This window comes from Catharus ustulatus, chromosome 11 (assembly GCF_009819885.2).
Source record: "Catharus ustulatus isolate bCatUst1 chromosome 11, bCatUst1.pri.v2, whole genome shotgun sequence".
Classification (NCBI taxonomy): domain Eukaryota; kingdom Metazoa; phylum Chordata; class Aves; order Passeriformes; family Turdidae; genus Catharus; species Catharus ustulatus.
This window is the reverse complement of record NC_046231.1, coordinates 7830901-7891848: the sequence shown is the minus strand read 5'-3', so window position 1 is coordinate 7891848 and position 60948 is coordinate 7830901. Positions and strand designations below refer to the sequence as shown.

General features: G+C 44.1%; 4 protein-coding genes across 5 annotated transcripts; 2 read left to right on the top strand and 2 right to left on the bottom strand.

Annotated features, from left to right (window-relative positions):
• The first annotated feature begins 605 nt into the window (after positions 1–605).
• Positions 606–21584, top strand: MYLK3 (myosin light chain kinase 3). 2 transcript variants are annotated; one of them, XM_033069948.1, is made up of 13 exons: positions 606–1184; positions 4071–4161; positions 5397–5835; positions 7781–8334; positions 9509–9614; positions 11858–11951; positions 12196–12305; positions 12932–13073; positions 13825–13895; positions 15303–15431; positions 16441–16593; positions 18896–19028; positions 19986–21584. In XM_033069948.1, exons 1-13 carry the CDS (start codon positions 678–680, stop codon positions 20055–20057), a joined length of 2601 nt encoding a protein of 866 aa, XP_032925839.1. In that variant the 5' UTR covers positions 606–677; the 3' UTR covers positions 20058–21584. The 2 variants fall into 2 exon arrangements, with proteins under 2 accessions (XP_032925839.1, XP_032925840.1); XM_033069949.1 differs by lacking the exon at positions 606–1184 and adding an exon at positions 2973–3115.
• A 442-nt stretch (positions 21585–22026) lies between these two features.
• Positions 22027–27822, bottom strand: ORC6 (origin recognition complex subunit 6). The gene is made up of 7 exons (XM_033069947.1): positions 27746–27822; positions 27154–27283; positions 26235–26398; positions 25056–25145; positions 24162–24274; positions 22903–22974; positions 22027–22595 (listed from the first exon to the last, which is right to left on the bottom strand). Exons 1-7 carry the CDS (start codon positions 27808–27810, stop codon positions 22429–22431), a joined length of 801 nt encoding a protein of 266 aa, XP_032925838.1. The 5' UTR covers positions 27811–27822; the 3' UTR covers positions 22027–22428.
• Positions 27823–27939: 117 nt separating this feature from the next.
• Positions 27940–53166, top strand: VPS35 (VPS35 retromer complex component). The gene is made up of 17 exons (XM_033069411.2): positions 27940–28008; positions 34794–34892; positions 37345–37441; positions 37711–37834; positions 39192–39374; positions 39693–39906; positions 40638–40721; positions 41162–41271; positions 44237–44333; positions 44425–44573; positions 45047–45254; positions 45760–45915; positions 47607–47729; positions 48659–48838; positions 49984–50223; positions 50923–51066; positions 52273–53166. Exons 1-17 carry the CDS (start codon positions 28006–28008, stop codon positions 52450–52452), a joined length of 2391 nt encoding a protein of 796 aa, XP_032925302.1. The 5' UTR covers positions 27940–28005; the 3' UTR covers positions 52453–53166.
• LOC117001250 (histamine H3 receptor-like) lies at positions 52711–59235 on the bottom strand. Its single transcript, XM_033069412.2, has 3 exons — positions 58873–59235; positions 58639–58805; positions 52711–56493 (listed from the first exon to the last, which is right to left on the bottom strand). Exons 1-3 carry the CDS (start codon positions 59096–59098, stop codon positions 55606–55608), a joined length of 1281 nt encoding a protein of 426 aa, XP_032925303.1. The 5' UTR covers positions 59099–59235; the 3' UTR covers positions 52711–55605.
• Positions 59236–60948: the final 1713 nt, after the last annotated feature.

Genomic DNA, 60948 nt, shown 5'->3' with positions numbered 1-60948 from the left:
TTATGATGGGTTTTTTTCTTGGTTCATTTTTATAACCTGGAAGAAAGATTTAATTTTAGAAGTTTCAGTTGACAAAGACGTGCTGGTGCTAGATACGTATTTCAGATCATTGTCATTGTACTCTATTTTTAAATTCAAGTGCCAGCCAGCTGAAAGAGCACCCTGTTGTCTATGCTGGGTACTCTTCATCAGTGCTACAAAGCTGAATTCTTCCAAGCTTCAGCACAAGGCCAGCCAGTTTACTTTTATAGTTTTTCCTGTTTAATGAAGGGAGATGTTCTAGCACCTTTTCATTATCACAGAACTAAAACTGGTCATGAAAACAATCCCCCTCCCTCCAGAGGCCTGTGCAGGCATTGGCCATTGTTAAGATGCTTGCCTATCAACAGCCACTCGAGAAAGAATTTTAAATGGTTTTGTGACGTCAAGGAGGCACAAGAAAACATAGTCTGGTGCCAAATTGCCTCCATCATTGAAAGCACACAGTAAGAAACAGATAACACAGAAATAAATCTTTTGTGCAGTAGCTATCTTACGATATGCTCTAGCGACTCCAGTAAGTGAGCTTGTCTGGTATAGGAATAGCTGAAGAAGATGAACTTTCAGAGGCTCATTTTCTAATTTATGATTAATGAAAAGCCAGCCTAATCTGTCTGACTTCCTGCTGTCTGGACACAATGTCTGCGGGGAGCTTGGACCTCGCAGAGGGAAACGCCCTGGCAAAGTTTCAGCCTACAAAAGCGAACAGTTTGAGTACCGTGGACAAAAAGCTGTACCTCTTGAACGAAAAGATGGACAAGCTGCTGCATTTCCAAGAAGACCTGAGAGGCAAACTGCAGCGAGTTGACAGAGGCATTGCTGGTGCAGGAAGTGGCGTGAAGCAGCTCTCAGCAGCAGCTCCTGAGGACACAGGTGCAGGGCAGACAGGGCTGGAGGTACCTGGCTCTGCTGCCCAGCCTGACGTCCAGAGCATCTGCTCTGAAGTGTTGAGTTTGATGAGAGCTGCCCAGCTAGATGCCTCCATGCATAAGGAGAGGCTGGCAAAGATAGAGAAAAGGGTTGATACCCTGGATAAAGTTATAACATTTGTGGGAGAAGTATTAAAAAATTCTAAAGTAGTGGATTTCATTCTCAAAGGCATTGTGCCCTGGAAGAAGGGGAGTCTGCTGGAAATCCCTGTTGAGGTTGGTTTAGTTTTACTATTCTTCATTTCCCTTTATGACATAGTAGGTCTTTAGGCTTTCCTGTCATCTCTTGCACGTTTAATGCAAGTTTTCCTTTCTGTGTTGCTGGTACAGGTTACTGCTGGCACCTTTGAATTGCAAGGCTCTTAAGGCAGGGAGCAGGCTCCAAACAGTGTCCAAGGTCCCTGAAGGGTGCTGGGCACTCCTGTAATGACTGTGAGAAGCAGTTTGCTACTGGAAAGGAAAATTCAGGTTCTACCAGTGCTCAGAAATGTCACCCAAGTTAGTGACTGAAGTGAGGCCCCACTGAAAAGTATGAGTAACATGCCAGAAGCTTTTGGGTTTTTTTGAGAGAAGCTTTGATTTCCTTGTTAATTCACAAATTCTGAACATAGCACCAGTCCTGAGACCTGTGCTGACTTATGGTCATGTTCCTGAGCAGATCTACATGTCCTTAGACATCTTAGTTGTCTTTTGCTGCATTTTTGTGATGCAGTTGTGGCTTCATCAACTCCATTGACATCCTTCACTCCTAAAGTCAAGTAGTTCTTGTGTTTGCAAGTTCCCAGGCATCAGTTCCCAAGCATTTCTTAATTATTCAGGACAGTGAGCAAGCAACAGGCATGACCAGTACTTAGCTGACATGTTTATTCACTCCAAGAATCTCCATTTATGCAGAGATGTGATTACAGTAATGAGAATTTAGCTCAAATGAAAATGTCCATTTGTATCTTAATCCAAATATTTTTCACCAAAACTGTAAAATGTTTTGCTGGGAAGGTCTCTTTTAGAAGAACAGAGCAGTACTTGATGGCAATGTACCTTTCCAGGCTTTCAGTGCTCTCCTGATCTAACTTTTTTAAGTGCTGGAGGCTGACAAGTGAGCTGGCCTGTTAGGAGACAGAAGAATTTATAAAGTGCTTCCATTAGTGTTGAGAACAATAAATCATGCATTAGTTATCAACCTTAAATCTGGATAGAGATAAAGCTTATACTTGCAGTCCCACTTCAGTTTTACAGGTTTTTGGAGAAGTGGGAAGATTTTGGATAAAGCTGTGTTATTACAGTCACTGCCTGCAGACACTGCAAAATGCCTGGAGACAAATACTGTCCTTTGCTTGATTTTGTGGATAGGCAGTGACAACCTGGTGGACTGGCAGGGGGTGGAGGTGTGTGTCCCAGGCTCTTAGCTGTGCCTTGGTTGGAGAACAGTCAGGGTGGAGTGGGTGAGCAGCTTTGTGGCAAACTCCAGGTTTGCAATATGACCATCACTGTCCTCCTTGTTTGCTTCTGGTCATGAGCACTTTTTGAAATTGGAGCATGAGTTCAGTCCTAAGACCTTAAGATAAGTCTGTGCTTTGATCACAGACTGCTGAGTGATATCTGAACTAGCTTGAATTAGGGAGGCTGTGTGTGTGCGTGACCTGGCTGGGAAACGTGGAGCAAAGCACAGGTGAACAGAACAAATTACCTTGTGCTGAGCCATGGGCTAACTTGGGTCTGGTTTTACAGCCTGTTGTGTGATAGCAGCACAGACATGTCCAAAGAGCTGCACAGTTGCAGGGGGAGCACAGAAAAAGAACTTGCTGCCTGTTCCTGTTTTCCAGCCTTTGTACCAGGGCTCTGCTTATCACGCATGGGCTGGGAGTGGGGAGGTCGTGTTTGCATTCTGGGTGAAGCTGTTTGTTGACAGCATTCCAGGGATGCCTTGGGAATGCTTATGGAAGAAGTTTTGTGGGGTTGGAGTCAACAAAAGATTATGAATTGAGCTTCCTAGGTTCCAAATCTCTAACTTCTTACTCAAAAAGCAGAAAAAACGCACCAGCATTAAACTGTCACTTACCCAAGGCTTTCTTTGCATGTAGGATTGTGCCAGAATAATGTTCACCCTGGTCATTGTTGCAGGTTTGCTTAGAGCTCTAATAAAAAGGGTAATGATTTTTTTTTCCTACTTTTACTCTTTGGGTGTTTTGATTGTTTTGGGAATGGGGAGGTGGGGAGGCTCTGCTCAGCCCGTAGGGTTGGTGCATGAAATCCTTAACTGCTTTTACTAACAGTGAGGGGCTGATGTGCAACTGTCTTGTAATCAGTTACCTGCAGAAATACTTCACATGTTGCTTATTTGCTTGTACAGATCAGGATAGGATGCTAGATCATCACTAGATTTTTAACTATATGCCAATATTATGCATTTTCCTAACTTTGTGTAATGCTTTTTGCTACATAGAATTCAGTTGTAATTTGATTTCACATGCATTGCTATGTGAAGTCTTTAGTTGTCCTGTTACAAAATATCCCTCCTCTCAAATTAATTGGGGGCAAAGACTGTTTAAAGATAAAAATCTACTTCTGTTTTTAATTGCTCTAAAGGTGACATGTGAAATGCCAAGTACATACACAAGAGTTGGTATTAAGGTAGAGGTTCTCTTTTGGTATCACCTATTTTCAGGTCAAATAATGAATTTTAAGATATCTCAAGACAAATATGTTTTGACAAATATATTCAGAAACATTGCTTTTCATTCTGTCATCAACCAAAAAGCAACAGAAATACAGCATCCTGTCTTTTCCTACTGTCTCATGTTTCACATGTCATACTTTTTAATCAATGTGAGTAAAGATGACAGGAGACAAAACCCCTGACAGTGAAAATTTTGGTAAGCACTTAGCTAATGTATTAATCTGTTTTATTAATTATTTTAAAAGGATGCCTGCCTGTAAAGGCAGAGAGAGATATTGGAAGAAGGAAGTAAAGACAGCACTGACTAATAATTCAGAAGAGGTGTCCATTTTACAGAGTGATTGCCCACACAGTTGCAGGAACCTAGTGGGAAATAGGCACTCACCGCTGGAACTGTAATTTCTGTGTTCCCCTGTCATTTTTAGGCCAAAGATAAGTCTGAGGAGAGTGGTGCAAAGCCTAAGCATGTGCTTAGTAACAGAGGAACCCAGACTGAAAGCAAGAAGCCTCTGGAAGGTATGTATCACTCCAGGCACGCTGCAAGCTTTGACTCTAGAATGTGCAGCAGACAAACTGGAAATTAATAGCCTGCTATTTCCTACTACTGAATTACTCAAATGTAACTGTGGAACTTTGCCCCTCAGTACTGGGAAAATAGAATTGTTCTCACTGCCTTCACAAGATGATTTATCCCCAGGATCAAGCATCACAGAAAGCTAGAAGATAAAGAAATTAAAAGGAACACCTTTGTTTAGCTGAGGAGCTGGGTTTTTTGAGTTGGGTCTCAGTGAGCTGAATTCAGAGAACAGAGCTTGTTTGGAGATACTGTGAAGATAGGGGCCCTATCACATAGCAAACCTCCTAAGTTCTTTTCCATTAATACATCTGAAGCAGCCCTCCCTCTTCCCCCTCTCTGAAAAAGGGATGTGTTGACATGGGGAATATCTCTTTTTGATCAGCAATTTCATTGGCCTGTCAGGGCCAGATTCCTATTTAGGGTGCATCTGTCAGGGCATTGCCCTGTTGCATCCACTGCTAATGCCTGTGCCCTGCAGCAGGGTGAAGGTGATGTTGAGCAGGCCCTGTCATGCTGTTGTCTTCACAAATTGTCAGTGAATCCTTTGCCTTATGGGCAGTCCCCTTCTTTACCTTCATCACTTTGGAAGTGACAGAAACAAATCAAATGGTTACAATTTTGACTCAAAAGTGAGGTGGGGTTGTGAGCAAACCTTGGTTGCTGGCGATGTGGGCATGCAGAATGTTAATAATCACAGCCATGGTCATGGGAAGGCAATGGAGAACCTTTTAGTCCTTTAGTGGAAACTGCAGGTGGGTGCTGTCCTGTGCCTCAGTGTCCCTTGGAGCCCTGCTGGGTGTGTCTCTGTCCCCTCACTGGGGAGGAGGGTCTATGGGGATCAGGAGGGTCCTGCAGTGCCCTAAAGTACCTGTTATATTTGCCCACAAGGTGATTTCAGATTTTAGATACAGTGAACTTGAGCCTTGCAGGTTTTTTGTTTGCTTTAAGGAATCCAAGTTCAATCTGTGGCATCAGAGCAGGTAAAGCTCTGGTTTTAAGCCATGAGCATTAGTAGTAATCTGATGGTGTAAGGATTTTAAACCTTTTAGGGGATTCTTGCTATCTTTCCAGGTGTAACTCTGTAGGTTATTTTGAAAGAAGTGTTGCTTTATTCCTTCTCTGTTTTGTCATGGCTTTTGCCAAGCATAGTTTATTAATGGATTGTTTTGTTCAGAGACAAAAAGCGTGAAAAAGCCAGATGACATCAAGGGAGCGTGTGAGAAGGTGACCACTTCCAGTGCTGCAGCCAACAAAGCTGACTCCAAAGCCCAGCTTAAAGACAGGACAGCACAGCAGCAAGGGGCAGGAGGTGCTGGCAAAACACAGAGCTCCAAGAGCTCTCCACAGCAGAAGGACATCGATGTCAGAGCTCTGAATCAAAACAATGGTCTTCCCTTGGTACACCAAGACCATGCAGGCGACCAAAATGCTCCTGCTAAAGCTGAGAAGGTGGACAGAGCCCCAGGCCTTGCAGAGTGCCACAGGCAGCCTGTTCCTCAGCAAGCCGGGAGGAATGAGGGCCCAGCTGGAGCAGGGGGTGCGGCATTGCGGGGAGCTGTGCCCTCCACGTCCCGGGCTGGCCCTGACACAGCGGGTGAAGTGACACACACCAGGTAAGGCCTGAGTGGGACTGGCACCTCCTCGAGAGCAGAGGGGACAAAAGGAAAGCCAGGCCATCTGAGGATGGGGCAGGTGTGCAGGGACCTTGCAAGGGCTCAGGCAGAAGGCTCAGGGCTCTGTGCAGGGGTCAGATGGGAGGGAGGGCTTTGGGCTGTCAACATTTCTGTGTGCTCACATAGAGGTGACCACCACAGAGGAGCTCAGGTAGTTATAAACCACTCCCTCCCAACCCTGTGTTTCTATAGTCATGGGGGTGAATTGAATTTGAGATATTTATTAGTGTATGACAAAACCAAAGAACTTGTGTTTGTTGTCCTCAGGGTTTTCAGTGTCTTGGTCACCTAAAGTTTGTTCATTTATTCATCTCTATCAGGCTAATATTTTCCTCATATAGGTGTTTCATACTCCATTTTCCTTTGCATTATTTATCTAGGATTTTATTTTAATCCCATTTATTTAAATTTTAAAAAGCCCACAACCAAAAGAGCCCTACCAACTAAACCCCAGCAAATGGAACTTCTGTGGCAGATTTTAAGTGCCAATACTTTCTGTCTGGGTGGGTGGCTGTAAAGTACTTTATATGTGTGTGTGGGGGTGATAGACACTCATCCATACACACCCACAAATGTATGTGTGACTCTGGGTGGGGAATTTCTCCATTGTTGATGTGTACAAATTTGGTATCTGAGCCCAGATTTTGGTTTGGGGATGGGGGAGGCCAGCAGGTAAGGGAAGGCAGAAGCTGGAGTGAGCCCCTGGGGCAGCTGCAGCCCAGGGCATTGTCATGGTTGGGAGTGTGAAGTCACATGAGGGTGGTAAACACATCTCTAAAATGGGTGCAACTTTTAATGAAGTTTGTAAGCCCACACAGAGGCAGTGAAGGAACATTGTGTTCCCCAGCTTGGAGAAATGCCCGAGAGTCCCACTGAGTCCAGGCTTGTCTAGATAGCAGAGGAAGTGTTTGCTCAGAGCTGGCTCCAGCTGCTCTCACAGCTCACACCAGAGCTTGGATCCACAGCACAGCACCAGGGTGTTCAAGGTGCAGAAAATGAGACATTTCAGACTCTTGTTTTACGAAAGCAGAAACATTTTCTTTTATAACATCTTCTGTAATGAGGTTGCTCTACAGAAAGCGGCAATAACCTTTGTGAAAATGAGGTGTGTTCTCTCCCAGATGTCAGAAGCTGTCTTCATTTGCCATTGTATAAAATCTACTTTACAATTCACAAGTTTCAGTTCAGCCTCAGTGAAATCAGACTGCTCATGACAGTTGGAGCAGTAACAGTTGACTCAAACATTATCACCTGAATGTCTTTCGAGTTTAGGAGCACAGAGAGTTGGTATTCTTTTTAGGCAACACTAGAGGGAAAAAAACATTAAAGTTTTCCAGTAGTTAAAATGCCAAGGAACATAGTATTGATGGAGTGAGAGAGTTTATCAAAGTCAGATTTTTAAGAGAAAGCTGTGGAAAGAATGCTCTCCCATCAGAAGAGCAAACACAGATTGCTGAGTGCGCAGGTCAGCCAGCTGGAAGAGGATACAAGCCATCAGATTTGTAGAGCCATATGAGCAGCCAGCCATTCAGATAATCAGCCTGTAATTTGTGAAGGCAATCACTATCCTCTTTCTGCCAGATGAGTGTAATAATTGCAAAAAGTGGGTAAGTTTTCAAATGTGGGATTAACTCTTTGCAGGGTGAGACATTTTGCTCAGCAGAAGGGCAGACAGGCAGAGATGACACAGAGAAAGAATCATCATGCTTTTTGGTGCTATCCCCTTAGTGCTTGTCTTTACAAACAAGAGTGGTACAGTTAGGTTTTATCAATACAATAGAAATTTATGGGTTTGGAAACTTACAGATTTTTCTTTCCCCACAAAGTTACAACCACCAGGCTGGCCACCTGCATCACTATCAAGTGTCTCCTGTTTTCTCTGCAGGATATCTATCAGTGTACATATGACTGACATGAAAGAAAAGACTGAGATGGCCAAGGAGGGAAATGTAAGTGACAGCAAAGGTAAAAGTCCCAAAGTGAAATCCACACCAACAGACTTGAAAGGAGTCAAACAGCTGCCTGACAAATCAAAACTTCAACAGAATCCTAAAAACATCAGCTCTAAGCCAAATGCAGAAGTTAAAGGGGACAATACGCAAAATGAACTTGCACCTCAAGCAGGGAAGCAACAGCCATTCCTGAGCAAGCCCAAACCAGCTGAAAAAGCTGAAGAGAAATCAGATTTAAAATGTGAGCCCATAACCTCACAGAATACCTCTGCAAAGGAGCCTGTGAAAGGTACAGGGGTAAAAGTGAAAATCCATCAAGAAACAGCAAAAGCAGAAAAATCCCCAGCAGATACCAGGTCTGAGAGGAGAGAACCTGAGAGTGCTGGGGGAAGCAGACACGATGCTCAGCAGTGTACAGGAAAGGCACCAGAGAAGAGCAAGTCTCTGGAAGCTGCCAGAACTCTTCCCACTCAAGGAGAAATCATTGGTGAGTTGCTCACAGTTACTCTTGAAACTTGTGCATTGAGGATTTTGTGCTGTTCCTGCCTGTTGTGCAGACAGTGGGAGCAGGAGCAATGCTCAGTAGAACACCCCTGTCTTACACTTCAAGGGTGTTTTGCATTGGGTAATTTTGACTATGAGAATAACAATTCTTTTAATAGCAACTTTCATTTTCAAGTGTGTTTTGGAAAGCAAAAATTCCAAAAATTTAAAATAAAACAGCATGAAGTGTATGTGTGATAAGAAGTATGAGAATTTGGAAAAAATCAATTTTCTTTAGATGAAGCATTTATTCCTTCAAATAGAGCATGCAAACCAGGCACACTTTTAGCAACTGTGGACTGGAGATCCAGAGCACAGAAAAGTAGCTCAGGAAATGTTTCTTACTGTGGCCAGTTTTGTTGTTGGCCATGGATCTCCTGGTTCCTGAGGGATTCCTTGTTTGCACTGTGTCAGGGAATGCTCTCTTCTGGCAGCATATACCTGTGTGTGTTCCAGAATGTACACACATGGGCACATGACCTGACTGCTCTGTTGTTCTGAGCAGGGCTGAATACATGTTAAATTGCAGCCTGAGATACCTGGATATTAATTATAAAATTACTTTCAATGGGGGATGTAAAAAAATGGGTTTAATGAATCCTTACCCTAGAAAACCTTGAACATTAAGTAATCACAGTTAATTAATTCAGCTTACCACAAACAGGCTAAACTTAATAGTTGTAATGCTAATAATTGCATCTTTAATTTGGAAATTATCTGCAAAATTCTTGCTGCTAAGAGGAACCTCATGATTTTATCATTCACTGTCCTCATTCCTCAGTGCTCTGTATTTTTACTGGTTTTTCTTGCTGTCACGTAACAATTAAAATATTATAAATGTAATTTTTTCAAACTTTTAGGTAATAATTTCTGGTGGCCCTTTCTGTTAATGCATAAACTAAAATGTTGGTCCCCTAAAGGTGTCCAGAGGATTTACTCTGTTCAAAAAACAGAGCAGAGATTCAGGAGGTGGGATCCTGATCTCAGTTCTGGAACTGTATTCCTTGTGCTGTGAAAGGCCTTCACATGCAGTGGGGTGAGATGTGTGGTGTGAGGATGTGAAACAGGGCAGTGATGTGTGCAGAACTGTCACTGAGCACAGCCTGTGTCCCCTGCAGATGACAGCCCCTCTCCTCCGGCCCCCTTCGAGCACCGCATCGTGAGCGTCAGGCAGGGAGAGGTGACCTCGAGCTACTCCGTGTGTCGGCACCAGCTGCTGGGGGGGTAAGTGTGGCTGTCCCCTTGGGTGAGTGTGGCTGTCCCCTTGGGTGAGTGTGGCTGTCCCCATGGTGGGTGAGTGTGGCTGTCCCCTTGGGTGAGTGTGGCTGTCCCCTTGGGGTGAGTGTGGCTGTCCCCATGGTGGGTAAGTGTGGCTGTCCCCTTGGGGTGAGTGTGGCTGTCCCCTTGGGTGAGTGTGGCTGTCCCCTTGGGGTGAGTGTGACTGTCCCCATGGGTGAGTGTGGCTGTCCCCATGGGTGAGTGTGGCTGTCCCCATGGGTAAGTGTGGCTGTCCCCATGGGGTGAGTGTGGCTGTCCCCTTGGGTGAGTGTGGCTGTCCCCATGGTGGGTGAGTGTGGCTGTCCCCTTGGGTGAGTGTGGCTGTCCCCATGGGTAAGTGTGGCTGTCCCCATGGGTGAGTGTGGCTGTCCCCTTGGGTGAGTGTGGCTGTCCCCTTGGGTGAGTGTGGCTGTCCCCATGGTGGGTGAGTGTGGCTGTCCCCTTGGGTGAGTGTGGCTGTCCCCATGGTGGGTGAGTGTGGCTGTCCCCTTGGGGTGAGTGTGGCTGTCCCCATGGTGGGTGAGTGTGGCTGTCCCCTTGGGGTGAGTGTGGCTGTCCCCATGAGCACGGTTGAGTGTGGCTGTCCCCTTGGGTGAGTGTGGCTGTCCCCATGGGGTGAGTGTGGCTGTCCCCATGGGGTGAGTGTGGCTGTCCCCATGGTGGATGAGTGTGGCTGTCCCCTTGGGTGAGTGTGGCTGTCCCCATGATGGGTGAGTGTGGCTGTCCCCTTGGGGTGAGTGTGGCTGTCCCCATGATGGGTGAGTGTGGCTGTCCCCATGATGGGTGAGTGTGGCTGTCCCCTTGGGGTGAGTGTGGCTGTCCCCATGGGGTGAGTGTGGCTGTCCCCTTGGGTGAGTGTGGCTGTCCCCTTGGGTGAGTGTGGCTGTCCCCTTGGGGTGAGTGTGGCTGTCCCCAGGATGGGGTGAGTGTGGCTGTCCCCATGATGGGTGAGTGTGGCTGTCCCCTTGGGTGAGTGTGGCTGTCCCCTTGGGTGAGTGTGGCTGTCCCCTTGGGTGAGTGTGGCTGTCCCCTTGGGGTGAGTGTGGCTGTCCCCATGGTGGGTGAGTGTGGCTGTCCCCATGGGTGAGTGTGGCTGTCCCCATGGGGTGAGTGTGGCTGTCCCCAGGATGGGGTGAGTGTGGCTGTCCCCATTCTCTGCTGCTGCTGGAAGTGCAGGGAGCTGCAGAGCTCTGCAGCAGCCCCCAGGTGTGTGGGTGAGGGACACACAAGGTCTCTGCAGCCAGAGGGAGTGAGTTCATCCTGGAGCCCTCTGGGTGATCACAGCTGCTCCTACATCAAGGATGTCCCTTAGATGTCTGGTTTCTGCCCCAGCCACATTTTCAGATGCCTTACTGCCATCCTGGTGGCTGTTTCTTTCATTTTTTATAATAATTCTGGCCTCAGTTTTGTGAGACGAACCTGTGCCCTTAAGGCAGACAGATTCAGACCATTTGAAAAGTCAGCAAAGCCCATTAGGTCAGGCAGTTTCCAAAACCTTTTGTTTTTTTTTCCTGTGCTGAGCTGCACATTAAAGAAAACTGAGGAAGAGTTATAATTATTTTGACCTAATGTTTAGTTTTCAGTCATAGGAAGTCTGCAGCTGCTTCAGCTTTTGTATTCTTGTGTCCTTACTTATGTGACAAGAAGGCTTGATTTATACACTGATCCACATACAAATATGGCTTAGTAAGTTTAAGCAATGTGATGCAACAGCAGGGAAGATGGTGTTTAGGAATCATCCCAAGGGGCATTATCATATCTGCATGACATGGGGGGGAATTTGCAGCACGGCAGAAATGCAGGCTGTGGAGTGGCTACAGTTACTGGTCTTATGGTAATTTCAAAAGTTCTGGGATCAGGACAGAAATATCCTTGTTAATATACCCACTAACACATCCCTGAAGGACAGTGAGGGGGTCCAGTTACAGAGGGGAGCCAGAGCATGGCCAGGCCATCATACCTCAGCAGGACCTCAGCAGGCTTAATATTTTAATGTAAGCACTGAACAACTGGCTGGAAAGATAAAACTAATCCTTCATAAGCTGAGAGAAAGAGGAGCTCCATGCTGCTGGCCACCCGACTCCGTTCACTTTGTCCTGGGCTATTTTTGCCCGCGATAAGAATAGTTCCAGGAGAGGTTCTGTGCTGAGCTCTGCTGAGCTTTCCCATCCCTTCCTTGGCACCCACAGGGGGCGTTTTGGGCAAGTTCACAAGTGCACGGAGATATCGACGGGGCTCAACCTGGCAGCCAAAATCATAAAGGTGAAAGGAGCCAAAGAGAAGGTAAGCACAGTGCTGAGCCCTGCCCTGCCTCTGCCAGAGCCAGCACCCTGCTCATCCCTGGGTACCATCCAGCACTGCCCAACCTTGGCTCTGCACCACCTCCTGTACTCGTTATTAACCCCCCAGTCCCCTTCAGATCTGTGCTGTAGCTCTTGTTGGCCTTTATAAACAGTTCTGTTTTGGTATGTTGGAATTTAGGAGCCTATTTTGTTCATTTTTTGTTACTTTGTCATTTTTTTCCCAGGAGGAAGTAAAAAATGAAATTAACATCATGAACCAGTTAAATCATGTGAATCTCATCCAGCTTTATGATGCTTTTGAAGCCAAAAATAATATCACTTTGATCATGGAATAGTAAGTTTAAATAATCCCAGGAATTGTCAGTTGTTTGGGTTTCCTCAGGTCACTAAAGCAAATAGGGAATGATAATTCTGAGCTGTGAAGAAGTGAGTGATTTCCCAGCCTAAGAGAGAGTTGATCTCACTTTCAGAAGGAAAAACCAATGTTTTAAAGGTAATTTCTTTGGATTAAAAGCTTGTCAGAGCTTTATCTCTGACTAATTTTCTCTTAATTTCTGTGCAAAATTATGTACAGTTGACAGCTTGTGTGAAACAGCTTTCAGCTTCAAAAATTACGTTTAGTAAATTTTATAGGTTGAAGACTTATTTTGCCATGACTAGTAAGATGAGTGAATAACAAATACTTCAGTAATCCCTGTGGGTTCTCCAGGTCCCACAGGATCATCGGGTCTTGTAGGTTTGGGTTTGACAAACACTAGTGACAACTTTCCCATTGGAATTTAGATTGATACTTTATTTCAAGAGAAATTAATCTCTTCAAGTCATTGAGGCTGCTGAAACACTTTATATTTAATGTTTTGTTAGGACCCTCAATTACAGAGTCTAATTCCCAGCTTGGAAATAAATCATGCTAATGCAAGATTTTAGGGTGTTTAATGCTTTTCTATGTGAAAATTTTAGTCTTGATGGTGGGGAATTATTTGACCGGATCACAGACGAAAATTACCACCTGACAGAGCTGGATGCCATCCTGTTCACCAAACAGATTTGTGAAGGAGTCCACTACTTGCACCAGCATTACATTCTCCACTTAGATCTGAAGGTCAGTTGTTTGTGCTCTCTGTGCTGTAGTGGTGCTGGTTTAGGCACCACAGAGTCTCTGATTACTGAGCAGTAATTCCTCATTTCATGGACTCACGTCATAACGGAATAGACTTAATAGCTACAATAAATGCACCTTTAGAGATTGATTACTTTTTTCCAATATCTATTCAGTAGCTTGCTTGGAATCATCAGGATTCTGGGCTTTTGCCTTTCTTAAATCAGCAGCTTTTCATCCTCTGTAGCATTAACCAGTCCTCCTTTATCACTGATGAAAAAAGCCCCACCCCAAACCTCCTTGGCTACAAGTGCCCACAATCTTCCCTCCATTTCCCCTGCCCCCTTCTAACAGTGTACAAATACCTGTTCAATCATCTTCTATAGTTTGGACTTTTTACTGCCTGGAAACAACCTGCAGCAAAATTGCAATGTTTTCCTGATGGTCCCTTAATAACTGGTATTTTTAAACAGAAATACAAACTGTTCTTTTTCCTGTCTGTTTATATAGGACCTCACACAAATGAAATTAGACCAGGTTAGCTCATAGACAGTTCTGCACTTGTATTATGTTTGGATCCCATCACCCCCCCATCCCCACCCTGAAAAATATTCTCACTGGAAAAAAAAACCAACAACAAAATTTTGGGTGCATTTGATCTGGTTTTTGTGGTGGTTATGGAGGGAGTTTTGTACTATCTTTTGCTAGATATCTCTCTCAAACATTTAACTCAAAATACCTTCTCTTTTTGTAGCCTGAAAACATCCTATGTGTAAATCACACAGGAAACCAGATTAAAATTATTGACTTTGGATTAGCAAGGAGGTAAGAAGGTTCAGTTATTAATTATTTTAAAAAAACAAAACCAAATCAAACTCACAAACTTCTGACATGTTTCTGGTAGTTCTTTGGTGAGGGGTTGTGTTTTGATGGCTCTGTAATAGCTCTGTGTGAGTGAGCTGAGCATTATTCTTTTGCAGGCATGAGTTTTCTGCTGTGTGCATTAATTATCTAATTACTTTTTCAAATAACATTTCTCTTGGATAAAGCTTTACTACTGTTCTAATTATCTCCAAATTATTCCCCATGTAGAGATTTTACTCTAGGGACTCTGAAGGTTCCCAGAGACTTCTTGACTGCAGGGTTTCATAGTGCAGGTTGTAATTGCAGAAATTATCTGCTAAACTCTGTAAGTACTTAAGTTGATTGAAGGAAAAAAAAAACAAAAAAAACCAGTATTTGAGTCATTCCATGTGAAACAGGAAACCCTCAGAAAGACAGGGACTCTTCTCTATTCTTTTATTTTGCTTGAATGAGTTAAAGAAAAGCTATGAGAGCATAAGTGAATTGTCCTAGAATAAAAAGGAATTATTTATATTACTATGACAGTAAGAACAATAATATTTCTCTGTTTTCTAAACCCTTTGAGATTTTTCTTAAGCTAAAAGCTGGTATGTTCATGCATATGTATATATTTGTGCTTGTGTATAAGTATCTGTTCTAGGACTTTGTTTCCATAAAATACATGTAAAAGAAAAATAATACATTGAGTTTGGGGTTTTGTTTGGTTGACTTTTAAATTGGGAGGGTAAAGATACAAGCTTCTACTGAAGCAGTTTTGTGAACAAGACCATCAGGAGAAAGAGATTTACAAGCAGTGCTGTAGTGGTTTGTTTTTCTGAACACAGATGTGACTCCAAATGCTGTCAGTGGCAATAGGTACTGGTTGAGTTTTGTAACCTCTCCCCATTTACCACTAGCAAAAAGAATAGAGTCATTTCCCCCTGTGAGGGGTCACTGTTACTTGTTCCTGAGCCCAATAATCCTCTTCAGGCCACCTGAGTAGTTATATTGTGGTTATATCTGTGATGCAGATGTTTAACCTGAGCTGTAGCTGGGTACATCCCACTAATCAAATGCTCTCCAAATCTTGTATAATCAAAACTGCTTTGTTTTATGTTTTATGAGTTTTGGACAACATCTGCTGGAAAGCATCCTGCAGTGCCTGGCAGAGGGTGAAGCTGCCAGCACTCTTTGGGGGAGCCCTTTGCAGGGTTTGTTGTTCCTGCTGGCTGTGCTGTGGCAGGGGGATGATGATGGAATGTTCCCCTGAGGTCACCCCAGTGCTGCCCTGGCTGTGGGCATGCTGCTCTGCCTCCCCAAAGCCTTGCCCTGCTCTTCCCTTGCTGCCAGGAGCTCCCCCTCCTCACTGTGGCTCTTTTCCTGGTGCAGGTACAAACCCTGTGAGAAGCTGAAGGTGAATTTTGGCACTCCGGAGTTCCTGGCTCCCGAAGTGGTGAACTATGACTTTGTTTCCTTCCCCACGGACATGTGGAGCGTGGGGGTCATCACCTACATGCTGTGAGTGCAGCAATGCAGCAGCCACTGAGCCCATCTGCCTGGGACTGCTCTAATTAGTTCTGTTAAAACCCCCAGCTTTTCACACAGAGGCACCTTGCTGTGTGTCCAAAGTGCCTAAACAACAAATGATCCTTTTGATAAATATGTAAATGTTCTTCTCCCTTATCATCTTACCTAGCAAAGTAAAATGGTCAGGTCTTTTTTATTTTTTTACTCTGAAAATTGCCCCAAATATGTGAGAATTTTAGTTTTGATTGTGTTTTTGAGGATTTGAATTAATTTTTAAATTTGTATTCTGATCATTTTATAATCTTAGACTTGGCATGCATCTGCACAGGAGAATTAATATTGTCTGTGTTGGGCCATGGGTCTAAGAAATGACCTGTCATGAATAGGGCTAAAACTTTTCTCTGGAATCTGGATGGCAACCATGGATATCTTGTCTGTCCAAAGTCTCTACCTTCTGATAAACTTGTTTTACATCCCAGAATCTTTCACAGACATTTTCTGTGAACTGGATAAATTTCTGGTTTAAATTTGTATGTTAGCCAAAACTCAATTGAATGAAGTAATAAATGATGGAAGCAATAAATCTGGGCTTAGAAACTACCTGTAAAAAGTAATTTATTGTTCAGAATTCTGTTTAATTCAAGCCACATATGGATATGGGCCCTAATTTGGGAAAGCTCTTGAGTCCCTCTAGCTTTCCTAGCTGGGAAAGCACTGAAGGATGTACCTAAATCCTCACTGAATCCATTCCTTGGGGATCTATTAATGGTGTTCCCTGACCTGAGCAAATTGCTGTGAGGGGTAACACTAAATTACAACACTCAATTGCCCCACACTTGCCTTATCCTGGCAGGGATTGAGAAGTGGAACCCTCCATAGTTGAGAGCCTTTTCCCTCCATAAGATAACAGCAGTTATAAAGCAGATGATTCATGGAAGGAAAACTACAACTTGCATGTGCTAACTCTCTTCTCCCTCTACCTCATTCTTCTTTTTTTAAGGCTTAGTGGCTTGTCCCCTTTCCTGGGAGAGACTGATGCAGAGACAATGAATTATGTAGTCAACTGCAGCTGGGATTTTGATGCAGAAGCATTTGAACAGCTCTCGGAGGACGCCAAAGACTTTATTTCCAGACTGCTTGTGAAGGAGAAAAGGTACCTCTGAGTCTGATTGGGAGGACAGCAGCACCAATGATACTCAGTTCTTACCAGGCAATTGTTTGGATTGCAGCCAACAATGAGAACTTAAAATGTGACATTTTTGTGTGCTAGCTCTGGGCTTGCTGGGCAGTTCCTCAGTGATCCAGAAACCTCTGTTTTAAAGGAAAGGTTCTGTGTACCCTGACTGAGCTAAGTTGCTTTTCACAGTAGCATCAATACAGGCAGAACACAGGAAGGATTTGCAGTATAGGAATCTGTCTCTAAAGCTTTTGCTTCTCTGAGCAAAAACTATTTCTATTGTTGGTTTGGAATCTCAAAAGCCTTGACAGAAATTGCAAAAATGCCTCTTGAATCCCATGGAGGATAAATGGAAGCTGCAGCTGTGAAAATGTGCATTGTTCTTTTCTAAAGTGGTCTACAGGCTTTTGGGAGATATTAGGGAGCATTTGGAACTTAATTCTGCTTGTGGCTTCTCATTCTTGGCTCCACTGAGATAAAAAGTGATTGCACATATGCAACAATAGAGAGGAGGAGAATCTTACTAATGTCAGACCACGGCTGGGGGGTTGGCTGGGCACAGAAATTTTTCTCTTGCTGAGTAGTGATACAAAACTAATCAAATCAGGAAATGATGCATACAGTAAAGCAGATTGTGTGTTTGAGGGGAATTCAAAGGAGTGCTTAGAATATTAACAACTTCCAGATAATTGCCTAAATCAGACAAATCAGTTCTAGTACTAATTCCATTTTGAACAATAGGTTCCTATGAAAAACAGAGATTTAACTGAAATTTAGCATATTGCCAGCAGGAGAAATCTAAGGATTTTTAGTCAGGCTGCAATGATGATTTGCTGTGAGACTGTAAATTTTGGAGTCTGGTTTTTTTGTGCAATGGGATTGAGGTGTCCAGAGGGACACTGCAAAGTCTGGTCAGAAGCTGTGAATGAAATGCATATGTGAGAGAAGAGTGTTGTCAGTGGGCTGCCAAGGGCAGTGATGAGTTGGCCCCAGTTGTTCACAAGGTGTGTGGCAGCCTCTGCTCTCCTGCAGCCCAGGCAGCTTTGCCCTGCTGGGTCAGTGGGTCTGGCCCTGTGCAAGATCTGCAGTCCCCTCCCTATCTGCTGAAGTCGGGGTGAGCAGGCAGGAGTTGTCTTTTCATCAGCTCAGTGGCAGCTCAGACAGAGCTCAGGAGTTAGGCACAGGCTTTTGGTTTGAAGAAGGGCAAATAAGCTTTTATCCCAACACTTCTACCTCCAGATTTCCTCTATTATCATATACTTCTCAAAGCTTTTAGGATAGGCTGTTGCATTTGGGCCCATTGTTGAATGTCAGGATATAAAGTATGCTTATCTTGATCCAAGTTTAGGGTGAATAGACAATTGTGCTTTTAAATATGAGGCACAGAATGAGCTTGTGCTGTCAGGACAGACAGGTAACACCACAAATGTTACTTTTCTGTTAGCAAAGTTGTAAATTTGCATAGTAAAGTGATCTATTACCTCATGAACTTAACCCCAGCTGAACCAAGGCACTGCAGAGCCAGCAGCACTCCCCCATCCCACTCCCCACTCCTGCTGGAGAACAGGATGCCATTAGGATCCCATGCACAGAGATGAACATTGCACTCTGCTCCCCCACTTGAGACAGTTTGTTTGTCCCTAATGACGAGGAGCATAGGGCACTGGGGTGAGCAGAAGGGGCTGGGGTTTCAGCACTGGGGTAAGAGAAGTGGCTGGGTTTTCAGCTCTGGGGTGTGCAGAAGGGCTGATTTTATAGCACTGGGGTGAGCAGGAGGGGCTGGATTTTGAGCACTGGGGTGAGCAGAAGGAGCTGGGGTTTCAGCATTGGGGTGAGCAGAAGGAGCTTTCAGCACTGGGGTGAGCAGGAGGGGCTGTGTTTTCAGCACTGGGGTGAGCAGGAGGGGCTGGGGTTTCAGCACTGGGGTGAGCAGAAGGGGCTGTGTTTTCAGCACTGGGGTGAGCAGAAGGGGCTGTGTTTTCAGCACTGGGGTGAGCAGGAGTTTTCAGCACTGGGGTGAGCAGAAGGAATTTTCAGTACTGGGGTGAGCAGAAGGGGCTGGGGTTTCAGCACTGGGGTGAGCAGGAGTTTTCAGCACTGGGGTGAGCAGAAGGGGCTGTGTTTATAGCACTGGGGTGAGCAGAAGGGGCTGTGTTTATAGCACTGGGGTGAGCAGAAGGGGCTGTGTTTATAGCACTGGGGTGAGCAGAAGGGGCTGTGTTTATAGCACTGGGGTGAGCAGAAGGGGCTGTGTTTTCACCGCACATCCTCCCCACAGCTGCCGCATGAGTGCCACGCAGTGCCTGAAGCACGAGTGGCTCAACAACCTCCCTGCCAAGGCCCAGCAGTGCCAGCTCCGCCTGAAGTCCCAGCTGCTGCTGCAGAGCTACATGGCCCACAGGAAGTGGAAGGTAAATACACAAAGGCTGCCAAACCTGCTTCCCCAGGGAAAATCAGCACAGCACAGGCAGAGCCATTCCCTCCCCTGCTGGGGGGCTCACTGGTGCCCAGGGGCTTCTTGGTTTTAAGTGTCAGTAGTGAAGCCTATTTTTACCTGGAAATGAAGTGTTTTGTCCTGCAGAAAGATATTGCCTCTATTTCTACCAAGTTTGGTTTCAATTTCCACATGGATTGGTGTTTAGAAGTTTTTAACATCTTTCTACACATTCAGAAGTTTCAGATGCTAATTTATAATAAAAGTTCATGCTCTTTGTACTTCTTCCACTGCTAACAGTTGCATTGATCTGTTGTCACTAAGGAGTAGGGATATAACTTAAGGCAGTTTGTGCCTCCCACTGCAGAATGGAAGTGTGGGAGAGAGTAAAAAAAACAGACTTAAACCCATCAAGGGACCTCTTTGGGATCTTACTGATAACCCCAGTTGCCTTTTGAATGAAGTTTTTATGGAGTGATAGGTAATAATTTGTGCTTGAGTCTCTATTTGATTGTTGATAATTGATCCTAGAAGGTTAACACAGCAATCTTGTTAGAAAGAAACCTGTGGAATTGTGAGGCAAACTCAGTGAGGACCATTTCCTTCTCTTCTGTCACTGGGGAGTTGCATTTCCTTGCCAAGGAGTTAAACCAGAGCTTACACTTTTTTCAGTCCTGCACTGCAACTGCTTGGTGGCAAACTTCAGCACTTGCATTTTAAAGATGACACAATCTAAAGACCTATCCCTGTACAATTCATAATAACACTGAAGAACCTTACAGTGCCAGCTGCTGTGCAGGAACACTGCAACCCACACAGGCTGGGGGTCACTAGAGGGAAATGGATTTACCAGGAAGAAAAATCCCTGTCAGCTGCAGAAAACTTCCTTTGCTTTGCTTGCACTCATGCTTGGACTGTTCTGTTCTGTTCACAGAAGCACTTTTATGTGGTGGCTGCTGCTAACAGGCTGAAGAGATTTCAGAGCATGTCTGTCAAGCTTGCATGAGCTTCTGTGAAACCTCCACCACTGCTGGAGATGGACACGAAGAGGTGGAAGGAGGACTCAGTGTCTCCAAACATTTCTATCTCTGTTTTATAACATAAGGCTTTGGGACTTTCTTTCTCAATTATTTTGTGTGTTAGTGCTGCAGTTCCAGAAGTGCCTTAAGGAAGAGGCATGAGATTTCTAAAAGCAGAAGCTACTTTGTTTGTTTCTACAAGTTTTTAGTTGTTCTATACAATGGTGAAAAAACGTGGCTGTTACTGGGGCTGACTTCTTGCTGAAGGCATTGATTCTGCAGAGTATTTTTGGTGTGTTTATAGCAGAAAACCCCTGGCAGTTTTCTGGTCTCTCACACCAAGCACAGGATCTCTAAAGACTTTCTTCCTGACTGACTGATGTGTGCTACCAGCTTTAGAGAACTGCCACGCTGCGGCACAACCTGTCCCTCAGGTGTTTGTTACTTAAAAGATACAAACATCATTTTTTCCTGTATTTCTTTCCAAAAGGTAATTTCCCCACAACATGATGATGCTTCAATGCAACTCCAGCTTGGATGGTTTTGGTTTGTTTTGATTTTTTATTATTCTACTCTCTCCTTTAAGAAATATTCACTGCATAGTTAGGAGCTATGAGGAACCCTGGTTTGAAGTAACTCAAGTCAGTCCCTTGCTGCTGTTTCTTAGGGCAAGTTGAATTGAGCTGAACTGATTGAACTTCTGGAAGGAGATGTGTGAAACTGCCATGAATACAAATCACCTAATGACTGTTGGGTCTAGAAAGATCTCATGTTGTAGAGAAAAGATGAGAGTTCCACAGATTTTATGCTTTTAAAACTAGTAAGTGCTTTTCATTGTCCATGACTACAAGCACTTAAGTTGCTAAGTTTTAGTTTGAGGATTTGTTTCTCCTCTCTGGAAATTTTAATGCAGTCTGAGAAGCTGGTATGGTGTGACATGCAAAACAGGTTTCATTTCCAATAGGTTCAGTGACAGGGAAACAGTGCTGCCTCTGCCTTTAGTCCAGTTAGGAGGTTGAAGCCCTTTTATCCCCCTCACTTTGCTCTTTTCTTCACAATATTAATTTATTTTGGAGTTTGGATTTTAAACTCTTTTCTTATGTGTAGAGTGGGAGTCACTTACAATCTCTCAGATAAAAGTACAACACTATTTATTAAACCTGTGGTTTCCTGTTCTGGATTCTGAAAAACTCAGATGGGACCTGAGTGAACTGGATGGGAAAAATGGAAATTACTATTACTAAAAGTAGCTTTCCAACAAAGGCACCTGTAAAGCTCCTTTGAACTGTATGGACTTTCAGATCCCTTGAATTTGCAGGAGTGTTGGTTGCTAATGATGAGGTTTGTAAGACTGGCTTACGTAGCCTAGCTAACTTTCCCACTCAAGTGCTTCTCACTGTGCATAGTCCTGACTTCTGCAGCATTTCCAGAACTGAGACAGAGAAGAATCTTGATAATTTATCACCTTCTATGAAGGCCCATTTTTGTTCATGTTTTCCTTCCACAGTGTTTTTGCATGCTGAATGACATTGTGTTCATCTGTCTGTATATTTCTGAATTAATACTAATAAATTTCATGAAAGAATATTCATCAACTTTGGTTTAAGCCCCCCTGCCAAACAAACCTGAAAGTATTTCTGGGTAGGTCCAGAGATGCAGGCCAGGCAGAAAACATGCCAGACAAACAGAACAAAGACCTCTTCTCTAAGCTTATGACTACAAGACACAAAACATCTGTTACCCAGTCCACATCCTTTTCCTCTAGCTATCTTCCTTCTTAAGGCACATGCATCTCCTCCATGTTTTTTATTTTGCATTCCAAGTACCTGTGCCAAGAACATGATGTCATAATACAAAGTTTTTTCCTTCCAGTACTTTTATTGTTTCTTGGAATATTCGGGACCCTTTACAAAAGCACAAAAGATTGCATGTCCATACACATGAAAATAAGTCAAATTCATTGGCTAAACAATATTTATTTAAAAAAACCAAAAAAATACAAAAATAAGGCTTTATTTCTCTGCTGGCTTTGCAGTTTAACAAGGCACTGTTAGTCTCCTTCCTCCTACTGCACTGACTGCTTCCAGCCAGGGGCCTGAGGGCCTGTAACTTGTAACTTATCTACACTTAAAGTAGTATTAGAGTGTTACCTGCTTCTTGCAGCCAGAGAATGAAGCTATTCTACCCCTACTGCCACAGCCTGGAGAGCAGTCACATACATTTCCTGTAAAATCCCATCACTCTGTGGTGTCATTTATTAAAAATAATGTTCTTCAATACTTAAAACCTAAATAAAATGCCAGGCAGCCATCACTCATATGCTACTGGATCTCTTGTTAGAGCAGATGAGAGTCAAAATTAAGAGCAAGCAGCAGTTACATTACTGGGTGGCATTACAGAGTCAGTACTCCTTGTCTCTTGTGCCTTAGCAGCGTTTTCCAGGATTTTCTTTTTCCATTCTTCATAGTCCTGATTTGTTTCAGTCTTTGGCCGTTTACATGGCATGTCCTCATCCTCTTCAGAGCCTATAAGGAAACAAGAAAGCTCATGAGAGGCCATCGTGGGCAGCATGCTGCTGGGGATAGCAGGCAGTGAGCAAACGTACAGACACCAGGAGGGGGCTGCAGCTGCCCTTCCTTCTACTGGGACTACTCAGTGGAAACTCCACTGTGCTGCTGCCAGGCTATTTGTGCTTCCACAAGGGTTTGCAGGACTGAGAACTGCTGTGAGCTGGAGCATCATGGCCCATCACACAACTAAAACACTGAGCAGCAAGAAAGCTCAGAACTAGTCCAGGGAGGTGATTTTCACTCACAGCTAAATACAACTTACCATCTTCCTGCTCACACTGCTCCAGGATGCTCTTCAAGCTGTCAGGTGTCTCTGCAGCCACTGGAACATCTTCTAAAAAAACAAGTAAGCTGCCTTTGAATGGTATTTGGGGCTCCAAGGGTGGCTTTAATGTAATTCTTTGACAGCAGTGCCACCTTCCACAAGTACTACTGTCCAGTCAGAGCAGTTCTCTGGTCCAGACTGATGCTCAAACTCTGTAAGAGGTGCTAGCACTTCAAGTATGGCATGGACTGACTTCCATCTTCATTGCCCTAAACCACACTGCCCCCCTTCTAGGTCACTCAGGCAGGATTATCAATTATTTCTTTCCCTTCTATTCCATTCTCACAAATTTTACAGATAGGCAGGGGGATGTCCAGGTATAGAGATGCACACTCTTCCCTGAATTCTTATAGAAATTCCTAGTTGTCCTTAGATGCTTTAGTGCTGGAGTAATGTTTGAGATTTTATAGGGCGCATGCCTAGGAGAAAGTAGCAGCTTTTGGGTTAGATTCAGGAAGCATGTTCCAGAAAACATCAGGGTATGAAGACATAGTGAGAGAGTATAACTTTCAGTGGGAAAGTAAGAAATGAAAGCTTGGGAAAGGAAAAAGGAGAAGGAGGAAGCAGCAGAAATACAAGGACATTAGGGCACATGATGTATTTCAGGATTTCTCCCCCACAAAAAGCAGCAGAGAGAGCTGCATGCTCAACAATGGGCAGGAAATCTTCCTGACACCTGCCCAATGTATGAGGAGGAGTGGTGCCAGGGAATGGCTGAGTTGGTACTAGAACAGCAAGGCTTATGCTTGTTAATCTTGCAGTGGGGGAAAGGAAACACAGGACTGAGTCAGCCTGAGGAAGATGTTTGTGGAAATTTGTGAGTCAGGTTGCCATGTTAACAGGATGCAGAAACCAGGCAAGAGGGAGGAATCCAAGATAGGTCAGGTAGTATGGGAGAAGCAAGGAATAAATTGCAGCAGCAGAGCCTGTAAAGAGCACTGAGCATTTGAGAAGAGAGGAAAATATTATTTTTGTCCTTGCCACTTCTTCCCTATTTTTGTCCTTGCTAAGCTATTGCAGAAACAAGGACTCTGAGTGGAACAGACTGCAGGAAACATGTTGGAATGGATGGGCAGATTTGGCTGAAAGGGGACAGCTGACAGTGATCAGACTGAAATCACCAGTGGAACAGGATGAGGCACTGTGAGGCCATGGGATGGGTGTGCTGTCTTACAGGGACAAAGCCAAAAACTTACTGCTGAGTTGCTGGCTTATCTTCTCCAGCTGATTGCACAGCCGGTCAAATATTGCTTTTTTCACTCCAGATGTAGCCAACATTTTAGTTTTGTCCACTTTTAGCTTCAAACACCTACAAGAGAAAGTTATCTCTGTACAAAGCAAGACTCCAGCAACTATCACTTAGGTGAGGTCGTAACCACTGTACCAACACTGCCTGTTAGAATGAGGAAGCCAGACCTGACTTTCTGTCTCACCTATCCTTGTCTCACTCAGAAACAAATCTGCTTTAGAAACAGACCCCTACACTACTCAGTCAATATAGCTCAACTGAAACTCGGGGTGAGTTCAACTTACATAAGGAATTGTTTTAGGAAAAGGTAACTTTTCAGATTTTCAGTGAACCAGGACAAAATGCCACTACCACAAAAAGCTGAATGTGACTCTGTGTCAAGAGAGCCCTGGTCAGGAGCTGTACAACTACACAGCACCTGTACTGCTGAGTAAGACTGTCACGTGGTTCATGCTGAGGGAAAAGATCTTTGCATACAAGCAAATTCTTCCCCAGTGCTGGCTGAGTCACACACCTCTCTTAGCTGACATGGACCTACAGCTATCAGAGCCATCTCCCAAATGCTACAGCACCCTCAAGATGTGATGGTGCAGCTCTTGGGGTTTTTCCCTTCTTGCACCTTGAGCAGTATTTCACCAAAAGCCACGTAAGTTCTTCCTTTGCGCAGCGCATGCTGAAGCCTTCACTGTGAGGAAAGGCCTGGTTTGCTCCAACTGTCTCCCTTTGCAGGAGCAGGGCAGCAGGATATGCTGAGCAAGACCCTGAATGAAAGAGCTGCTGGCAGTGGCTGCTGTCTCAGCAGGCATTTCAGCCTGTAGAAGGTCTCCCAGGCCACACTCACCTGCAGGCAGTGCACAGTGCAGCTGTTAGAAACAGGGGTTTGGAGAAATCCAGGTCTGCTCGCTGTGCTTCAGAGAGGCTGCCTTCGTACCTGGGGAACAGCAAGGGATAACTGGACAGTGCACTTGCCTCACATGAAGCTCTCAAATCCATCTGTCACATGGCACTCTGACCTTGAACAGGTCTGTTGGACCTGGGCCTCTGCAACCCAATCAAGCAGAAACAGCTGCTACTAGCTGAGAGAAGCAACACAGATGAGGGAAAGAAGGGGCTGGGATGACCTCCTCTTCTGGAATTAGAAGGGTTTAAAATGGGGGATCTGGATCAAGGCATGCCAGTAAAATCTACTTCCTGTGCTCCTGATCCACACAGCACTTTTAGCTCGCCCTAACATCTTAAAATCTACAGTGAGATGCTTTCCATAAATGCAACCTGCAACAGAAAGTAGCATTACAGTTTCTTTGATTCCTGGAATAGGTATGTTACAGAGAGGAAGGCTTATAGATGGAAAATGACACAGTGGATACATAGCACTGAAGAATGTCATTTTTTATTGTCCACCTGCCCTAGGCAATTTTTTTTAGTTTGTATTAAATGCCACCAAGCAAGCATAGCCTTTGTGCACGGACCTAACAGCATTTAAACATGCGCTCTCAGGGTGACAGCACTGCAGAACAGAGCTCTTCAGGGACTGCTCTGGTCAAAGCAGATGATACACAATGGAAAATTTTACTTAATTCTGTTGAATCTCCACTAAAGTGTTGTACCTATTGGTTTTACAGGTAGAGTGATGTGCATTTTAAGAGATCTGTATCCCCAAAAGGGAAGATTTATTTCTATTGAACATTACTTCTGAATTGTGCCATGATCAGCAGTTAAATGGATGACAGTGTGATGCTATGGGCAAATACAGGGATTAAGAGCCCTATATTTTTACACTATTCCCAGCTGAAAAATTCTGAGTTGGACAATGACTTGCTGGGATTCACAGAATAAATCTTTCTAACAGGTATTCTAAAAAGTGGCCCAGCTTATGGCTGGATTTTCAGTGCTAAGAACTCAACTCAGTACTCCAATCAGTAGGAGATATCTGGCCCTTCCAAACACTGAGCTCCTTACATCCCTAAAGAACAAGGAACCTTACTTGTGGTTCCCAGTGTGCCCACAAGAGCTTCCTCACCTCTGCAGGATTTCTGAAGCCATGTTCACTGCCTCTGAGCAGCAAAACTGCACAGCCAAGTCTCGCATCCCCAGCCTTTGGTTCACCTCTAGCAAACACTCCAAAGACTTCATGGAGCTCTGGTAGGTGGTCTTGCTCAAACCAGAGAGTTTGACACAATAGCTCTGTCGAGAAGACAAAGACAAGCCCCAAGAATTAATAAGATTCCTTCCTGGCATCTCAATCAGGCAACCAACACAACCATTAAATTCAGTTGTTATGTTAAGCAAATTTGTGAAATGAATAATGTATGTTTTGAGTGCACACAGAAAGATTAACCACCTAAGAATGCCACATCTTTTAGACCATTTTACTGCAAATGAGGTTTGACATTTCCATATATGACATGACCCCTTTATCACTAACAAGGTAGTGTTAGTGACAAAATTAGCAAAGTCTGGGTTGAAGACATGAGCAACACATTCATGGTGTCAGGTGCAATTAAATTCTCCTCTGCTGTAAATGGACAATCATGAATAGGTTGTACCAGGCATTATTTTGACAGCTCAGTGCTATTCACATTTACAGATGGAGGTTTACAGGTACCCCTACAGTGAGAGACTTCTTGGAGCAACTGCGCACAGTAAAAGGGACAGATCTTAAATTAATATCCTTGTTGGTGATTTATTTGTTACTACAAGAGTTGAAATGAAGCTAAAATTATACCAAAGTAAGCTCAATTTGTGAAGGGACTATGGCAGCGATCTCAATTTTCATTGTTTCAAATTGAACAGCGAAAGGTCTAACACAGCAAACTGCAGGATTTAGGGGAAAGTTAGTTATTATTTCCCATTCCTGCTCCCAACACACGCTGCAGAACAATGGTTTTGTGGAGTCAGGCAGAATGCACAAGCCAGCCAAGTCACACACTCTATCTTACTTTGTCAACTGGTTGTTTCATGAAACTCGCCGCCAGGTCCAGGCATATCACAGCACTGCTTGTCGCCGTCATTTGAGCCATTAACCCCGTGCACTTCACCTGGGACAGCCGCAGATACTCCTCAGCTTTTCTGCAAAACACCCAGAACACAAAGCCCTCGTCAAAACCGCAGCTGCAAGACAGAATGTCCGGCAGGACTCGAGCCAAGGTTCCGCAGTCCGGCTGCAGCACGGCCTTGGGGCCCGGGGCGCTGAGGGGCCCGGGGCGCTGAGGGGCCCGGGGCGCTGAGGGGCCCGGGGCGCTGAGGGGACAGCGCTGCCCTTTTCCGTGCTGATGTGCACGACAGCAGCAGCAGCAGCGGTGCCCTGCAGGCCCGGCCATGGCTGTTTCACTGAGCTGCGGCTCTGGGGCTTCCAGCACATCCACCAAGGCGGGCACGGCTGCCCGGGGATGCGGCGGCGGCTGCTGCGGTGCCGGGCACACCGCGGGGAAGAGGGGCCGGGCCCGCCCGGCCGGACCCGCTGTCCCGGGTGGGAATAGCACGGAGCCGGCTGCGGGCTCGCGGAGCGTCCAGCGGCGGGGCCGGCGGTACCTGAGCAGGGCGGGCTCGGCCAGGCCCAGCCGGGCCGCCATGGCCCGCACGACCCCGCGCTCCATCGCCTGTCCGGCCTGGCGCGCACGCAGCCCATTGGTCACCTCTGCTGCCAATCATCGCCCGCTCCGCCAATGGGCGCGCGGCGCGGCGCTTCCTCGGAGCGGACCAATGGGCGGCGCGAGGCGGCCGGGCGGGGCGGTGCGTACGGCGCAGTCACATGACGGGGCGGCGCTGGCGGGGGCGGCGGCGGCGCGACCATGGTGAGGGGCAGCGGCCGGGGGCCCGGGGCGCCCCTGCCGCGGGCGGGGCTGCGGCGGGACGGAGGGGTCCGGCGGCCGAGGGGCGGGCCCGACTTGGGCCCGGGGCTGCGCCCTGAGCGGCCACGCTGGTCCGCCGGTGCGGCGGGCCCGGCCGGGTGCGAGGCTGCAGCGGGAGCGGAGGCCGCACGGTCCGGCCCGGGCGGGGCTGAGGTGCGGGCCCGGCCCGTTGTGCCGGCGGTAACGCTGCCCGCGGCCTGTGCCGGGTCACGCCTCGCTAGGCTCGGCTCGTTTGCTCCTGGGGACGCGGGGAAGGTGGTGTTTTTACTGGGGAATCGCGGCCGTACCGCGCTTAGTTTCGCTCTCTCTTGCCGTGCTGCCCCGGTATTAAGCCCAGGCTTGTGGCATTGCCGGTTCTGTGCACGTGTGCAGAGGCTGTCCGCCTTGCAGCCTGCGCTTCAGTCTCTCCTGACCCTCCAAGACTGCTGTCGTAGGCTTCCCGAGTAAACTTCCTTTCTTTTCCGGCAGAAGAGGTGGTCGTGCATTGGTGGGCGCAGCTCCTTAGCGCTCTTTGCCGCAAATGTCGGTATTAGCGAGGTGAGGGTCAGCCTCTTCTCCCAGGCAGTCAGCAACAGGACAAGAGAGCACAGTCTTAAAATGTTCCGGAGGAGGTTCCAGTTGGACGTTTGGAGGAGTTTATTGACAAAACGGGTGATTAGACATTGGAATGGACTGCCCACGGAGGCAGTGGAGTCGCGGTCCTGGAGGTGTTTAAGGGAAGAATGGACATGGCACCGAGTGTGCCATGCTCTGGTTGACAAGGTGGTGTTCAGCCACATGCTGGACTCGATCTTTCCAACCTCATTCGTTCTGTGAAACCTGGAATTTTCACATGGAAATAATGCATACTGAGAAATACTTTTCAGTCCTCGATGAAAATAAGAGGACAATCAAGTTTCCTAATGAAACACAATTATCTTTAACGTGCCTTCAGTGGTATGCAATATTCAATAAAATTTTAAGCAGCACTTGCTGTAACCACCACAATGTGTAATTAGCTTAAATGTGGTGTGTAAGCAGCATTAGCAGTATATAGATAGTGAGGCAAAAAATAACAATGTTTTACAAAGAAGGGATTGCTCAGTTCTTAGGCTTTTGGAACAGACTTCTTAAAGTTGTATGTATGTTGATCTCAATGTCTTTGAGGCTGGGCAAAACCTGTAGTGTTACTGGAAAGAGGAATGTTAAATACTGAATTGGGTCATGAGAAATGCTAAATCTATACAGCCACTAGTTCCTGTCCCCCAAACAAATGTTTTGTGGTAGTCATTAATTCAGCAATGAAACTACTTTTCTCTGCCTGTCATTTCCATGGGAACTGGCCAGACATTTGTCTGGTCTTATGGCTTCTTTCTAAGAATAGCTGTTGTCAGGTGATTCAGAAAAAATAAAGTTACAGATGTTGAACATGGGATAATCACAGGTGTTAAGCATGGGATAATTCCCTCTACCAAATTAGACTCCCTGTGATTTCCTGTGGCTGAGCTTCGTTTAAACCTTGAAGCTGAATGCTTAAGTACCTTTAACATGACTTGTTTTAAGAGGGCTCTGGCTGCTTTTGATCATACACTGAATAAAAAGTCCATCTCTTTAATACTTAATAGCGTCCTGTGGCTTCCTATAGCAGTAAGTACCAGTTTCAACACGTGAGAAGTGCTTTAATCTCTCTGGTCTATCTCTGAGCTCCTATACTGCAACATGCAATAGAAGTTCTGCAGCCTGCAGTGTTGCAGAGAAATGCTTCCTGTATGGTATTGAATGCTTATAGTTTTTGGGTTTTTTTGGCAATTCCCTCAATATGTTACCCAGCAGTGCACTGTGCACCCAGGCTTCAGCTGTAGGCTGGCAGTGTCCTGGTCTGGTGCTGTAGCTCTGTTGGGCAGCAGTCATTTGGAATGTCTCAGCAGTGATGTGTTGGCAGGTAGTTCTGGTAACATCCAACTGGGAGGAGGCAGGAAAACCTTGGGTAAATGTCATTTGTTGTGGTATTCACTGGAGGCGTGTGAGCAAACAGAAGGAAGTGCCCTGTGGAGCAGGCTGTAAGCACATCAGTTAACAAAAGAAGAGGATTTTTGGAGATTAGATGAAAATGCACTTTGGAATGGAATGGAAGCAAAACCTTTTACTCATTATTGTGTGTCAGAATGTGAGCTTTTAGGCTTGACAAGCTCCCTTGAACTGTGCTGTTTTTCAGTACTTTGTCATTCTTGAGTACTCCAAGGTACCAGATTTTCAAGTGAAATAACACATTGGTTATTATTTTGGGCCCTCTTTAGAGCACAGCTCAGTGTCAAATACAGAACTAAAAATGAATCTCATGGAACTGAGTGTTAAACATGAGTAAATCTTACACAATAGGTGCGATGTTTGGTTTGTGTGTTCAGTAGTAATTGCTGTTTTGAGGATAGGCATGATCCAGAATGTTTGCTGCTGCAGTAATACACTTCCCTATTTTTTATCTGCAGGATAACTTGTGTTAACTGTTCTGACCAGCTGATTTCAAGCTGTTTAGGGTTTTAAAAAATCGTTTTCCAAGGCAACCTGCAGTTTAGTTTACTAGCTTTTTTTTAAAAGAAAAGCCAAAGAAAGAAAACCTGAAAGGAACAAAAGTACACAATCAAAACCCCACACCAAAAGCTAGCTTTCCTTACCCCCACTCCAAATTAATCTGCTGTGAGTTTTGACTTCCATAACTTGCATGTGGTGGCTTTTGCTAGCCCTGTGTTCAAAGCCAGTAAATGGCTTTTGTCTCCTGTGCAGAAACTGCTGGTGCAGCTGGAGGAGCGATTCCCTGGCCCTTCTCCACTGCTCACTTGCTTCCTCATTGCTTCAGAGGAAAAAATGAGTAAAGCAAAACTCTTCACATCGACTCTCCTTTTTTTTTTTTTTACAGCATTTGCAGTGTATCTAGTGTGGGTATAGTTCAGACATTTCTGAAGTTTAAATAGTTGCATAATTCCTATAAATTGCTTCTCTTGTGCTCAGGCAGGGGTTTGTACCTTAGTGTACATGGAGTTGACAAGGAAGGATATTCTGTACTGCTGCTTTTGTCCAGGGTCAAAGTATCTTCCACTTCAAAAGCTGATGTTCAAGATTGCTTTTGTAGATGGGCCTAGGGCTCCACAGCTGCTTTTTTGATAAAATTACTCTTGATAATACTATCTTATGTTACTAGGTTGGTAATTTGAACATAAACAGCTTTATTCGACATGGAATCTGACAGAACTGTGTTCTGATTCAGTGTGTGTGCCCTGCTGGATGTCTTTTGGTCTATGTTCTCTTTCCTTCATTTGCCTTTTGTCACCACAGCCTCAAACTTCAGGCGTGTGTTAGTAGGATATGTGTGTCTTGATGTGATCTTGTGTATCACTAGATAATAACCAGGGTATGTTTGGGAACCCCTGCAGTTCTAAAGCTGAAAGCAGCTTACCTTCTGAAGTTGGAAGAAAAGGGTAAGCTGATATATATTGAGACTTTGAAAAGTGAGAGTTGGAACTTGTTCTCTAGTGTTCCTGTTAAGATGTTTTCTATTCCTACAGAAGTAAAGCTGCTACAAACAGCCCCTCCAGTGACACAACTGCTCCTTTTGCTTTTGACAGCACTGTAGGTTATTTTGCTACCCATACCACTCGAAAATACTACAGTTGTCTTTTCTTCAGAAATGAAGTATAGTGCCCTTGTAGTGAAGGCATCTTTGTTTAGACTCATCACCTTCTCATACATACACAAACAAATTGAATTTTCCTCTTTCTTAATTCTCCATATCTTGGAGAGATACTGAAGAAATAAATTAATATCTTGTGTTAATATGAAAATGCTTCTGTTGATGAATTCAGTTCTTATTCCCGGTGTTGAATACAGTGTGGGACCTGGCTGTTCAAATTTAGAGCAGAAATTGAAGTATTCTGTCTTCTGTTAATACAGTCAGCTTGATGTATAACTGGCACAATGAATGAATGTATGAAACTCCAATTTTCCCCCAACTGCTGCTAAACTACAGTGGTTGAAATTTTGTAAGAAGATACAAATGTATCTGCTGAGCTCATAGCTGGTGTTATGAAAAGTGGAGTCCTGAACCTGCTGTAGCCATGATTCTCTAACCAACATGTTTGCACACCAAAAGTAAGGGAAACAATGCACATGGACTCAGCCAAATACTTCTTGGGGTTGTAGCAAAAATGTGTAGATGTTTCAGAAATATTTTGGCTTGGTGTTGCTGTTGAAAAGCCTTTTCACAGCCCTGCTTGCAGTGTTGTATGTGGCTTTAGGCTGAACCAGGTGAATGGTAATCTGTTAATCAGCTGGGCTTGTCTTACAGCTTTTTTTGGTGGTTTACAGCCTAAAGTGCTCTCCCAGCACTGTCTGGCCCTGTGAACAGCTGGGGATGGAGGAGCAGGGCTGCTGACTGTGTGAACTTAATGCCCATCAGGAGAAGGGGGCTTAGGAAGTTGTGGTCATTGTTAGCATTGCTGCCCTGTTCCTAGCTGTGCTTTAATAGAGGTTTGATGTGGTCAGAGCATATGGCATCTGGCTCAGTAGTGATTTATTTTCTCTCCAGCACTGGTATGGATTCAAGGGACTGTAGAGTGTAACCAGCATTCTGGCATTTCAGCAAGTCTGTTATGTGATGTTCTGGTATTGATTACTGCACACTAGTCCCTGCACTGTCATTTTATGTTCCTTAAAAGTCTGATCTGCCATTGAATAATTAAAGCTTAGCAATTACAGCAAACTTCTGCTGGCAGAACATACTTGTTTCACAGTTTGAGGTTGTCTAAGGGTTTGCAGCTATTGAATTACCTGGGAAATAGGATCATCTAGCCATGATTGCTGCTTTTTCCTTATGCTTAAATAATTTTTGCAAGACCTGCATACACAACACACTGATTAATTAAATATAGTGAGAGAGCTTTGTCAGAGGTGCAGTCACACTAATTAGCAGAGATGGCTTTTTCTGTTGACTAAATATACTTCTTAATTAGTTATTGTGCATAGTTGGAATGTTACTGAGGCACACAGAGTCACACAGGTGTTGGTTGGAAGGAACCTTTTTTCTCAAACCTCCTTGAATCAGGTTTGTCACCAGTGTTGGATCAGATCAGCCTTGGTTTTGTCCAGCTGGGTGATTGAGAAGCTTCAAGAGCAGAGTTTCATTAGGGTGTGATCAAGGCAAGATCAGTATTGCAGAGCATTCTGCTTTCTCTATGTGGAAAAGGATACTGGGGAGATTTCAACTGCTGAACAAGAACCCAATTAAATGTGGGAAATAACAGGGGTGGGGCATGCTGTATCACCATTAAATTGGTGTTAGGCTAGAACTTCTCTGTTTTAATGAAGGCCTCCGTCTTAATCTCAGTCCTCAACAGATACTTCTGGGGACTCCACACATGGAACATATGGGAGTTGGTACTGAAAACAGAGTTTTTAAAAACATTAGGGTGATGTAATTCATGGCCTTCCAGCTTGTTTCTGAAATGCAGTTAAAAGGAGGAGACCAGGCACCTTCTGAGCACAGTGGATGAAGGGAACAAGTATAAATAGCTGAGAATTTACTGAAGCTGAAGGCTCAGAGAGCCTGCTGTGCAAATCACTATGTGCTTGGTATTTTTCAAGACTACAGAAGATGTAGCTGAGATACCACATCAGTGCTTTTGTCTCAAGCAGTATTTCAGAGAGACAATCTGAAAACAAACTGCAAGATTGAGAGAAGTGGAGATGTTCTTTATGAGGTGTTGAAGGCTGATCCTGAACAAGAGGTGGCTGGCAGTGTTTCCTTGTAAAGCCTTAGGAGGAAGGCTGGGTGCAGGTGGGGACAGCAGTAGCGGTTCTGATCTATGTAAGTTTGGACTTCTTAGCAGATAATTCAAAGATGCTTGTAGAAACTGGTCTCATTATTCTGGTAGAGGGAGAGTGGCAGCTTTAGTAGAAAGAAGGCCTGTTACAGCTGGATTGAGGGGAAATATAAGGGTGTAAGCAATGGATTTATTCAGTATTTAAGAAAATGCAGTGTGAACCTTGGAAAGTCAAAAGATAGTGAAAGTTTCAGTTGAAGGTGTAGAATGTGCCTCTCTGAGGGGAAGCAAGAGAGTCACTCTGACAATGTGACTGGGACAAGGACACATGAAGAGTTGTTGTTTCTCTTCAGCTTTCTGATCCAATCTACAAGTAGCTTCTACCTTCTGGAATGCGCTCACTGTACTTTATCCTTTGCTTATCTGAAACTTATCCTGAATGGAATGGTGTGGCTCAGATAGCAGTTGAGAACTTGTGACTTGTGAGCACAGAAAGCATCTGTGCAGCTGCAGTGTGTGGTCTGGGCACTGCTTTGAAGCTGTGTGGACAGAAGTAATAACAGTGCTTCCTCTCAGCACAGTTGTGTGTGTCTCTGCATTCTCTTGGAGCTTTTCTTCCCAGATACTTGCACTGGATTCTTGACCTCTAAATGTTGGAAAGGAAAGGTTGGCCCTGCTCTGCCCCCATGGCATTGCTGTCCAAGTGGTGCTCACAGGCTGCCTGTAACCTCCCCACAGGTTTTTGTGGGGCAATTGAACCTTCTCCATCACATGTCACACTACTATTGCTGATAACCCTTGAGTGCTCACACTGCAGTGTCACTTGCAGTGCCACTTGCAGTGCATTCTAAATTGGGAATCCAGTTTTAGTCAAGTCATAAACAGCTTCATAAAAATAATTGAATTCTGTTTTGTCTGGTTTCTTTTTTCCTCCAGCCAACAACACAGCAATCTCCTCAGGATGAACAGGAAAAACTCCTGGATGAAGCCATTCAGGCTGTGAAGGTGCAGTCGTTCCAGATGAAGAGATGCTTGGTAAGAATGTGGCTTTAAAATGCAATGAAGCTTCTTGTATGCTAGAAATAAAGCAGTAAATCAATACCAATCTCTAGTGCTGTGAGGAAAATTAACCCTTTTTGTACCTTTGTGTCAGAGGCTTTGCCAATAAATGAGGCAGTTGCTCATTGAGAGTGAGCCTTGGGTATTCTTTGAATGTGTCATCCTGATTTTGCTCCAGTATTTGACAAGATAAGTTAAAGATGTACCTTTATAATTTACATACAGTAAATTCACGAATACAAGCCGCACTGACTATAAGCCGCATCTCTGGGTGTTGGCAAATATTTTGGTTTTTGTCCATAGATAAGCCGCACACGAATATAAGCCGCTCTGTCGTTCGCAGCGAGGACCCGCGTGCAATTATTAACAGAACGGCGGGAGGGCGGGGTTTACTGGCTGAGCTAAGGCTGTGCAGGCTCGGCCCGCTAGGGGCCGCTGACGGGGCCAGGTGGTCCAGCACGGTGCTGCAGCTCGGGGCCGGCCGCCGCTGCCCCTGGGCTCGGTCACCCCGGGTCGGCGCTGCCCCGCGGTGGCAGGCAGGGACGGAGCTTCCCCTGCTCCTACGGCAGCGGCGGCGGGCGGGGACGGAGCTTTCCCGCGCCCGTGGCGCCGGCGGCGGGCAGGGACGGAGTTTCCCCGCTCCTGCCGCGGCGGCGGCGGGCGGGGACAAAGCACCCCGTCGGCTCCCCGAGCCGCGGCAATGGCTGCGCGGGGCTCCCGTCGGCTCCCCGGGCCACAGCAATGGCGGCGCGCGCTTCCCCCCCCCTCCCCGGGCCACAGCAATGGCGGCGCGCGCTTCCCCCCCCCCCCTCCCTGGGCCGCAGCAATGGCGGCGCCGGCTTCCCCCCCACCTCCCCGGGCCGCAGCAATGGCGGCGCCGGCTTCCCCCCCCTCCCCGGGCCGCGGTAGGGGCGGCCCGGGTCCCCCCTCTCCTCCCCGGGCCGCGGTAGGGGCGGCCCGGGTCCCCCCTCTCCTCCCCGGGCCGCGGTAGGGGCGGCCCGGGTCCCCCCTCTCCTCCCCGAGCTGCAGCAATGGCGGCGCCGGGCCCCCCCCCCCCCCGTCTCTCCCCTGGGCTGTGGCAGAGGAGGAAAGAGAGCTCTCCCGCCTCTCTCCCCGCCCCCCGTTCTGCCTACACGGAGCCAGGCTCCACCCGCGGTGCAACAAAGTAGCGATTTGTAACAATCGCAAAATGCCGACTTTGCAGCTGCTCGGCTCAGCACTCTGGCAGGCACTTCTGAGGTTGTATTAGCCGCTCCTGATTATTAGCCGCATTTCCGGTTTAGGAGCAAAATCTTAGTCAAATTGGTGCGGCTTGTATTCGTGAAATTACTGTACTTGCATTTAAATAAACCTAAGATGAACTTTGTTTATGTCCACCATTCTGTTGGGTTTTTTTTTCATGTAGCCTTTTCTTGGTGTGACTGTCAGACTGACAGGATGCTGGCAAATTACCTGCTGCATAGGATCAATTTTGTAGTGATTAGCTGTAGACAGATATGTGAATTCTTCTGTGATTGGAAAACACCATGGGCTAGTGTTGTGCTGAGATTTTTTTATCTGGGAATTGTAGCCAATTCAGGCAGATTATGTGATCACACATAGCTTTCTTGGGTTTGAGAAGCCTCAGCTTTTATTTGGGGAAACTACTTAAAGTTGTAGTGAAAACTTAAATATTCCCATATGTTTTCATGTGGTTAGCCAAGCTAACTTTGTTTGCAGCCAAATGACAGTAGCAAGAAGTGTAACACCTCTTCCAGCTTTGTGCTCAGTGGAATGCTTTGGAAATCTTTAAGTAGCTGCAGCTGTGCTTTTCACTGCTATCTGTGATTAAGTGGCAGTATAAATACACTAAGTGGATCACACTAGCAATTCTTTTTGTTCTCCCTCAAAACTTACTGCTACTGCTTATGATGGGTTGCTCAAGTCTGTCTAAGTGGTAGATTAGAGGTTTGTGGTTGTATCCTGTGATGCCAGGTGATTAAATGCACCAGAAGTGTAATTTAGATGCAGACTAGTGAGGGCTGGCTTTCACTGAGGTATTTTTTGTGTGTGAAAAGGAGGGGAAGGTGATGATGGCAAGTGTTTATTGTCTGTCTCCTAGAGGTTTCTGGGAGATCTGAACAAAACAACAGACCAGATTTGGAGGAGAGGAATCCATTCTATTTTGCTTGCTGCATAGAATCTGAGTGTTGGGTGGAGATTGCTGCACAAGCAGAGTGATTTTAGATTTTTCTACCATTAGTATTGAGATTTATTTCTATAGCTCTGTCTTCAGATGCATCCTCTTATCACCTCAGGTAAAATGTTCACTTAGCATGGGTAATGTAGTATAAGCTAGATATTAAACCACTTGAGATTTTTTTTAATAGATAAAAAAATCCTGCACTTGCCTAGTGTCATTTCTAACAGACTTTTTCTTCCTCTGAAGGACAAGAACAAGCTCATGGATGCTCTGAAACATGCTTCCAACATGCTTGGGGAGCTGCGCACTTCTATGTTATCTCCAAAGAGCTATTATGAGCTCTGTATCCTTTCAAGAGGAAGCTGATAGTTGAAATGTATTTCCAATGGGTTGTTCATCTGCTGGTTTTGGTACAATGGTGTCTCATGTCAGATGTTTGTTAGCACTTTTCTCCTCATTATTCAGTGATGTGTATATACTGTTCAGAAGTACTGCCTGCTTGGGCATGTTTGTATTTGGTATAGGATCTTTCTTCCTAGGTGTGAATGAGCAAATTACTATGAAAATAAGTTATAGCCATTCTAACTTAAAATCCTTGACTATGAGACAAAGACATGGCAATTTCTGATGAGCTACACTACTTGGAAGTTTACCTGACAGATGAATTTGCCAAAGGCAGGAAAGTGGCAGACCTTTATGAGCTTGTACAGTATGCTGGAAATATCATTCCAAGACTGTAAGTGTGTGTATGTTTGTTTGCTTTTTCTTTTTTAAACTGGTGAATAGTTGTCCACCTCTGGGTTCAGCCAGCGATTGGCTTCTCAATCAGTTTACAATGGTCAGTAGTATTTCTGCCTATCTGGAGTGGATTACTGTGAAACTTCTGAGATTAGAGTGCAGGTGCAGAAGGTCAGTTCTTCCTGTCAGTGTGTTAATTTTGCACACGACCAAGATGAAAACACTTTAATCCTGGAATGAAGTTGGCTTTTGGATAAAGAGCTGGTCAGTGGCAGATAACCAAGTACCACACTCTGATCAGGGAGATTGACTGTGCATTTATTAACTGTTTCTCATACCTGAGGGTCTGGATCTTTCCTTCTCCCACACAGTAGTTGCTTCATAACCTTCTGCTTTTTTAGGGAATAAGAAGTGTGAGAAGGAAGCTGAAAGTTTGGGACTTCACTCTTAGAGTCTTTGTGTTTCTGACTAGTTTTTTTTTTTTGCAAAGTGATAACTTGCTAGAAATGATATTTGAGGGCCTGTGAGGCTTATATTTAAATATGTGACTGTTGGGCTGCAGTACCTCTTTGACATAGTCAGTTTTGGGATTTAGGTTTTGCTTGGTACTCAAGTTTGATGTTGTGTTCATGCCAGGAAGAGGCTCTGGACACACCAGGCTGCATCTTCATGCAATTTCTGGAGTTTGGCTGATGGCTACCACAGTGTCTTCACCTACAGAGGGGTAACCATCAGAGTTGTCTTTCTGCCTGCTTGTAGACTCTGGTTCTCCCTGATGCTTTCATGGAGGTCCTGTGCATGGGGCAGAGCAGCAGGCAGGGAGGGGTGAGGCCTCTATACTGAATACCTGTAGGTTCTGAGTATTGTAGTTTTTTTCTTCTAAGTTGCAGGGGAGTCCAAAAATACTGCATATCACATAGTCCTGCTGCCTGTTACCTGGTGCAGAGCTGCTGAGGAAATGAATACCAAGTCACTAGTTCCTAACCTGCTAGACTATGATGTGAGAGAGGCTTAACTACTTAACCCATCATAGGTTACTTAACTATATGTGTCAGAGCTGTTTTCCAGCTTAATGGGATGCTCTGAGAGCATTCAGAACTTTGTGAGCATTTACACATTCAGTATATCAAGCATTGTAATGAGGTCTAGTGGTTATTAAGACTTCCTGTGCTCTGTAGCAGAGGAGAACAGGAGTTGAAAGCTGATTAAATGCCCAAGATTATGGGTCTCAGGTGATAATTTTATTGCTTTTTTTGTGCTTTGGTAATCCTGCCATAATGGACAAAAGGAACTATTGCCTTTAAGTGTGATATTGTTACTTTATGATTTATTGTTTGACTCTGTGCCTTTTGCAGGTATCTGCTGATAACAGTAGGCGTTGTCTATGTCAAGTCATTTCCACAGTCCAGGAAAGATATTTTGAAAGACCTGGTGGAGATGTGCCGTGGAGTGCAGCATCCTCTTAGAGGCCTCTTTCTTAGAAACTATCTCCTGCAGTGTACCAGGAATATCTTACCAGATGAAGGCGAGCAAGCAGAGTAAGAAGGATGGGCTGTAAATTGATAAAATTACTGTTAGCAAAGCTTATTTAAGTTTTCTGTGTGACTTACTTCAGATTTGAGAGAAGTAGATATGCTAGAATTCCATAGACTTGATAGGTGTTTTGTCTGTTAAGAATTCCCTTCTAGCACTGAAGTTCCTCATAAGTGAGGATATGAACCTTTTTTATGAACCCAGAAATCTCACCCCCCATTTCCACACTTTCTAACCTTCTTAAAACTTATATGCTCACCAGTGGCTGGAAGGATGAATACCTCTGACAAGCTTTTCTCTTCTTAACCTCTTATCAATTGCAGTGAAGAAACCACTGGAGACATCAGTGACTCAATGGATTTTGTGCTGCTGAACTTTGCTGAGATGAACAAACTGTGGGTGCGAATGCAGCACCAGGGCCACAGTCGGGACAGGGAGAAGAGGGAGCGGGAGAGGCAGGAGCTGAGGATCCTCGTGGGAACAAACCTGGTTCGCCTCAGTCAGCTGGAAGGGGTTAATGTGGAGCGATACAAACAGGTGGGGTGGCTGTCCATCCTTTCTGACTTCTGCCAACGTTTTTGACTTCTAGATGGGCAACTGGAAGTGTTATAGCTTTGCTGAAAGTTCAGTAATCCCAGTGCTTCTCCAACCCTTCACCTGAGGGAAAGTTGGTAATGCTGGTATACAGTGTGTTCTCAGGCAAGGACATGATTCACACACTCTCTGTAAGTCTGTCTGTAACAGTGACCAGAAATTCTAAATCTTTCCTTTCTGATTTCTGTTTTCCTTGCGGAGTAGTGGGTTGGTCTGAGGGATGTGTACACATCCTGTGTTACAGGATACTTTCACAGGTTGTGAGGCTGTGCTTCCCTAAGCATTCAAGAGAACTGTTACTGTGTGAAATGACAGTGAGGGAAATGTATTATTTAGAAGTCTGTCCCTTGTAAGTTCTACAGTATAGCTGCTGAAAAAAGCTTTTAGTGGTGCTGCTGAGACCCTGGATATGTGCCAGCAAAGTCAGTAACACTGACATATGAAATCAAAGCTTGCATAATGTACAAAAGGGACAACCTTCTGAGATCGGTAGATTTTTTTCCTCTGAAGGATGGAACTGCAGAAAAATGGGACTTTTTATCAGGAAGCTTTTATGTGGAGAGTCAGCTGAGAACTGTTAGAAATTCTGCTCTGCTTGGATTAAATGCATGTGGGAATATAAACTTAGAAGGTAATTGTAAAATCACTGCAAGACCTTTTCTCCCCTATTCCAGATTGTTCTGCCTGGAATACTGGAGCAAGTTGTGAACTGTAGAGATGCTTTAGCTCAGGAGTACCTCATGGAGTGCATTATACAGGTGAGCTGCTTAAGTTCAATTGCAGTGATGGGGTACAGGGACACTTCTATACACTTAGTCAGATTCACATCTTAGATTTCCTCATGGACTGGAAAAATTAATCACTGGGACTTATCCTATGTAGTGGCTTGTCCTGTATTTTTTACCAGACAGGCAGAGTGTGGAGATGAATCCATTTTGTCCTCCTTTTGTTGCAGTAGCTTGTAAGCATCTGAGCAGCAGTGCCTGTGTTATGAGTTGTAGTAGAGGTGGGCCCTCAAGTTACCCATTTGTCTTATATCTCTTGCTTCGTGCATCTACCCAGTCAAGGTCAGCTTCATAGGCCAGAGTGTATTTACCATGTGGCTATCTACTTTAGAATTATTCTGTTGCATTTTTCTTCTGTGTAATAATGGGAAAATTCAGTTTATAACTTGATGACTGTTGATCTAAAACTTCAGGTTTTCCCAGATGAATTTCACCTCCAAACCCTGAACCCATTTCTCAGAGCCTGTGCTGAGCTGCACCAAAATGTGAATGTGAAAAATATAATTATTGCTTTAATTGACAGGTGAGTGACCAATCTGTTGTGCACAAGCAGATGATAGTCGTTCTATCATTTGAAAATGTTTAACTTCTGTACTACTTCATTGTTTCTATGTCTTTCTGTCAGCTGTAATTAAAGCTGTGAAGAATATTATTTCTGTAGCTTCTACTCTCTGGGCTCTGCTTTTACAGCTTTCAGTGAAATCTGTTTTAGGGACTGATTAAAATTTGCAAACAGATTAAGCCAGGAAACAGTCCATTTAGTATTGAGCAGTTTCATGCTTCAGAACTGAAGTGACAGCAGTTCCCTGCTTTAACAACCATGTCATTCATAGGTACCTCTTGAAAACTTGAAGATCCCAATGGCTAAATCATCTGTCAGGGATACTTTGCTTTGCAGGGTCAGAGATCAGAGAACATAATAATGCTTCTTCAGATCAAAGCTAGTAGGAAATGGAGCTACCTTCTTAATTCTTAGCTTGCCAGTAGCATCTTTACTGTTCTCCCAAAAGCATGTTTTTCCTGTGGAGGTACTGCTTAAACTGCTTGCAGTGAGTTCAGATTTGGGGGAGAAATCATAGAATCCTTTAGGTTGGAAAAGACCTTTAAGATCAAACTGAAGTTTTAATTTGTATCCTGAAAGGAAAAACTGGTTTTCAGTGAACACCTGCACTTCCTTACTGCAGAAAGGAAGGGCACTTGCATGGCTTGTCTCAGGCCCTAGAAAAGCTTTGTCCTTTGCACTTGCATCCAGACATTTGGTCCATGTACCGATGTAGGGACTTCACTTAGGGATCTTGGGTCCCCCTGGCCTTCAGCATTGGGTAGGATTACTGTATCCTCTCTCATGCCTGGAGAGGACTTGTGTGTATTGGGCATGACTGGTATAACTTAGGATCTTGATTTTTTTTACTTACTGAGTCTAGTTTGTTTTCTCCAGGTTATGCCAGATTTATGTGTTCAAGACTTTGGTTTTACTGGAAGATCTTTCAGTGTTTGTGCATTTGTCAGAGACACTGTGCTGCCTTTGCTGCCTTCATACAGAGATGTCCACAGGAGTTCGTTGGTTTCCCACAATTTGATGCTGTGGCTCAGATTTTTCATAATTTTGCTAACTTCAAAAAAAAAATTCTGAACACCACAAAACCCCCAAATCCCAAGAAACATTGCCTGTAACTGATTTTTGAGACTATCTTGATTACTTTTAAAAGAGGTCATGGGAGATTTTGCTAGGCTCTTATATTAGAGTGTGGCAGTATCATTCATGTGAGAAAGCTTTCCTTTTGTAGCTTTTGCTGTTAAACTTTGGTATCACCTCCACAGTAAGTTTTTTGTGTTCTTACTGTTCTAAACACCAGTAAGTGACTGACCAGCACTGACCCTCTGTCCTCCCAACCTTACCACTGCTGGGGTTTGTTAGGCCACTGGTGGCTTCCAGAACTCTCTCTTTAGGCTGTAGGACAAGGGCAGAAAGGTGGCAATGTCATGGTTATCTTTGTAGTACGGCAGCTTGAGATTTTGACACTGATGTTACTGCCAGTGTAGGAGCATATGAGTGGATCTGTCCTTGGAATCCATGTGTGTAGGGAGAATGTTTTGTCTGTGTTGGAGCTCATAGCAGCAGTGGCCAGGAAGTTCAGTATTGTGCAGTTAAGATGTGAAGCTGCCCTGTATAGGTTGTGCCTCTTGGCTTTTCTCCTCTTTGTTTCAGCTGGCATTGGGTAATTGAATCTGAGCATCACTGACTGCTGAAAAGCTTGTGAAAGTTTTATGCTTATTCCTGTGGGGCTTTCCTGCTAAAGGAATCTCTGCAAATAGTCTTGCTGCTTTGGGATCTTTGTTACCTTACTAAACCATTCATGACTTTTAATTATGCTGCCATCTGCCTGCAGCTTGTTCATACCTTGTAGCATTGCTGGCTTTACACTGAGCTGTTGCCAAGGAAAGCTACCTTGTGCCTCTAAGAAAAGGCAGTGATTGTTCCTGGCTTTAGAAAGTCTGCTTCTTACCACCCTGATCAAATACAAGAATAGTTCAATGTCTTATTTTTCCTGGCAGTGAAGTTTTTTGGCCTCCCAGGCTTTTCTTATGTGTCTCTATTTCAGATCCAGAATTCATTCAGAATCAAAATTGAGAAACCCTGTAGAAAGAATTTTTAAAAAATTAATGCAATACTTTTCCCTAGATATTTTTGTCGTTCTTTTCCTAATTCAGAGTAGTCAAGAATTAGAAAGTAAAGATAGCAGTGCTGAGCTTAAGCTGCAGCTCTGGTAAGGTGTTAGTTAGTCTTTTGATAGTGATGCTTTCTGTCCTGTATCTCATTTTTTGCAAAAATGGTGATTGGCATGACTTTGTCCTCTTACAGATAAAAATACCTCTCACCATCTTCTGAGTGCTTGCTAGACGGCAATTTCTTTCTCCATCTCCCCTCCCCACCCCCACAAAAAATATACTTCACTTCTCCATTCATCTCAAATTGACTTTGTATTTTGTTCTCTGCAAGGAGTGCAAGTTTCAAACATGTTGGTTGGTCTTTAGCAACAAAGAATAGTTAAGTCAGCATATTCCTTCTGTGGGTTTTTTTTTTTTCTGGAGGCTTTGTGGTGGATGCTATTTGGTTTCTAACTTCAGTAATGTCACTGGATGAGTAAATGCAGGATATTTGCTCCTCCATCAGCCCATTTTGTACCTCTTTATGCGCTGGAAAAAAACAGAGCACTTGCTTCTAGCTAAAGAACATAAATTATAAAATGTCCTTTCTGTTTCTTCTTCACTTTGCCTTTTCTGTCAGTGCTCTTTTCCAGGACTGATAATTACCAGGCTCAGTTGCTCATAAGGCTTCTGACTTCCATTAATTTCCTTTCTGCTTGTAATAGAGCTTCTAAATATACCTAAAGGACTTAGTTTTTCTACCAGTCCCTCTTTTTGCTCTGTATTTGAAGAGTCGAAAATCTGTCCTGACCAAGGTACTTTCCTTGCTCTGTCACCAGGTTAGCTTTATTTGCACATCGTGAGGATGGGCCTGGTATCCCAGCAGATATCAAACTGTTTGATATCTTTTCACAGCAGGTTGCTACTGTTATACAGGTATGTTGGGTATCCCTGCACGCAGTTTTGGGAGTGGTTTCGTGCAAAATTCTGTGATTTAGCATCAACTTGATGCTGTGTTAAATTTCAGTCTCGGCAGGATATGCCCTCAGAGGATGTGGTGTCTTTGCAAGTTTCTCTCATTAACCTGGCTATGAAATGCTATCCAGACCGTGTGGACTATGTTGACAAGGTGTTAGAGACTACTGTGGAAATATTCAACAAACTTAATCTGGAACAGTAAGTGTCTCTTGCATTTTCTTTGGCTTGGCGATTAATACCCTAAAATCAGGCCTTCTGCATTTTGCCATGTTTGGTGAGATAGCAGAGCTGTGCTCTGGATGTATAAGGTCACTGCTTTTGGACCCAGATGAACTCCTGACTAACCAGGACTTGCTCCCCTGTGCCTTATTGTGCTGTACAGCCACACAATGTGTGTGCATTTTGTAGGCATCCCTTACAGCACCCTAGAGTTCTGCTATTGCTGCCTTTGCAACCACACTCTGCTTCTGCTGGCAGCAACTGAAAACATGCATTTGTTACTGCATGTCCCAAAGAACAAGATCTGACTTCTTTTGATACTTGTTTCCTTTCTCCAAGTTGCTTGGTGGTTGTTGTATTCCTCAGAATTGATACTCTGAAGGAGGCTTTAAACCCGTCTACATGTGTGAACCATTGATTAATTGTGTTTTTATGCATATATTTTCTTTTAGTATTGCAACAAGCAGTGCTGTTTCAAAGGAGCTGACCAGACTTTTGAAAATCCCTGTTGATACTTACAACAATATCCTGACAGTTCTGAAACTAAAACATTTTCACCCACTCTTTGAATACTTTGATTATGAGTCCAGGAAGAGCATGAGTTGTTACGTGCTTAGCAACGTGTTGGATTATAACACAGAAATTGTGTCCCAAGAACAGGTATGAGTTAACTTGAAATTGTGGGTATTTAAATGTCTGTCCAAAGACCTGAAAACACATTTAGCGACTTCATGCAGGGCATGCTTTGTTTCCTAAGCCTGCGTACCCCTTCCTCCCTGGCACAGGCTTCATCCCACTTGGTAATTCTTCCTTCTGTGTTCTTAAATGTCTTTGAACATCTTACCTAACCTCATCCTAGAGGCTACTTCTGATTTACCACACCTCAGCTAGATACTAATCTGTTAGGTGTAAACAAAGACCCTGAATCCCTTTAAAACTGGGTTTGCTATCTAAAGAGGGCTACATACCCTTTGGAATCTGAATTTCCTCTGCACTGCTGTGCTGCCCTGTCCCACTTGTGCTGAGAGGGACAGTTCTTCAGGCTCTAAGGCACATATGTCTGAAGCATCACCACTATGAGTGGCTCTAAAGATGTTCCCAATTGCTGGCAATTTATGCTTATGGTCTGCTGTAGTTTAAACAGAGCTTCTGTTGCCTTTAACAGGTTGATGCTATCATGAATTTGGTATCCACGTTGATCCAGGATCAACCAGATCAGCCTGCTGAAGATCCTGACCCTGAGGACTTTGCTGATGAGCAAAGTCTTGTGGGAAGATTTATTCATCTGCTGCGTTCTGATGACCCTGACCAACAGTACCTGGTTGGTGACTGGTGCTTCTCAATGTCTGTGCTCTCTGAATGGTCACAGAGCTTGCATTATTGACTGTACAAGACTTGAGTGAAACTGGGAGCTGGGCCATCACTTCTCTGGCACCACAAACTCAGTAGAGAGCATTATGTATGATACCTTTAGTGGTAGGATGATATGTTGTTTATTCAGAAAAAAGCAGATGAGGACTTAAGCATTTGTTGATTTAAAATTTTCATCCCATGTGGTGGCAACTATCTGTATTAGTTTGTGGAACTCAATGTTCTGACAACTTCATACAACCATCTATTGAAAACATCACAAGTGCTGCTTGGAATATTGTGCTATTTGTGTATTTTGATACCAAGAGACTCAGAAAATATAACTTAGTATGTTTAGTACTTGGGATTTTAATTTCAGTAAGGATGGGGTCTTCATGCAGCGTGTAGTGTCCTGCTACTTGGTTCCAAATTATTTTGCTCTGCTTGGTCCATCTGTAACAGTAGATTTGACATCTCCTTGAAACTTGTGCATTATGGTACTTGTAATGGTTTGAGTTGATCTGTGGCAGCTTAATGTAGTTCTCTCTTGTTAGTTTGCTATATCTGACTTTAGAAGGAGGTCACTTAAACTTCAAATAAACTATCTTGAGAAGTGTGTGTTAGAGTAGAGCCAGGGATATTCTGTCTATGCAGGTCCACTGGAGAGGTTGGCAGAAGCTGTGCTGAAGTGGGATGCTGCTGCAGATGGCACAGTTAGCTCATGTCAGAGTCAGGCATGCTTAGGGACTACTCTGAAGTTACAGTTTGTGTCTGAAATAAAATTGACTGACTCTGTCCTGAAGTTGCAGCAACGTCACACTGTATAAACAGTGAGAATAGAGCAGCAGAATAAAGTGCAAGCTATGCACTGTCATTGATTTAGCTTGGCTTTAAGGTCTGGATATAAAAAAATTCTTGCTTGAAGTGTAATGAAACTTGTGTAATGGGGAGAAGCATAACTTAACTTTACAAGAATTGGAGACAGGTTTCAGGACCTGGAGTAAAGGAGAAAGGTGGGGTTTTTTGGGGGGGAGGCAGGGAGGTGTTTATTTTGGTTTTTGGCTTTTTTTTTTTTTTGTTATAGAGAGCAAAGCTTCCCTCAAAGGAATGCTTGCACCAAGGAAATTGGTATTTCTACCCCAAAAGAATTTACATAGCTAGAGATGTTGGAGCTGTTTCTGCAAAGATTGAGTGTCAGTCTCCTCTAGCAGTCCTTTGCTTTAATCATATTGACCACCCTTAAATGCCATCAAAGGACTTGTTACATTATCTTTTAGGTACAATTCTATGAGCTACTTAACACCTTTTATTTATACTGTTTAATAACTCCCTCAGCATCACAAATGCTTGCATCAAATTTTTCTACAATACAGCAGCAGCAGGAAAAAATGCAAGGCTATAGGATTTTCACAGTATCTCATGTTAAATTATGCATTCTGTATGGAAGAGATATGAAATGCAAATTCAAACAACCTAGTCCCAAGTGTATTAGCCAGAGTGGCTAACCAGTGTGTAATGGGTGATTACAGACTTCTGTGTATTCAGGTTATTCGCATGAATTCTGCATCTAACCTATAAATACATTGAGGGTGGGGCACTGAGCTTCCCTTGAGTGCTTGTTTCTGTGGAGGAGTGTCTCAGCTCACAGTGCTTCTGTTCTAGATCCTCAACACTGCCCGGAAGCACTTTGGGGCAGGGGGGAACCAGCGCATTCGTTTCACACTGCCGCCCTTGGTTTTTGCTGCCTACCAGCTCGCTTTTCGCTACAAAGAGAACTCCAAAGTGGTAAGTTCACCTCTAGCTTGCTCTTGTATGCTTACTTGGCTTTGTTTTTGTAACAATCCATTTTGTCTGACTGTAAAGTATGCTCAGACTTGATACAGAAGGCTTGTTTTGCTTGAGTTTTTTCTCAAGGCAGGTTTTTTCTTATGTTTGAATGCTTTTTAATTTAATGAAGATTTTTATCAAGTCATAGTAAATTACTTTAGTACTTGGGAAGTGATGAAGCAGAAATTGGCTAGTTTTGTTCATTCATTAAGGTGACTAATTATGTGCCTTTACTGGATGTCATGAAACTGATTTAAATCTGGATATTGAAATTCATCAATTTCTAAACTGTATCTACATTATTGTACATTATTACCTACATTATGACATTATTGTAATGTTTCTAAACCTACAAAAAAGCACTTGCTTTAACTTATGCAGTAGTAGTAAAAGTGTACATTAAAATAATGACTGATCCACTTTGGCTCTTAAATGCTTTCTGATTGAGATAGTTGCCTTTAAATATGTATTTCCTTTATTGTGGGTGTTATATTGTGGGGAAATAAGTTTAAATGTTTAAATGTTAAAATACTCTTCAAAATGAAGATTTTAAAATTCTTTTCCACTTTTGATTGCTCTAGACTGAGCAGAATTTTTCTCCCCTTGGCTAATTAGGCTTTTGCTCAGTTATGTGCAAAGCATTGCTGTCCTAACTGCAGTTCAATGTAGGCTTCTGAGAAGGGCTTCTATGAGCTGGTAGGAAAAATGGGTATGAAATTCTTGTAAGTGAAAGAAATACTTTGTGCAGACCCACTGAAGCCAACTGTGCTGCTGGGGCTCTGGAGTGGCATCAGATTGGAGCACTTAACAGGTCTTAGTGCAATTTAGATTCCCTTTTCCTTGTAGAAATGCTCTTGTTCAAGCCTTTACTTGTTTTTCTTGCCTAGGATGACAAATGGGAAAAGAAGTGCCAGAAGATCTTCTCATTTGCTCATCAGACCATCAGTGCTCTGATCAAAGCAGAGCTGGCAGAGCTTCCTCTGCGACTCTTCTTGCAGGGAGCACTGGCTGCAGGAGAGATTGGCTTTGAGAATCATGAAACTGTGGCCTATGAGTTCATGTCCCAGGTGAGTGTCCATCTATTAGAGCTGGTGTCCTGTGCTGCCTTTGATTTGGGTAGGTTTGCTGAGCACTGAACCATCTGGTGTGATTAAAACACCTGAAATGATTGACAGCCAATGCTACTAGGTAGAAACTCCTCATTTCATTCTTGCTTCCCAGGCTGCTGTGGAATTAAGCTCCATTGCTACTGATTTGAATACTGAGTCTGACAACAGTGGTATGTTGCAATGCTGCCTCCTGCTCGTGTAGTTGGCTCACTGGAGGAGTGTAGTTTCTCAGCATAAAATGCTCCTTCACTGCTTCTGTCTCCAGCTCCTGATATCTAGCTGGTGTTGCCCTGACCACAAGCACTCTTTGGAACTTTTCTAAAATCTGCAGTGTTCACAGCTGTTATGCTGGGCTTTGCCAGTTAAAATCCTTGTATTGGAACCTATTATAAGCTACTCTGAAAATGTATTTGAACTTGTAACTTGGTCTTAAGCCTTACTTATTGCAAAAACTTTCCCCTCCTACCCATCACATAAAGAACCAATGTGTTCCATGTTATCTGTGTTGTAGCTTTGTCCTAATCGTTCCTCTAATGCTGCTACTAAATGCATGTTTTCAAACAGAGTTGCTGATAATCTGGGTTTGCTCACTGTGTTGTATCAGTTGCTCTTGTAGCACAGTTCTGACTATGAGAGCAGCATGGCAATTATATACTTCGTTAGAGATACAGTTCAAGATTTGTCTGCTCTCTGAAGATTCTTGATCCGTGTAGCAGCAGTGCTTTTCTTACCTACTCTGTCGTTACTGACCTGCCATCAACTTCTGCTCTGCTGTTTTGTGTGTTTCAAAGAACCAAATCTTCAAGGCCTGTTTCTGCTGCTGAAGTTCTGTGTTTGAATAGGTGCTTGAAATGAGGAAAAACTCACTTCAGATTATATGTGGGATCACACTTATTTGCTATGACCACTGGAATACTGTTTCTTGTAAGACTTTTTTCTGGTCTGTGGATTGACTTGATTTTTACACTCTACATGAAACATTTTTTTTCCTGCCTGAAGCTTTTAAGAAATGCAAACTGGACAGTTTCTTGCTGTGTCAGTAGCAGGTGTGATTTTTTTTCCCTGATGTGTTCTGATTGAGTCTTGCTTTCTCCCTTGTCTAGGCCTTCTCTCTATATGAAGATGAAATCAGTGACTCAAAAGCACAGCTGGCTGCAATCACCTTGATAATTGGGACATTTGAGAGGATGAAGTGCTTCAGTGAGGAGAACCACGAGCCTTTGAGGACTCAGTGTGCACTGGCAGCCTCCAAACTCCTGAAGAAGCCAGACCAGTGCCGAGCTGTGAGCACTTGTGCCCATCTGTTCTGGTCTGGCCGAAACACTGACAAGAATGGAGAGGAGGTAAGAACAAAGTGACAGCAGTGGGACACATCCTGCCTCAGTAACAGTTCTGCCTTCCCTCTGTAGACATTTCTAAAATACATATATTGGTGAAGTAGCTTTGGTTGGAATTTACTCTAATATATGAAACTTCTAAAACTTACTGCAGTGTAAACTTCATAAATAAAAAAATAGAAAAAATACTAATTTAAGGGTGAAAGTTTTTACTTTTAAAAAGGAAAGCTTTTGAGTGTCAGTTAGTTAAAGGCTGGTTGACTGGGCTGCACTTTGCTTGTGTTTATTACATTAGCTCAGTTTGCATGTGAACTACTAAACTTTCAAATTAAAGATACAAGTTGTTGAAGTAAAGGTGAAAAAATCCTGTGTTCTCCAGGGCTTGTTATACAAGCTGTTGTCATTTTAAAGAGCAGAGTTTGAAACATTTTTCAAAGTATGCATTATGGTACATGTTACAAAATTGAGTTAATTGACCTCATAATTGAAAACTTTTAACAACTGTTTGTTACTGTGTGATTTAACAAAATCTAATGTTGGTGGCAGTCAGGCAGGGTGGGCTTTCATGGACAGCTTGCTCTGCAGTTTGTGTAGTTTTGTGTTTCTGTGGCAGACCCCCAGGAAATGCTGTGTGCACCAAGGGAAGAGGTACTGGAGCTCCCTAGGTTCGTTTGTTTCTTGTAACTTTGGTGTTTTTCCTTCTAGCTTCATGGAGGAAAAAGAGTGATGGAATGCCTAAAGAAGGCTCTGAAGATAGCAAATCAGTGCATGGACCCTTCTCTGCAAGTCCAGCTTTTCATAGAAATTCTGAATAGATATATCTATTTTTATGAAAAGGAAAATGAGGCGGTGAGTGGAAGTCCATTCTCTTGCATCTTTTTTAAAGAATGTTTCTTTGAGTTCTTCATTCACACTTACACCACAAATTCTCTTCAGCTTGCCCGGTAGTCTCATGAGGCACAAGTCCTTGTGGTAAGAGAGGAGTCAATTCTTGATGTGCTAGTAAAACTTTCGGATTAAACTTTGTTCTTCTCACATGGAGGGTAATGTTTGCAGTTCAGTTATGAATTTAAATATTGTGAGACTTGTATACCTGAAATATTTTAGATTAAAACTTACTGGAACTTTGATGAGAAAGTAGTAAGATTGTAGCTTTAGAGCTACCTAACATAATGTGTACAGAAGGGAAAGAAAATTCTTTACAGGTGTTCATGGTCACTGCTGACTCTGCCAGGTTGATGTAAGCTTTAATTTCACAAAATAGGTATGACACCATATGTATGTGTGAGATAGTTACCTGATCCATTTTCTGTTAGCAGGCAAAACAAGAGTTATGCAGTTTGGAAAACGTGCTTGGTCAAGTAGAGATCAGTGTCTCCTCTGATGTCATTGGCTGAGAGCAGACAAGAAAGAATACCCTGTAGTTCTGAGAGAATTCCTAAAGAAATTTGAGGGATTTGCTGACTTGCCAATAATTAAACTGGCTTCTCAGTATAGGAGTGCTCTAGTAGAGGAGATGCTGTACCTGATGGAGATGAAAATAAAGCTTTGAATTTCAAAGCATTGGCAGATGTAAAAACACTCCCTGAATGTTCTGGTGGCTTGCAGTGCATTTTGTGTAGTGCTGAACTTCTGCCTGTGGGCAGCCATGACTTGTTCTCTAAGAATAACTTTAAATCTGACTGACTTTTGTAAGGAACAATCATCTCACAGTGCATGTGCAATCTGATTGGGTGTGCCATTTGTTTGAAGCTTTTAAAATTTGTATTGATTACACTGGAGAGAAATGCTGTTTGGAGTAGTTACAAATCTATCAATCTAATGACAAGTTTTTCACATTTGCTGGGATGGGGGAATTTCCACAGAACTCTGAAACTTGAAAGGGTGCTGTGAGGAACCAGAGAAGTCAATCCCCAACAGTTTGTCTGCATAGAGTCTTATCAGCATTTGGGAGGGTTGTCCAAATACAGATAGCTTAAAGACAAGTCTGTTAAAACTAATGTCTGTGTACTTGTACACAGATGGTGTTGATGACTTCTGTTTTATGTTGCGTAGGTGACAATTCAGGTTTTGAATCAGCTTATACAGAAGATCAGAGAAGATCTCCCAAACCTTGAGTCTACTGAAGAAACAGAACAAATTAACAAACACTTTCACAACACACTGGAGCACTTGCGTCTGAGGAGGGAATCACCAGAATCTGAGGGGCCAATTTATGAAGGTCTTGTTCTTTAGAAAGACACTCACTGTACCTGTTCTCATTTACATACCTTTTTTTGTTTTTTTAAGATAGGTTCCTAGGTTGTGCCTTTCAGAAATGTCAAGTTAACATTCATGTGTTCAGTCTGGCACTTCAAACACTTGTGTTGAGTACTCTAACAAATTTGGAAGGTTGGACCAGCAACTACAGGTTTCATCAGTTAGCATGGCTGAAACTTTCTTTGAAATCCATGTGACATGGTAGGGCTCTTCAGTTCTGATTTCTCTGCTGTCTGTTCACTGTTGCTTCTGTAGCACTAGAGCTCTAAACTGGCAGTGACTGTCAGCTGAAACAGTGTCTGATCTTTACAGAGCATCAGATTTTTGGGATTATTGTATGTCAAATTCTGCTTGTGCTTTTCTTTTAATGCGAGTTAAGACTAAGTGTAATATTTTTCCCTAAAACTAGAATATATTAATGCATGTTTGGAGAGTTTTAAAGTACCATGTTCAAAAACAGAAGTTATATTTTGCATATTAAGGCTCTGTGACATTCAGTGAGGGCCAGTACTGTGCACAGGGCATATTTATCAAGATAATTTTGTTCCAAATAGTATAAAAAATAGAGAAATTGCAATCTATATAGATATGTATAACCTTCATTACTGTAAATTTAGGGGAAAATGCATTACACAAGTTTATTCAGTATCATGATTTTGCACCGGTGAAACAATAAAGTTGCTATTAACACCTGTTGTTTCATGTCTCTTCAGAGCCCACTGTTGAACCCAAAGCTAATGCTGAACCTTCTGATAGAAGTGGAAGAACTTTTGTTTTGTAGGGACAGCAAGATCAAGGCATAGTTACCCTGGCTGAGCTGGGTGGCTGCTGGCATTTCTAATGTAGGAGTTTGTGATACAGACCCAGTGTTTCTCCACATGGTGCTGAGATTGTGTGCTCACATTTCAGAATGCTTTTATGACATACCTGGAGTGAGGAAGAATCCTACTGGATTCTGTGCCAGAGAGCTGATGGCAGTTGAATGACAGTGCTGTAGGAAAGTAAGCAGTAGAGCAGGGCAGTGGCAGCTCCTGGGAAGCTGGTACAGTCCATGGGTTAATGCCAGCTGCTGCAAGTTTTGACCTGTCTGGTTTGCCTTTACTGAACGTGGTGTTCTAAAGATAACTGATTGAATTGCATTACTCCTTGAGTGACCACTTTCTAAAAATGTGTCCCAGCTTGATTGGATAGTAAAGGAGACTTTGGTGGGATTGTTCAATAATTTAATGCTACCTGTTTTCTGAAAAAGGCAAGTACAAACCTAGGAAACGATTGCAGAGTATACAACTATTAGATCAGTAGTACACTGATAAATAAGTCTGGCTTGGAAGGGAGGAGGAATAAATGGGGAGATAATTTAAAGGCTTTACTTCCCCAGGTTTTTTATAATTGATCCTAATTCAAAAATCTTCATGTTGCTCTGTATCTGTTGAAACTATTCCTCAGAGAACTGTTAAGCTGTTTTGTTATAGCACATCCATAGCAGAATGTGGTGATGATGTTCATGTGGATGCATTCATAGGGTAGGGATATGTCCTCCTAGTTTACAGTGTTTGCTAACCATATTTGTTTAGTCCTCAGTGTCAGTCCTTGTAATTTGGAAGTGTCTTTGAAATACCAGTTTTGCAGTTTCAACTGCAGTCACCCAAATGTTGTAGAGTGGTGCTTTTTCACCCTCTCCCACTTATTAAGGCTAAACATTTACAACTCTTCCACAGCTCTTAATTACTTTTATTGAAAGTTTACAATGTAAACAATTTTACTGCCTGTAAACTGTACGATTGTATTACCATGCATTTTGACTGTGGCACTGGACAATTAGAGCTGTTCAGTAACTATCACTTGTCAGCAAAGGAAAGCATCTGTTAGGTTATGTAGTAAATGCCGGTGATGGTGGAACAAACTTGTGTCATTAGTGATGCTCAGTGTGACACCTTGTGGGATAAATCTGCTCCAAACTCAGAATCAGTTGTATGAGCTGCTCCTGTGGCACAGGCACAATGGCAGAAACACTCTTGGGCAGTAGCAAGGCTGTAAATTGTAACAGACTTCCTGTCGTGCCAGTCATCACGCATAACCTGGGAAATATCTCAACACTTCAAGTGATACTTTCTTGACCACTAATGACTTGATGGATGGCAAGATTCAATGGGTGGGGTAGGGGAAAACAACACTTTGTAATCTAGCCAGAAGTAGTAAAGGTCCAACTGTAAATATCTTAAAAAATGTCTTAAAAAATTACTGGAAAGGAAGTTTACCTAAAGCTCTATCATGGATCTCATAGACTGCTTAGGCTTACTCTGTCCTTACAGCAAAGCATAGAGTAATGCCCTCAGCCCTGTGAAAAGTAGAGTTTTGACCTCTGTAGATTCCTGCCCATGCAGGATTCGGGTGGGGGCCAGAAAGTCACTGCTGAGGGAGGGAACTCCTAGTGAAACTCTTCCAGGGTTTAAGTTACTAATTCTTGTATCTCCTATTACAAAGCTCAAAACCCTTCTATACTTCTGTTCCTGGACTTTGTTCTACTAAGTATTCCACTCTCTTCCACTTCCATCACCTTTTCCACTCCAGTGGTCCCTTACCTGCTACAGTTGCTCAGCTTCTCTGGTAACATCACTGTTGTGCTGCCTCCTGTCCCATGCTTTTCCTGTATTTTTATTGTTGGTCATATCCTGTCTGGTTTGCCACTAAGTGGAGGTGGAGGAAAGCATCCTAGACTCAACAACTGAAACCCTTGATGTCTTGAAGTGGGTTTGGGGTAAGATATAACAGATCCAAGATTAAGGCTTCCTGAAATTCCAGCAGTATTTAGTTATTAAAAGTGACAGAGCCTGAACTCTAATTATTAGCCATGAAAGCTATTTTTTGTTTTCAGCACTTCAACACTAGTGCACCATTACCAGAAAATACACTGTTGGTGTAATTTTCCAAAGAGCTTTGAAAAATGACCTTTCTTTTCACTGCTGTGATTTTCCCAGCTATGTTGATGACTGTATTTGTACATATTCATAAACATCTACATTTGTGCCTACCTACCAGTATTCTGTAAATATTTGCAGGTATTGCAATACTAGCTTTTTGGTGCTCCCACCAAATGCAAGATGTATTAATTTTCAGCGTTCCTACTTTTCACATCAAAATGTCAGGATGAATTTTGGCCTTTTGTGGACACAGGAGTTTTAGGAATGCTTTCCTAAAGCTCATGTGACACAGTGGGTAGAGAACAGGGTTGATGGCTGAGTTCACCCACAGAAGCCAGAATGAGATCTCATAGAGGGAATAGTGCACACAGTGCCCGTGGCAGGCTGCCCTGATGATCATCAGGAGTGTGTATGGAGCCCAGCACAGCCCAAACACACAGACAATAACTGCTAAAGACTTTGCTACTCTTTTATCCCGGGAAAGTCTAAATCTGTTTGCCATAATGTTAGCAACGTCCGCCTTGCTGCTGGGCTGGCAAAGGCTTTCTGTTGCTTTCAAGAAGCCATTCCTGGGAGGCCTGGTCTTTCCATCCACCTGCAGGGGTGGAAGGTCACGACTGACATTTAGATTTGATGGCTGATTGCCAAGCTCAGCCGAGGCCTGAAGCCCTGGAGCCTTCTTTGGGGGAAGAAGGCTGCTTGTTCTCTTCTCATGTTTCTCTCTGTAAGTTGGCTTTACAAAAAACACAGTGTGTTCTCTTTTTTCCCCCTGGAAATTCATTTCACAGTCCTCTTGACAAGGTGAGAGGTTTTCATTTCGGAGTAATGTGCGTTTCCTGATGTTAAGGTAAATACTTAAATTAAAGTACATAACAGTGATGAAAGGTGTAAAGAATTCAACAGTAGAGGCAATCATTAGGAAATACCAGTTGTAGAAGAATTCTGCATGACATTCTCCTTCAGGGAGGATGCTCTTTTGGGCAATGTGCTCCCAGCTGAGAATGGCTGGCCCATAGAGGAGGAAAGCAGCAATCCATACAGTCATCATCTTCAGTACTGCATTTCTGGTCATCCCTTGCTGGGCCCTGTAGCTGACCTGAGGGACAAAAGTCACACACATTACATGTATCCCAAACAGTTATGTGGCTGCTTTGGAGCATGGCCCTCTCTCTCAATTGTGAGAGTTGGTGAGAGACTGGTTTTGGGATGAGGGTTAGACCAAACTTACTGATATCACAGACGAGTTATTTCTGAAATATGCCTTCCAAGAAACCTTATCAAGGTGATTGGATAAGTCCTGAGAACATGCATCAGATCTTAAAAGCTCAAAAACAAAGTCTCCTTCAAAGCAAATAACCACTGCTCTTCCTAGAATTGGTTGTCACCCGTTGCTTCATATTTAATTGATTTAGCTGTGATACCTGTTTACAAAATGGTTAAAAACACTTATTGGACTCTTTGGAATTTTAAAATAATTTAAAATACATAAAAGAATTTGAATTCACAGAACATCACGCAAATTCTTTCTACTTTGTAGAGAGATTTTCTTAATGTGAAAATCACACAAAAAGTTTACATCTTCTGATATACTTAATTTCATTCTTTCATTAAGTACTTGCAGAATTCCTGATTGCAGTTAAGGTGTACAGATGGAGTGTTGTGGTCTGCAAAAGTGCTTTACAGAAGAATAACTGATTTCAATTATTTAGAAAATAGAGAAGCTAAGGTGCAGAAATAATAAGTGTGTAAGTAATACTGAGCCAGATCAGTAATGGAATTCATCAGAATCTTAAAGTCAAGATTGTCTTCTCTATTCTGATTCCCTGGAGTGTCTGTCCCTGAGGCACTGGACAAGTACTCATGCAGTGCCTTGGAATTCACCATTCATGTCTCCACAGTGCAGCCACACAGCATTTGGAATATGAAGTCCTCAGCCTTAAATTCTGTCAGGGTTCATATTTACTGCCCCCATCTGTGGGCCTTGATCTCTACAGCCAGTGCTGTTCTGCTAGAGGAGTCACAGAGCTGAGGAAATCCCAGTGTGTCTGAATTGGGTCTGATTTTGCAGTCCTTAACAAAGCTATGAATGATTTCAGGAGCAGTCTTGGAGGAAGTTACCATTTTCATTGAGATGGAGAATAATTTGCAACTTCAGATATTCCTGTTTATATGTTCTCATGCTGCCCTAACCCAACAGTCATTTTCTGTACTCTTGCTTGGGGAGGGATTTTTATATGAGGGATTAATGCGAAATATTTTAAATTGGATGATGACTTTCATTTATTATGACCAGTTTCCATTTCTGTTTCTGAAACCATCTAGTTTATATATTTATACTATGTGCATAGTCATGAGAGGTTGGTTTATGAAAGAAATATTCATGGCTAATTCAGAACCTAGAAAATAAAGGAATTCTGAGTGTTGACTGTTCAAGAATGAATCTGTTCATTTCTCCCTCTTCATAAAGGAGTTGGTAAAACTGCTGAATTGATTCTGCAGCCTCTCTTTGTACTGTCTGTGATTTAAATGAGCAACAAACCTAAATGAACATTTTAAGAAAATGTGGGTGGAATGTAACCAAGAAGTGTGTGTAGAAGTGTGAAACCTCTTAACAGGTAAAACATGTTATTTTGACACCATCCAAAATACTTTGAGGCATTATGGTCTAGGTGAAAATTAAGTGCAAAGTCTAATCTTCCTTTTTTAATAAGTGGCATGCCGCAGACACGACTTGAGCTATTTCTGTGTACATGGTGCACCTGTGCAAGATGTTAACTTATAATCTGCCACTTTTGACCCACACAGAGCCCTCCACATCCAATTCCCCAACAGTTTAATACCCACTGCTAGGAGGTCTCTGCCTTGTGCCTCAGCTTGGCAGGGGCACGGCCGCGTCCTGAGCCAGCAGCTCTGGTTCAGCTGGGTAATACTTTTAAAGCTTATTCAAGATGCAGCTGAGGAGGAAATAAGTACACCTTGTTCCCTCTGCAGCCACAGCCTGTGCCTGTTTCTAAAACGGAGTACCTCTTCCACTGTAGAAGTGAGAAGGAAATGCATTTTCTGGCAAAGCCGATCACTCTCAGAACTATTTGCAGGCCTGAGAGGAGCTGCCTCGATCACCCCTGTCTCATGAGAGAGGCTCAAGGGTGTTGAAAGCCAGGTGCCCTAAGTAAACCCCACTGCCTGGAAGGGCAGCCCTAGAGTCCCTGCCGCCCCGCTGGCACCCCTGCCCAGCCCTTACCGCTCTGGTGACACAGATGAACCTGTCGAAGCTGATCAGGACGATGTTGAAGACGGAGGCGGTGCACACCAGGTAGTCCACCACTAGCCACAGCTTACACAAGCCCCTGCCGAGCCTCCACTCGCCCGTCAGCACGTAGGGGATGTAGAGGGGGATGCAGAAGCCGCCTGCGGACAGAGCTCGGCGGTGACACGGGCAGAGCCAGCCCCCACCCCGCGGCGCCCGGCTACTCACCCACCAGCAGGTCGGCGACGGCCAGGTTCAGGAAGAAGAAGTTTCCCTGCGTGCGGAGGCTCCGGTCCACCACGAACGCCAGGATGACCAGGGCATTGCCCAGCACCGTGGCCAGCACCAGCAGCCCCATGAGCGCGGCCAGCAGCGCGGCGGTGCCGGCGGGGAAGGGCCCGCCCGCCGCACAGGCGCTGCCGGACAGGTTGAGCCACGGCCCGTCCCGGCCCATGGTGCCGCCGGAGAGCCCGCGGAGCTGCCCGGAGCCAGAGCCGGAGCTCGGCCCGGCCCCGCCCCGCTCAGCCCCACCGGGCGGAGCGAGGGGCCGGGCGGTGCAGCCCAGCCCAGCCCAAGCCGCTGGGGACGGCCCCGTTTCGGCGGAACGTGCTGGGGTTCGGCGGTGGTGCTGGGGAGTGCAGCACTGAGCTCCAGCCCGGGGCTCTGGGGCTGGCCGGAGCGCCCCGTGCCCGCTGCCCGCCCCTCGCCAGCCCGGCCGGGACGCTCCCAGCGCCCATCCCAGTCTCTCCCAGTCCGTTCCCGTGCCTGCCCTGTTCCCTACCGTACCTCAGCTCGTCCCCGTGGCCCTCGGGGCTCCCCGATGGCTCTCTCCGCCATTCCGGGCGGGCTGTGCCCTCTCGCCCTCAGGGATCCATCCTCAACCTCTCCCTCGGGCCAGCGCTGACGAGGGCTCGCTGCCCTGCCTGGCTGCTCTTTGCACTAACTGCAGGAATGAGGTATTTCAGAGACGGCTCTTCAAAACTGGCAGTGGCCTTGGGCAGGGTTTGAAGCGCATTGTAGCAGTGGTGTCGGGGAGCCGGTGTCACCACAGCTCTGCTCCCAGAACCGAACCAGGAGCGGCCCGAAAGGGCCTGGGCCTCCCTCAGCCCTGGCACGGTGGCTGAGGGGCCTGGGGAGCAGGAGGGGGACACGGTGACCCCTGGAAAAACTGCTCAGCTGCTGAGGTTTGTTGGCTTTGAAGGGTAATTGAGAAGAGGAAATGCAGCTTTACTTCTACTCTCCTGATTTGGCCCGGATCTTCATCTGCCTTGAAACAGGTGTTCATTGAGGGATGGGCTTTGCCACCCTTCCCATCAGAGTTCCGAGGAGGCTGAGAGCACGTCGGGATTTGCTGCCTTCTGTAGGGCCCCTTTATCACTAAAAGACAGCAGAACTTGCTCAAAACCAATGCATGATCTTCCTTAACTCAGCCAGTGTTTCACATATGGTAAACTCCTCTTTTGTGAAAGATTTGCATCTGATTTGCAGAAGTTTGAAATGAGTTTAGAAGCAATCACAGCAGCTTTATAAAGAGAGCTGTCCCAATGGGCATCAGGTAAGACAACAAGAGCAGCTGAATAACTTCTCTATTATTTGTCTGGGATGGAACATGTGTTCTCAGGGTAACAGTGGACTGGCCTTTTCCTCAGGGGGAAGATCAAATCTTTGTCAATGCTAGAAGTACAAATTCCAGACCAGTTAATCTCTGTAAATCAGGAGCTCCACTGAGGATCGTTTGCAATTTAAACTGCTTATGATACGGCCAGTCCAGAGACAGAAACAGCATCTGCATATCTAATATGTGTGAGGAAAATACTCTTTTGACATGTCCCCATATCATTATCTCTCTAAAGCAAGCAAGTAAAGCCGTGCAAAACAGAAGTGAGGGAACAATAGAGCTTGTTACCACAGTGATTGTTATTAACCTCTAGTTTGGGGACTCATTTTCTCTACCCTTTGAGCCCCATTGGCAGTTTTCCATTCACTTTATTTTGGACAAAATCAAGCTTGTGGTATTTACTGCTCTCTGATTGTGTTGTGGTATATAAAAGAGAAAGAGTCAGATAAGAGATTCAAAAGAGAAAAAATAAATATCTGAAGCATCAGGAAAACATGGGAGATTTTATTCTTTCATGAATAACTGCTATACTCTTTAACTCCTCTAATATAAAATAATTTTACAGCAGCTCAGTGAGTTTGAAGCATGTAAACTTGTGTTCCTTATGTGAAGTAGCTTTGTTAGTGTTTTACCTCCTGGGAAATTTTGAGATTCTCAGTAAGTCCTATAATTACCTTTACTGCCTT

Bases quoted from the DNA above. Each gene is read 5' to 3' on its own strand.
- ORC6 (XM_033069947.1), bottom strand. From the start codon at position 27,810: ATGGAGCGCGGGGTCGTGCGGGCCATGGCGGCCCGGCTGGGCCTGGCC. The intron at 24,275-25,055 runs GTGAGTGTGGCC...TTTCTCTTGTAG, and splicing joins GCACTGTGCACTGCCTGCAG to GTGTTTGAAGCTAAAAGTGG. The intron at 22,596-22,902 runs GTAAGTTGTATT...GTTTCCTTATAG, and splicing joins GCAGTGTGAGCAGGAAGATG to GCTCTGAAGAGGATGAGGAC.
- VPS35 (XM_033069411.2), top strand. The intron at 45,916-47,606 runs GTTGGTGACTGG...CTTCTGTTCTAG, and splicing joins ACCCTGACCAACAGTACCTG to ATCCTCAACACTGCCCGGAA. The intron at 47,730-48,658 runs GTAAGTTCACCT...TTTCTTGCCTAG, and splicing joins ACAAAGAGAACTCCAAAGTG to GATGACAAATGGGAAAAGAA.
- MYLK3 (XM_033069948.1), top strand. From the start codon at position 678: ATGTCTGCGGGGAGCTTGGACCTCGCAGAGGGAAACGCCCTGGCAAAG. The intron at 9,615-11,857 runs GTAAGTGTGGCT...TGGCACCCACAG, and splicing joins CGGCACCAGCTGCTGGGGGG to GGGGCGTTTTGGGCAAGTTC. The intron at 12,306-12,931 runs GTAAGTTTAAAT...TGAAAATTTTAG, and splicing joins ATCACTTTGATCATGGAATA to TCTTGATGGTGGGGAATTAT.
- LOC117001250 (XM_033069412.2), bottom strand. From the start codon at position 59,098: ATGGGCCGGGACGGGCCGTGGCTCAACCTGTCCGGCAGCGCCTGTGCG. The intron at 58,806-58,872 runs GTGAGTAGCCGG...CTCTGTCCGCAG, and splicing joins CGTCGCCGACCTGCTGGTGG to GCGGCTTCTGCATCCCCCTC. The intron at 56,494-58,638 runs GTAAGGGCTGGG...TTTGTCCCTCAG, and splicing joins TCATCTGTGTCACCAGAGCG to GTCAGCTACAGGGCCCAGCA.